Below are 72,089 nucleotides of genomic sequence, written 5' to 3' on the forward strand. Positions count from 1 at the left end.
AGGAGAAGGGGAGGGAAGCGGGTGGAAGCTGCCTTCGGGAAGCAGAGGCTCAGGGGAGGAGCCGGTGGTCGTGGTGGAGGAAATGAGGTCCGGGCACCAAAGGCCAGCAGGCGACACGGGTCACAGGACTTTAGGCTGACCCTGGAGGGCAGAGTGTCTTGTTCCTGCCCAGCATTCACCCTGCACTTCCGGGCAGCAGTCTGAGCTCGCTCTGGGAACCATGGCTTTGGGGGTCGCAGTCCAGCTCCAGGGGTGATCATGTGACTCAGGCTTGGCCAATGAGGTATCACATGCCTCTGGCCACAGTGATTGGCTCAGAAACGGCACATGACCCAGCCAGAGCCAATCAGAGTTCATCCTGGGCCTGCAGAGGAACCAGGGGTGGAAGGTGTAAGACTGAGGCTGTAGGAGCCTCGGTGGGGCTGGCACGTGCCTCAGCGCGATGGCAAAGCAAATTGTGCTGAGGTGGAGAGAAAAAGAGAGTCATAGTGCCTGGATTTAGATATACTCAAAGCCAGCTCATCACTGGCCTTTCCTTGGCATGAGCCAAGAAATTCCTTTTCTTTGTTTAAACCAGTTGTTCGTGGATTTTCTGTCACTTACAACAAAATGTCACCTAGAATGCGCCTCTTTGAAGACTGGTGTCCTTTTTCCTCACAGTGGACAAGTAGCATGTTCCCTCTACAAAGACATTTGAAAGATGTTTTTGATCTAACTAGAAGCAATTCTGTCGAATTCTCAAAAATCACATTCCGCTTCAGTTTTTCCCCAAGAAACCCGAAGAGCACACATCTCTGGAAGAGCTTCCCCAGTTTTTCCCCTGGGCAATGGTCTTCGGATGATTAACGTCACAGGCAACTTCAGGCCCACCCAGCCCATACAGCCAGCTTCATGGTGCCAGTCACGGTGCGGTCGATTTTGATGGCAAAAATAACTAATTGAAACCCTAAAATTTGTTTACTCTGAATGCATTAAGGTGGTAGTTATCAAATTGAAACTGTATTACCCCTTAAATTACTTGGAAAACAAAATCAATAGTTTATTTACCAGTCAAGGAAAGAAAAAGAATGAAAAACAAAATTCCCTAAGGAATCTTTGTTAGAAGTTTTCCTTGAAGGAAAATGATGTAGATAAACTAAGAGTAAACGAGTATATGGTAACTTGGAGGAATAAATCGACCCCTAGTTTATGATTGCTTGTTTCTTGGCTCTTTCTTACAAATAGTTCAACAGGCCTTTCCAAAGTCTGAAATTCTTTCTAACCAAGTCATTAGAATGAATGTGCTGTGGGCCCAACAATTGGGTACAGCGGGGGGTGTTTATACTATTTTAAATATCCAAGACTGTTAGTACATTGAGCTTATCAATGCCTCCATTTGAGCTCCAGGAACAAAGTTTAAGCTAATTCAGATACCTCCTCTTAAGCTGCTCACTTTTAAAACTTATTATTATTTTTTAATTTGGAATTTTTCAGGATTTCTGTTCCAAATCAGTTCCTCTGTCTTGAGTGGAAATGTCATTTTCTCATGGGATGGCACACATGGCCTTATTTCTGGCCGCATAAACTCCTAAAAGCCCAATTTGCTGTCCCTTCCAGAGAGTCCCTGATGACATTTACTAAATTCCTTTTTTGCAAGAACCGTGGCAGATGTGCTGGTTAAGTCTTTGCACATTTATGTACTCATCTTTACCACACTTGAGCAGCTGGTGGGCGCTGCGTAGCCACCACCCGAGTATCCGACCTTCAGGGGCCATTCCTGCTCATCTCCTGGTGACAGCTGACAGACTAACTGAGCGGAAAACATTTATTTTTTGCTTCAAATGATGAGAATTGGATTGCAAATCAATGTAAAGGCCCATCTGTGAACATGTTCTTACAATTTCTAAATGTTACAAGTCAGAGGAGAACAAGTCCCTGGGAAATACTTAGTATTGATATTAGCAACTACCAAGATGATATGATTTTCCTAGGGGTGGGGAGGTAGGCTGGTCACAGACAGGGAGACTCTGTGCCCTGGTCTCCAAGCCCCATGGAAAAAGGAACCAGAGGGTGGGGGCAGGCCGGAGAGATGTCAGTGCCTTGGGGCCTCCTATTGTGATTGGCCCAGTGCACAGCCATCCTTTCCTACCCTGACAGCACATCATTACCTTGTCGTTGGACACTCTGATCAGCCGTCCTTTGACAGCCTCTCTGGATTTTATCTTTTATTCCTTATCCTCCCAGCATATGATGCCCTTCAAAAACAAAAATAAATAAATAAATCTGACCCCTGCTGAGTTCTGCAGGTGCATCTCCGAGCAGCTTCTCCAACTTTAAAAGTCATGTCCATACTCCCACATTTCTAAGCTGTCAACTGAATTTTTTATCATAAGTTTAAATATATATTTGGATATAACTATATATCTATAGGTAACATAATTATATAGTTACAGGTAACATATATACATTTTATGTTTTTAAAATATTTACTTCTGTAAAATAAATAAATGGATATAATTTTTAGCATGTTGTAAATATTGGTATTTTAATAGAAAACTGCACTATTAATGGAACTTAAAATATGCCCAATTGAAGCTTAATACCATTGTGATTTGATACCCACCATAATTGATTTTAAAAATACATTTATACAAGCTCTGCATTGTTAAGAATTTTACATTGTTCTTTTTTCCCTTTGAACTTTTACTCCCCTGGAAGAATTTGATCTTAATGTATCATATTTTCATTCTGGGAAGTTTTTTATTGATTACTCTGTTACATGTCACTGACTGCAACAAAAATATGCTCACAAATTTAAATTTAAATGTTAAAAATTTCTGTGACCAGAAGTCTTTAAGTTTTAAAATAAGTGATTTTTTTAAACTTATCATTATGGGTTATCATTATGGCTGTGAGTAGAACACAACTGATCAAAAAATGTAAATATGTCACAGCCTGTGATAAAGAATTATTAATCCTAAAAAAGTAAAAGTCTTTGGTTATTCTTCTTTTGGTCTGATAGGTGGGGCTGCTTTTTTCAATTAATGTATTCATGAATGAATATTACTTGTTATTTGAAGGAGGCAAGTTTTATCATCAATTTTACTCACACCATTTTGTTTTTATTGGCGTAAGCACTGAGAATTTGTTCTCGTAAACAAGCAGATGGGTAGGGAAGGGTTGCTGTTGTATGACACCCAATTGTTTGGACTCCTTCCAAGTTATATGCCAAAAATCACATAGTGATTTATCATAAAAATATTTTTGATAATCCCTGAGCTGACATCCATATCAGGTTCTTCTTCAGTTTCAGTGAAAGTGAAAAAGGGAAAACAATCTGGTTTTTAGAAGGATGTGGTTCCCAGTTACACGCCCAGACGTGGCACCCAGTTATCAAAGATGTTTGTTCGACATCAAGGCCAATATTCCAAAATTCTGAAGGGCTTGTCCCAGCAGGGGAAGACACGCTTGTCAGGCATAGGATGAGTGGGGCCTTCTGCATGAGGACATCGTCCACCGTCCACCCTTCGCCACCCTCGTCCTGCCCAGGAGGCTGGCTGTGTGGACCACATGGATGAGCTTCCTTCCTCTCTGCCTCTGGGCTGGGTCCGTGGGCAGTGGTTGGAAGTGAGGGGGAGGAGAGTTAAGTTGGACATTTATTCCTGGGGCTCCATCTGTAGGATGACCCAGCGTGGCTGCATCTCTCAGGAAGACCACGGATCCTTCCCATTCTGCACAGCCCCTGGTCTCCAGATTCCAGAAACCTCTCCCCCTCCAGCCCTGCCCAGGGCCCCACGAGACCCAGGGGGCTGGACTGTCCTTTGTGGGCTTTCTTTACCTCACCCTCACCTTTATAAATATTTCCTTTACTAAACTTTTTCACATTACCCAATTTGAGTGTGCTTTGAGTATCCTGACTAATAAACCCATTTTTTAATGCGGTGAAAGAGGCACCTGTGGAGGAGGACGTGGAGAATAGGACACATGTCAGGAAATTGATTATCTTAAAACTGTCCATGCCTGTGAGCCCTTAGAAAATTGTCATGTACCCCCTGGGGTCTGAGCACCCCAATTTGGTGATGGGTCCTTCCATCCCTGTTGCCTTCACTGTGTAATGGTGAGGACAAAGTTGGGAATCAAATGGGCTTTAAAGAAAGCTGGCAAATGCTTTTTCACAAATGCCAGCAATACATGTGCATACCAAGCAGCGCAGTGTGCGTCAGCACCTTCCATCCTTACACGGCCCAGCCACACCCCCATCTGCAGGGGAAGCCAACATCCTCCCTTGAGCCCAGGTAAGCAGTGGGGGCTGCCTCCAGGAAGCCAGGACCCCAGGGTTGCCTGTTTGAGTCTGGCATCAATCAGCCTTGAAGGGGAGCCTGTCTGGTTTACCCTCAAGGCTCTCTGCAGCCCTGATTTGGAAATTCCAGGCAACCCATTGAGAGCTCTTTATTGCAGCAGCAGGTGACTGATCTACAATAATGTACAAAATAGGGGTCCACAGGCCATGGCAGCAGTTGCATTTTAAAGTTGAATTTGAAACTATTAAAACGTGCTGGATCCACCTGCTGGAGGTGGGTGACAATCTCAAATGTCCTGTCCCTGAATTGACTAGAAGACCCTGGGATCAATCGCCCAACGTTCTGGGTGCCCCTGAGACTTGAGACTCCCGGCCAGATTGTGGGGTGTGTTTGCACGAGCTGCTCTGCGGATTTTCCCTAAGGGCATGTCAGATTCTGGCGTTTATTTTTATTAATTAATTAGTTTTAAAGCAATACCAATCACAGAGCTTCTTAGATCGTGACCCATCGCTGCATTAAATTTGGCTGAAAAACTGTTTAGGGCCAGGGTTTGTGTGATAGTTTGGAACACTGTTCCGGAAATTCACTCTCTTCCCTTTGCACTGGGGGTGGAGAATGCGTCCTGCCCAGTTGTTGTGGGTTTGGCTGTGGGACTTGCTTTGAGCAGTTGGAAGTTTGCTCTTGTTTCCAGGGGTCTGCTGTGATGACAGTGTGCCCCAGGAGCTCCTGTCCCTTTATGCTGGGCCCGGGATGCACATACGTGGGGCAGGTCTGAGCTCCGCATGCAGCCTGCAGCCCTGCCCAGAGGAGCGCAGCCTGGATCAGCCGGACCACACTGACCTGTGGACCCGGAAGTGTGAGAATTAGTGCTCATTGTAAACCACTGAATTGGGTTGGCAACAACTGACACATCATTGACACGATGCCACAAGGGGAAAATTCCACATTTCACCTCATGGGACAGGTTGCAGTCAAAACACAATCAAAACTTTGTTTCATGCACAAAGTTATTAAAAATATTGTATAAAATTACCTTCAGACTATGTATATAAGATGCATATAAAACATAAATGACTTTCGTGTTTAGACTTGGGTCCCTGCCCCAAGATATTTCATTATGTATCTGCAAATATTCCAAAATCTGAAAAAAATTCAAATCTGAAAGACTTCTGGCCCCAAGCAGTTTAGATAAGGGTTACTCAACCTGTATTAAGCCAAGTCCCAATGATTAGAGAAATAAAAAGAACTGACCTTAAAGACTGAACTCTTGGACATCTGTGTGGAAGAGTTGCCACGGCAGGCCTGACTGCTAGCCTTTGAAAGCTCTGCTTACACGGCTAGCCCTTGGCTGGTGTCTGGGGACATGAACCCACCACCTTATTTGTTAACAGTGGCTTACTGTTCCACAGTGAGCAGCTCTTTGCAAACTTGCCCCCAAAGGCCAAGGGATTTGAGAGGCCAAAGAAAGAGGCTGACAAATCCAGTTTCTTAGAAGGAAACATTTAATAGGGACTTAGGGACAGAAGCCTTATCTCGGGTGGCCAAGACATGGTAGATCTCCACACCACCCTCCAGGAAGTATCCTTTATGTAGCGAGCTTTTAGGATGAAGACATGCACACTCATCATGTCTCAGATTTTCTTGCCAAAACTCATGACCACTGTGGAGGTTAGATGAGCATCTTTGTGAGGAGTTATCTATGCTACAGGAATTGTTTAAAGACCTCGCTGCAGAACACCTTGGTATGTGGGGGTCCAACACCTGTCATCACAGCAGCTTTGCTTCAAAATGGCATCACTCTTGCCTTGCAGCAAGTTGATTTACGCAAAACAATATGGTTTATGTTGAACACCTGCTCTCCTGGGAGTCTGGCATTTTGGTACGTGCCAGGCCGAGTGTGCCACATGACCAGTCCCCAGTAAAAATCCTGGGTACTGAGTCTCTAATAAGCTTTCCTGGTTGGCAACATTTCACACTTGTTGCTAGGGGAAATTATGCACATTTTGTGTGACTCCAATGGGGAGGGCCCTTTAGAAGCATGTGGCTGGTTTCTTCTGGACTTTACCCAGGTGCCGTTTTTCTTTGTTGATTTGCTTTTTTGCTGTAATAAATCAAGTGACTTGCAGCCAGGAGTATGACTATATGCTGGGTGTGGTGAGTCCTCCCTGTGGATCATCAAACCTGCAAGTGGTCAGTCTCAGGGGCCTTCGACACAACACGCCTCCTCTTTTCTTGTCTCTAAGCCTTTTCCCTGGACTCTCATCTCACCTGGAACACCAGCCCTGACTTTCAGGATGATCTTATTGGTCTTTAGTTCTCTGTTCAAATCTCACCTTGACCAAGAGTTTTGCAGGATTTTCGCCCTTCTTGCAATTCTGTAGAATTTAATATCAGAATCACCCACTGGGCACTGTGTCGTAAACCATCATCCGTTCCCTTCCTAAGAACCGTCTGTGTTTTGGGTTTTGTGACATATGTCAATTGACGACAGCCTCTTAGACTGGAAGCTAAGATAAGATGATATAAAATGAATGTTTTGACATTGGTTTGCCTTGTCCTCGATGCTCTGTATTCACTGAAAAAAAGATTTTTGAGGATAGAATCTTAATAGATATCAAATTATTACCAAACTTCAAAATATTTTGACAATTCTTCATAGACAAAACTATAGCAAAATATGTCTCTCAGTTGTAGTGCCTACAACTGGAACTAGTCCTAGAACTGTGAATAGTATTTTAAAGTGTAATTACAATTTTATTCCCTATAGCTTGATTGTTTTAACTCATTAATCCAGTCATCAAAAGTTGATCGACTGCCTACTAAATGCCATAAACTGTGAATATTCTGGAAACTCAAAGTATAGAAGACTCATTCTTTGATTTGGAAAGATTTGGGTTCTATGTTTGGTAATTTTGGTAGATTTTCTTTTTGTGTCTATCCATACCCCTTCTTGCAATGCCCTCCAAGGATGTTCACCCTTCTCCCAGGTAGCCCTGTCTCCAACTGCAGCAATAAAACCTGATTGGTCTAAACTAACTATAATAATCCCATGCACTTTACCAATGTTTGGTTCAGTGAAATCAGGCGTAAGCCAATGAGCATGCAATATTCACCTAGGCACAGCATGGCCCAGTCAGTGAAAAGCTCTTATTTTCTTTGGAAACCTCCTTCTTGGGGTGAAAGAAATGGTAATTTGGAGTCCAGAACTGCTGGGTCATTTTGGAAAGCCAGGATGAGGAAGAAGAGAAGGGCATACTGCAGAAAATAAAAGATAAAATAGAGAGGGACCTTGATCAAGCCACTCCTGATGTCCAAATTTCTGGAATTATTGCTTACCTGAATCAATAAATTATTTAAAATTATTATTATTATTATTATTATTATTATTTTGAGACAGAGTCTCACTTTGTTGCCCGGGCTAGAGTGAGTGCCGTGGCGTCAGCCTAGCTCACAGCAACCTCAAACTCCTGGGCTTAAGCGATCCTACTACCTCAGCCTCCCGAGTAGCTGGGACTACAGGCATGCGCCACCATGCCTGGCTAATTTTTTCTATATATATTTTTAGTTGTCCAGATAATTTTTATTTCCATTTTTAGTAGAGATGGGGTCTCGCTCAGGCTGGTCTTGAACTCCCAACCTCGAGCGATCCACCCGCCTCGGCCTCCCAGAGGGCTAGGATTACGGGCGTGAGCCACCGCGCCTGGCCAAATTATTTAAAATTATTAATCCAAGATGAATTCGTGCTTTTAATGTTGACATTCAAAATTAACCTAAATGATTTATTCCAGAGCATCCATCTATTCTTTCTTCCATCGTTTATAGTCTGATTTTCCTTTGGGAAATTTATCCCTTCTGTATTCTCTGGCATGTGTTTTGGGTGGGACTGATGCCATGCTCAGCTCTATAGGTGAGCTCACAGTGGCTTAAACCAATCAGCATACTCATCATTTTGGCTTTGATGGCTGGTTTAGGGATAAACACATAATCCAGTCCGGGCTAGCGAAATGGTAACAATTTCAAGACATACAGTAGATACAATGAGTCCCCTTCTCTTCCCCTAGTTTGTGTGGTGTGAAGATCTGTGTTCTGGACACCCAGGAGCCATTTTATTGTCTCAGATGAGAACTCAGAACTGTCAGAAGATAGAGTCCACAGATGAAGCCAACATCGCAGAAAACAGAGATGAATGAGAGATCACAATTTTTATGATGCTGAATTCGACCTGTCATGAAGCCTGCTACCTCTGGCCTTCTCTGTTATTAGTGCAGAGAAAATGTTTAAACTAGTTCGAGTTGGATTTTCTGACATTGGCTACATAAGAGTGTTCAAGACCATTTTAAGGGGCTACTCTATGTCCCATTCTAAGCTCACTCCTGGGGCAGACTCAGGACGAATGAAACCAGGCAGTGGAGCTGGAGATCCCAGTCTCCAGGGGTAGAGGTGACAGACACACAGGGGACTGTGACACAGATAAAATTGTAATAAACATGTTGAATGAATGCATGATTATTTTAAAAAACTAATGTTAACAGATTCTGTCGAGATGAAATGAGTAAACACACTCTATCCTGTCTCTCCCACTGAATGAAGCTATAGAACCTGGGGAGACAGCATGGAGCAGTGATTTGAAAAATCTGAAAACTAAATAGTTGTAGGTGGATCAGGGAAGGAGACTAGAACATGAGTTTGCCATGTTTTGCTCTCTGGTATCACCTGACCTAATCCCAAAACCCAGAAGTGGGCACTCGGCCTAAGACAGAGCCCCAGGGGAAGCTGGAGACACCCCTACCTCTGGTTCAGTGCTGACAAAGGGAACAGTGACACTCAGAGAGTGTGGACATCTCCCAGGTTTTCTTTCTTTTCTTCATCCCTTCATGCCAAAGCTCTTAAGCAACCTTGTGATATTTGTGGGCAAGATTTGAACAAGACTCAGAGACTCCTAACATAATATAGAAAATGTCCAGGATAAAATCCAAAACTACTTGATATATTAAGAACCAGAAAGATCTCAGTACTCATGAGAAAGGACAACAGAGACCAACAATCAAATAACACAGATACGAAAATTTTCTGACAAAGACTTTAAAGCAGCTATTATAAAAAGCCTTCAATAAGCAATTAGGAACATTCATGAAACAAATGAAAAAATTACATTCTAAGAAAAGAGGAAAAATCTTTATAATCTGCAGTTAGGACAAAGGATTTTAGACATGATACCAAAAGCACAATCCATAAAAGAAAAAATTGATAAAATTGACTTCATCATAAAAATTAAGAACTTTTATTCTGTGAAAGACCCTGTTAAAAGAATAAAAAATTGACCTTGTGACTGGGAGAAAATATTTGCAAATCACATAACTGTCAAAGGACTGCATGCAGAATATGCAAAGAATTCCCAAAACTCAACAATAAGAAAACAAACAACCCAATTAAAGAATTGGCAAAGACTGAAACAGACCCGTCATCAAAGAGGATCTATGAATGGCAAATATGCACATGATAAAATTTTCTATGTCATTAGGGAAATGCAAATTAAAGCCACAATGAGATACTGTTACATATCTATTAGAAGCGGAATGGCTATAATAAAAATCCTGACAACATGGAGTGGTACAGAGATTATGGAGCACCTGGAACTATACACTGCTTTTGAGAACACGAGATGGTATAGTCACTGTGGGAAACAGTTCTGAAGTTCCTTATAAATTTAAACATACATTCACCAGATGATGCAGCAACCCCATTTCTGGGTACTTACCCCAGAGGAAAAAGCAACTTCCGTTTACATGAAAAGTTGTACATAAGTGTTGATAGCAACTCTATTCGTACTTGCTAAAACATGGAAACCACCCACATGTCCTTCAGGGGTGCATGGTTAAACAACCTGTGGTCACTACTCAGCAATACGAAAGAATAGAATATTGATAAACACAGCAACGTCTTTGAATCTCGCAGGCATTATGTTGAAAGAAAGCAGTCTCAAAGATTACATACTGTACATTTCCGTTTATGTGACTTTCTCAAAAAGGAAAAAACCATAGTGAAAGAGAACAGTGTGGGGGGGTGGCGTTACAGGTGGGTGATGGTGTCACTTTTAAGGGACTAGAACAAGGTAGGTATGTTGGGGGCTGGGCATAGAACTGTTCTGTATCCTGATTATGATGGTGGTCACACAAACCCATACATACATTAAAATTCATAGAACTGTATATCACAAAAAGGTCAGTTTCACTGTATAATCATTTTTTAAAATGACATTTAAGGTCACATACACAAAATGGATGTCTCTGAAAGTATTAGTTGAATTTCCCTTTACAAGGAAAAAGCGGGAGGTTGTGCTCCCCCTGGCCCCACTCTCGTCTAGGCACGGCCTAACGTCCCAGAATCCAATCCCTGTAGAAGGACGGGGCTGGAAGCTCTGCCTTCAAAGGTGGCATCGAGCACTGTGCCCGTCTGTATAAATACAGTACAAGCAAAGTCCTGATCTCAAAGCCTCATTTTTCCCCCCTCTTCCTCCTCCCAGCTCTGACAGGGCATATGGAAATAATGTTAGAAATGTAAACTTTGAGCATGAATGGGAATTTTATTTCCAGAGATGTTTATAATTTTTTCTCTTGGGTTGAAACCTTCATTCATATCCAAATAAATTATGTGGGGCTGTTGATAAGAGGATAAATCTTAGCGGGTTTTCACAAAGGTCTGTATTCAGAGAACCTGTCCTCCTCACGGCTCTGCTTTTTCTGGGGAGTGGGAGGGGACGGTGGGTTGCACGGCGGTCTGAATTTGCAATGTTTTCTTTTCCTTTTTATGTGTTCACAAAGCACTGTAGATATCGGGCAACCGCAAGTGCAAGGTGGCAAGGAAGATAGGCTTTTGCAAAGACAATCACCTTTCAAAGCACACACAGAGGTTCAGTTTATTCAAAGAGCCCTCCCAGAGAAACAGCAACAGACCAGAGCCTTTGTTTGCATTTTCCAAACCAGAAATTGCAAAAATCAGTAGTAAGATATGAGCTACCTGTTGTCTCTGTTTAGCTTCGTTTTTAGATAGCTAGGGACTCTGTTTAAACTGCTGATGGGTGAGGATGGAAATATTACATGACAGGGAGGGCAGTGTTTAAGGAACTTTAGTTTAAAAATTTTATATAAGAACTGTTTTTTTTTTTCTTTTCTAGCCCTCCATCCCCTCTCGCTCCACCCAATGTTGACAGTATGGATGTGTATTTGTCAGTGAGCTTTGGCTGTCAGTGGCAAGATCCTTAAATTGATTTAGAAGATAAGGGAAAATGGATGAGGAGGATTGGCTTGTTAACTAAAAAGTCTAGGTGAGGATGCAGGCATGGTTTGATCTGGGGGGTTTTATCCACTATGAGTCTTAGTTATAAGCAGGAAAAACCAATCTAGCTGGTTAAATGTGAAAGAGCTTATTGGAGGTGAATTTTTCATTTAGGAAGGCATAAAATTATAAGTTGGGAAATTCTCTAAACACGAGAGGAAATTTAAATGGAGGCAAGCAATAATGAAAATAACAACGTTAACAACAATGGCTGACACGTGCCAGTAATTGCTTATGTGGCTGGCAGTCTTCTAAGTACTTGCATTAGTTAATTTAGTCCCCACAAATTCCCTTTGGAGATGGTTCTTCCTCAGATGAAGGATCTGAGATAAAGGGACCTAAAGTAACTTGTCCAGGTCTAGGGTGACCGTCCCTCTTGGCTTGCCTGGGACAGTCCCAACATAATGCTGTCCAAAATAATGACTATGAGCACCTCTGATTACTCTCAAAAGTGGTTTGATTTAGTCAATGGCATCTGTGGTCGTTCTTCCAAGGTCACACAGCTGGGAAGAGGAGAAGCTTGGATGACAAGGGGCACTCATGAGGGCAGCAGCCATCCCCAGCCTCAGTTTCCCTCTTTCTCCACCTCTCAGCTCTGCCTTCCTCTGGGCTTCCCGTCGGGTGGTCCTGCCCCGTGTGGGGGACCCTGCGGCCCCAGGCTGAGCTCTTTCCACTTCCAAGGCCAATGGGAAGAGACACCTCCTGGCCAAATGTTTCAGCGGAAATCACTCAATTTCAGCTCATTGCCCAGGATGGGTGCCGAGCTCCTTTCTGGAACCTCAGCTGATGCCCCAGGAAACTCAGGTGCTAAGAGTAGGGGTGATGCCCGACAAACACGGAGGGTGACCTGGCCCAGAGGAATGGAGTGGATGCCCTCCAGGGACAAACAGCAGACGTCCAACTTAGAACCAGCTGTTTATTATTATTACGACTAATTTATATGACAGTCTATCTGGCAAGGCTAGATTCTCCACGTGCTTTCTGAAACGCTGTGTATGTACTGATAATCACGGAGGATTGATCATATCGTGATACAATAGGATGCTGCCCCTGGAACCAGTTCTGTTAGGGACACAGAGATGAGGAGGAAAAAAGGTCCTCCCCAGCTTAGGGCAGGGGTTGCAGTCTTTCTCTGTAAAGGGCTAGATAGTGAATATTTTAGGCTTTGTGGCTCCAGTGTTGTCTCCACCGTGTGTTCTTTTGTGTGTCTGTATATGTGTGTATATGTTTGTGTATATGAGATGTAAAATCCATCGTTAGCTCAGGGGCTGAACAAAAATGGGCCGAGTGGGCAGGATCTAGCTTGGGCGCTAGTTTGCCAACTCCTGCTCTGGCAGAGAGGGAGAGACACAGGTATGGAGCAGAGGGCACTGGCGGTGTTGTGTCACCCGCACTGGCCCATCTGTGTGTCTGCAGAGCCCACGTGAAGGGCTGAGCACCTGGAAGGGTTGTGGAGGGGAGACTTAGAGCCCCGCCATTTCCGCCAGCTGGAGTCCATTTGTCTTCCCCCTGCGGGTGGTGCCGGCTGCTCCTCCGGAGGCCCCTCCCGCGCCTGCTCAGCGCAGACCCTCCCGGTCTCACATCCCCAGTCACGGGCGGAGATGCACGAGCAAAAGCACACGGCCTGTGAGAGCCGCTCGCTGCTGCCAGAGGGGCTTTTAGGGGTGGATTAGGGTTTCTCACCGGCTCTTCTTCCTCCACCAGCTGCTCATCCACACCTAGAACAAAACCCATGACCTAGAAGATTCGATCGGGCTCCTGCCCACCTCCCCACCCTCCTGCCACCCTCCCCTTTAGTCTCTTACCCCAGCCACGCCCTTCTCCTGGCTAATGTGCAAAGCACAGTCCCTCCTCTGTGATTTCACCGCTGCCGGTCCCTCTGCCTGCAATGTTCTTCTCACTAGTATCCACAGAGCTCACGCCCTGTAGGTCTTCTCTGAAAACTGACCTCATCCGGAGGCCTTTCCAACCACTCTAAAATAGCCACCCCTCCCCTCTTTATCTCCTGGCCTTGCACTATTTTTCTTTGTGACACTTCACATCTTTTATGTATTTGTTAATCCATTTATTGTTAGTCACCCCACTGGCCTGGAAGCTCAGGAGGTCAGGGATTTTCATCTGTTTTGTCTCCTGTGTCACCAGCACCTGGAAACATTCTGGAACAAAATCATGTTCCTAAATATTTGCTGAATGAACAAATCCATAAATGAACATTGGTACAAAGATACTCTCTCTTTTCCAGAAGGCTTAAATCTAAGAAGAGTTGAAAAATGCTACAGCCACAAAAGGAACATCTGTTTGAGGGACAGGGGAAAGATAGAGAAGCCAGATTTTGATGACATCAGTTGAACAACTTGATCAAGCAGTACCTGAAGCAAGCCCTACTGCTATAGTTTTCAATGACAAAGGCCAATAAATTCTCCTTATGTCTTCCTCAATCATTGTGGACTGGAGATCTGGTGTCGTGTAATAAAGGAGCCCTTAGAGTATTGTTTGGTCAGAGAGGAGAGAAGGGGACAGGGAGGAAAGGTGAGGAGAGGAGGAAACAGAGCTTGCGGAGTGGTCAAATGATACATCAGGAGATGCAGCAATTTTGGCCACTAATAAAATATAGTTCTCTGTAAGCCTCAGAGAAACTCCCTTTACAAACACAGCAAAGCATGGAGCTGAGCCTACTGGGACCACACATTGTCACTGCATGGGGAGTCCAGCACAGACAAGGAAGGAGCACCGGCCACAGAGAGAACACAGACCCCTGGGATCATGTGAGTCCCAGGAGGCAACAACTGGTTGCACCTCTTTCCTGCAGCTGCAGCCTTTGGCAAACACCCAAACCTCAAGTTTCCCATCTGAAAAATGGGATGATGAATCTGAGTCTCAGCAGTATCACACTGAGGGTAGACAGGACATCTACACAGAAGTGCCTGGCATGGAATCTGGCCCATGGGGGGTGTTCAATACACGGCAGCTGCAGTTGTGGTGGGGCCTGGATTGCCCAGCTTGAAACGGGCACCTGCATTGGGAGATTTGCTAAAACTGCCTCCTACCTCCAGAATTCAGGGTCAGAAACAGAATGACTCCACGGAGAAACCAGAGAATGTGGCTTCCCCAGTGCTTGGCTCCAGCAGTTTACAAAGTGCTTTTGCCTCCACCCGCATAGAACATCCCAAGGAAGCGCTAAAGGACAGTGGATCCCACAGTGGCAAAGTTCCCATCTTTTCCGTTTCCTTTCCCTCCTTCCAGTTAAGCCAAGGAGAGACACTCAGTTGGCTACTAAGAATGTCTTATTGCCTCTCTGGGGCTTCCTAATCCCCCGAGCTAATCGGGGCCGATGTCTGGACCGGGATCCCCATCACTGCCTGCATCAGCCAATCCACCTTGCGATGCTCCGTGCACATTTGCTTATCAGCTTGGTTAGGCTGTAAGAGCAACGCCTGTCTTTGTTGATGGGATGGAAGAAAACAGAGAAGTTTTGATGGAGCAGAATGCAGGAAACTTTCACACCAGGGGTGGACAGCCCGGGAGGATGCCATGCCATAGGCTGGGCCCCCGGGAAACGGGGAGGTGGGGGAGTGAGGCCGTTAGAAGGAGACTGGGAGGTGGCTGCAGAGAAGAGCGGTGGGAACAGGCTGAAGCTACAGTTCCTTTCTCCCCCGTTTTCACAGAGGGAATGCATTTTTCTGCTGTGGCCACAGGATGCCCAGACCCTTCTGGATGCTTCTGTTCCAGTAGAAAGGTACACTGTAGGGTTCACGCCTGCCCTGTCCCAGACCCAGAGTCGTCTGTCATCTGAACGCCTCCAAGTCTTCTGCGGCTGGCGGAGTCCGGGCTGTGACCACCATCCATCACACACTGGCCGTGAACCGACACCCGGGCCTGTGTGCCCAGAGCTAACAGAGCCCATCTGTACGGCCGCCTGGCACTGGGACACACAGGCCTGAGGAGACCCTGATGGAGGAAGGGCCTGACTGGCAGCCTCGCATGTTTTCCCTCCCGTCTCGAATTTCTCCACCCGGGAGCAGCCGACGACGTGGAATGCACCCCTCCAGAAAACTGGGAACCCTGGCAGCCCCGAGGCCCATCGCTCACTGGACACGTGGAAATGAGCTCCAGGGAGAAGTGGGAGAAGAAGGTGGGCATTTATCAGCATCCTGCTCGCCTCTTCCTAAGGACACGAGAAGACTTGTTTGGCCACTGCTGAGAGACCCTCCCACTCCTCCGGGAGAAGCTTCCAGACGTTGCTAGATGATCGCCTGTGTTTTAGCCAGTTGTCTGTGACTCAGGGTCAATGCTCGCTTGCTCAGGTTCACACTTTGCATTCGTCTCCTGAGTACCTGAGCTCTCTTCTGTTTCCAGCTTCAACATATCTTATGCTTCCTGGCAGATTCCTAATAAACCATCAGACGAGAAGCTTTTGTTGTGAAATGGCGGCTTTCTTCATGGAGGTTCCATCCGGGCTTGGAAATACAACGGCTCCAGGGCAGCGTTAACAATGGATGTTTGGTGTTTTGAAAGTGCGTTCTCACATTTCAGGAGGAAAGCTGAAGGGGGGTGGTGGAGCAGGCACGGTGGCTTTGGCTCCCAGGCGCACCAGCTACTGACGTTCACAAAGAAGGGGAAAGACAGGAAAGGCGGGGAGAGAAGGTGGCGGAGGGGATGGAGGAAGAGCTGGGAAGGTGTGGGGTCCCAGAGGTGAGGGGACGAGGTGAGGGGAGGAGCCGACTGAGGTCCCAGCCTCTGCCGGGGGTTTATAGACATCATTTATGTCATTCTTGCAACCAGCCCTCAGAGGCAGGAATCAAGATTGGCAGCTCCATGGACACAAGGGCTTCTTGTTTGGTGGGTTTTGCTTTGTCTTAGTCATTGTTGTACCCATAGGACATAGAATAATACCTGCCACATAGTAGAGCCCAAGAAATATTTACTGACTGGATGAATAAAGAATGAATGGAATGAATAAAGAAGGAGCTAAGACTTGAACAGACATTTCTCCAAAGAGGTTGTACAAATGGCCAACAAGCACATGAAAAGATGCTCAACGTCACTAATCTTTAGGGAAGTGGCGTCAAAACTGCAATGAGGGAACCGCCTCACGTCTATTAGGATAGCTATTGTAGAAAAGAGAAAAAACAAAAAAAAAAAAAAGAAAAAATAACAAGTGTTGATGATGATGTAGAGAATTGTACACTGATGGTGGGAATGTGAAATGACATAGCTGCTCTGAAAAACAGTATAGCTGTTACTTAAAAAATTAAAAATAGAAACACCATATGATCTAGAAATTCCACTTCTGGGTATATAACCCCCCAAAATTGAAAGCAGGGACTTGAAGAGGGATCTGTACACCTAGGTTCATAACAGTATTATTCACACAATGCAAAAGGTGTAAGCGACACAAGTGTCCACTGACGGATGAACAGCTAAGGAAAATGTGGCACATGCTTACAATGGATGATTACTCAGCGTCACAAAAGGAAGAAATTCTGACACATGCTACACAGTGGATGAGCCTTGAACACACATGCTAAGTTAAAGGAGTCAGTCATGAAAGGACAAATACAGATGCTCCTGGACTTACAATGGGGCCACATCCCAAATACCCATTGTAAGTTGAAAATATCGTAAGTTGAGAATGCATTTAATACACCTAACCTGCCGAACATCACAGCTTAGCCTAGCCTATCTTAAATATGCTCAGAACACTCACATTAGCCTACAGCTGGGCAAAAATCATCTAACGCAAAGCCTATTTTACAATAAAGTGTTGAATATCCCGTGTAATTTATTGACTACGATACGGAAAGTGAGAAACAGAGTGGTCGTATGGGTACTGGAAGTACAGTTTCTACTGAATTCGTATTGCTTTCATACCACTGTAAAATGTAAAAAACCATAAGTCAAACCATTGTAAATCAGGAACTGTCCGTACTGTCTGATTCCACTCTGAGGCACCCAGATAGGCAAATTCATAGAGACAGAAAGTAGAGGGTGGTTGTCAGGGCCTGGGGGAAGGGAGTGTGGGGAATTGTTTAATGAGTATAGGGTTTCAGTTTTGCAAGATGAGAAAGATTCTGTGGATGGACGGTGGTGATGGTTACACAGCAATGTAAATGTACTTAATGCACTGAACTGTCCACTTAAAAATGGTTAAAATGGTAAATTCTTTAATGTATATTTTACCACAATTACACAATAAATTAAAATAAAATAAATGTATTCATTTTAAAAGAGAGAGAGGGGGGGAAGGCTCCCAAAAGTGCCATTCCCTGCCATAAATCACCATAGTATCCTTCAGCAGCTATGGAATCGTTTCAGGGCTTGGCTAACGGGGGTCTCAGCCTCAGAAAGACAAAGGAGAGGAAAGAGGGTAAGAAACAAAGGCAGGAGGAAGCTGGGCCGGGGCTGGGGGCAAAAGGCGTTGAGAGGGCAGGTGAGGTGAGGCCTCATGGTTTAGTGTCCTCAGACCCAGGGACAGCAGGAGACATCCATGGAGATAGGAACCCCAACCTCTGTCCCTATGCCTGGGGGTCCGTCCATGGAGGGACACTCTCTGGATCCAGGAAGAAGAGTCTCAGGCAAGCAGAAATATTTCCATTTCAAGAGACACAAACCTCTCTGAAACTGGCACAAGCCCAAAAGGAATTCATTGGCTCATGTAACTGAAACGTCAAGGGATAATAGGGTTTGGACACAGCTGCGTTCAGCCTTTCTCCTTCCACCCTTCTGCTTTTCTTTCATCTGTTTTGGCTTCACTCATAGGTGGGCTTTTCCTTCATGATGGCAGAGGTGGCCACTAGCAGCTCCAGGCTACATCTTAAGCTCAGCAACTTCAAGAGGAGAGAGAGCCCCGCTCCTAAGAGTCCTGGAAAACCTCTCAGGGCAAACTCTCATTGGCCTGGCAGGCTCACATGACCATCTTCCATTCAACAGTGAGTCCAGGAGAATGGATTACTCTGATTGGCCAGGCCTAGGTCACATGTCCACTTGTAGAGCCAGGGGTGGGGTTGGCCCCCATACTATTAAATAACTACTGGGACTGAGAGTCAGGAAGGGAGGGTGATTCTTCAGAGGAAAACCAACTGCTGCTACCATAGATGGGGAATGCATGCAGGACAGATGAAAACTACAGTCATTCCATGTGCTCTTCCCCCTCGAGACCACCCCCCCAGACAAGATGGCGCCAGGGGCCTGGGCTCAGACAGAATAAGGCAGAAGCCAATGAGTGGTAGAAGACACATTCTCTGTAGTTCCCAAGGAACGGGGGCAGGGCATCTTTGGGCAGATCCTTCTACAGACCTGGCATTGCCCCTAGAAGCTGTCCTTGGGCACCCCAGTGAGAGGGCTGACTGCTTGCCCATGCCCACACAGATGGGCAGCCCACTCACTGCCCTAAGGAGACTGAGAGGCGGCACTGTCCTCTCTCTGGCCAAGAGGCTGGCTGGCATTTGGCAGAGCTGCCAGTGTTGGCGGCTGAGGGCTTCTCAGGGTCTGTGCCAAGTGGCGTGACCCAGCAGGTCTGAGTGTGGGACGGATGCCTGACGCCTGGCCCAGTGTCCGTCTGACCCAGACAGAGCCAGCCTCTCTGTGCACTGGGCATGGAAAGCAGGGCCAGGCAGCCGGGGCGGGGGCACACGAGGGCGTCAGCAGCTGGGGGGAGATCAGCTGTACATGACTCTGTCAGCTGGAGAATTGCAGATACAGTCCCTCAGCAGGGCTGGAGGGGTGAGAGCAGCAGGGGTCAGGGGAAGGCACAAGGAGGCAGCTCGAACCCTCCATAGCTCCCAAGTAGGAGTGGACCCCCGGGGCCCTCTCCTGGGCTCCTCTCCTCTCTCCTCTCACAAGGTGTCAGTTTTATAGGAGCCCAAGGGAGCGGGTGGGGGTGGGGGGTTAGAAACCGTGGTTGTCTTCCTTTATTTGTGTCCTCTCATGACATTATAGGAGACTCCCGCATTCTGGCTGGCCGCACAGCGGCGCAGAACGAAGGCTCCTTGTCCCAGCTTGCTTGGTGTTGGGCGTGGCCGTGTGACCGGGCTCTGGCCAGCTGGACCGAGCAGGAGTGGTGTTTGCAGCTCTCCCCGGAGCTGCCTCACTGTTGTGTCTGGATTCTGGCCAAACGAAAGGGACAAGGCAGAGGGAGGGCTGCCATCCTGCCCTTTGAGGGCTCCGGCTGGGGACGCCCTAGGGATGGGGGAACCACATGACAGAAGGAGCCTGAGCCCTTTGCAGAGTGGAGCTGCCCTACCACATGTGTGGGAGAGGAAGGGATTTCTACCGTGTTGAAGCTGCTGTCGTTTTGGGTCTCTGCAGCAGTAGCCACACTTGTATACCAGCTCCTGAGCAAACATGGATGCGTCACTTAACAAAGTGGCTGGCACTTAGCACGCACATGGTGAACACTAGCTGCTGGTATTGGAATCATCATCGTCATCATCTGACCAAGTGCACCTCTACCCACCTCCTCTGATTTCCGTTCCCTGAGGGCAGCCCCTCCTCAGTGGGGAGGGTCCACTGTTTCCCTTCCAGGGCCCCCAGGACACCCTTGTTTAGAGCCCGAGCGTGCACCACGCCCCTCCTGAGGGCCACGGGCAGTGGGGTGGGTGCTTCATAGGCGGGACTCTGGCACCAGACGGCCTGGGTTCATGCCCTGGCTCTAGCTGCTTGTTAGCTGTGTGACTTTGGGCAAGTGACTTAACCTCTCTGTGTGTGCCTTAGTTTCTTGGAGAAAATGGAGATGCTAATAAGAGCCACTTCATGGAGGCGGTGTGGGGACCCAGCAAATTGCTAATACTTTAAACAGTATGTGACACACGGGAAGTGCTCAGTCAATGTCGGCTTTCTTAGCTGTTCACTGCCTGTCTTGCTCTCTACCCTGTGAGCATCTTCAGGGCACAAGCCAGGCTTTATTTATCTTTGTGTTTTTGGCACCTCACACCGTGCCTGGACCGCGTAGGTGCCATATTAGTGCCCCGTGCCTGCGGTCTGGTCTCTTGTCAGTCATTTCTTTCATCGCTCCTGCCTGGAGGGCCCTGTTCCAGCCTGAAAACGTAGAAGAGTGCCTCCAAGCAAACTGGGTCCCCTTCCGGGCTGCTGGCCCAGGAAGCTGAAGAAGGCTGGCGGCAGGGGGACCTGCTAGCTGGGGGAAGCTGCCACTCCTCAGCAGGGGCCTCGAGGACCACCCGCCTCGATCGGGAGCTTTTAGGACCTCTTTTGGAGGCATGCGAGGGATGCTCCACACAGAATGCCACAGCATATGCCGTTTCTCGGGCCGTGCCAGACGGCGGGGACTTGGCTGCGCTCCCTCTATATCTGCGAGCCCGCTGACCCATTCAGAGCCTCCAAAATGCAAAAGAGGAATTATAGTGCTGCTTTGAAATGACTGAGCTGGGAGACCACAAGCAGCCTGGCAAAGAAGGAACACGCCATTGTCGCTGGGGCTTAACTGTGCTCATGCGCCAGCAAAGCAAGGTGGACCCCAGCCTGCCTGAAGACCACCCTGGTTAGCTTGACCGCCATGCGAAGCATCTAGAACAGAACAGTGGTTAAGAGATCGAGCCCTGGAGCCCCACTGCCTGGGCTCAAATCCAAGCTTCTTCACTTAACAGTTGTATGAATCTCTGGCAAATAACTTTAGTTCTCTGTGCCTCAGTTTCCTTATCTGTTAGATGGAAATATTTTTGCTGTAACAGTGGAAAGACATGCTGGATCAACAGTGCTGTTTGCCCGTGTATCAATATGACAACAGCTAACTCTTATAGTGTACTTGCCACATGCCAGAAACTTTTTTTCCCATGTGTTCTTCACATTTAATCCTCACAACCACCCCACGAGGTAGGTGCTATTATTACCTCTATTTCACAGATAAGCAAAGTAAAGAAAGTTCAAACAGGACACTCAAGGTCACAGAGACAGAAATTGGCAGAACCAGGATTCAAACTCAAGCAGTCTGGCTCACGGGCCGCACTTTAACCATCGAGCCGTGCTGCCTGCCAATATGATATAGATCTCATCAAAAACGGAGTCTTGCCCTGGAGCAAGTGCTTGTGATTTACTCTGGGAGATTTAGCAAAAAGCTGCGTGTGCAAGAACCTAGAACAGCCAGAGGCTATCGGCTTAGCTAACTGATGATGATCAATCAATCTTTTCTCCCTCAAATAGATGGAATTAGTTAGCATGATCTTGGCTATAAGTCACTGTTAATCCAACTCAAAGTGTTTTCAACAGCCATGACCTTATGGGTGATTATCATTCACCCAGGAGTTCAGGTAGCTGCAGGGTGGTTAATCCAGCCGCTCTGGAATGTTATTAAGGAACGTGGCTCTTTCCCACTTCTGTTCTGTGGGCACCGTCTTTGGGGCACCAGCTTCACCCACAGGCCAACACCCTCTTGACAGCAAGATGGCTGCCCACGGTTCCAGGCAGTTCCAGGTGTGAAAAATGTAGGAGGAAGTGGAGAGAGGAGAGAGCAGGGGTTGTCCTTACTTAGTTATTCTCTTAGGAGCCTGAAAACATTCTCTAGAATCTCTCAGAAGACCTCCCACCAGGTCTGATTGACCACTATGGGGTCACATGCTCCTTCCTAGACCAATCACTGGCAGGAGGGGTGGTAAGATTGACATGTGCTTCTCAACCTGCTCTCACTTGCTCAGCCATTCCTCTTGCGGGATGCCTGGCCCATTCCCAAATATCATGTGGTTAACCATTTGTGTCAGTTAGGAATCCTTGTAGTTATAACAGAAAATCTAGCTAAGAGTGGCTTAAATGAAGGAACTTAGAGCCAGCGCTGTATCTGTCATCGATGTACCAGGGGCCAGGTGCTTCCTGTCTTTCTGCTCTTGATCCTCAGCACACTGGTTTTCTCCATCCGCAGGTTCATCCCCTTCTAGTTCCAAGATGGCTGCTTTGCCTCCAGGCGGGAAGGGGAAGGGAGGAAGCAGGGCAGGAGGTGTTGTCAGGAACCCCCTGCAGACATCTGTTTACATCTCATTGGCTGGCACTGGGTCATGTGGCCACTGTTAGCTGCAAGGGAGGCTGGGAAAGTGAGTGCCTTAGCTGGGCCCTCCCTTTGCCACCCTGAACAAAGCCAGGGTCCTCTGCAGGAGGGAGAAGTGCATACTGAGCAGACAACTAGCAGTATCTGCCACATTCTCTTTAAAGCTCGGCTCACTCTGCATGCCATTGGGAATCCTTCCCTGCTAACTCCCGAGCAATGGGCTCCCCAAGGTGGTGCTGACAGCACATCTTGGTAGGTCGGGGAAACTGAGGCTCACAGGGCAGTACTGATTTGCCCAAGGTCATGGCTAAGTATAGGGCAGAGCAGGACTATGAACCTGGGTCTGTCTCACTGGCAAGTGCCTGCCCTCCTGCTCCTCCCGTGGAAGCCCAGTTAGCCTGAGAGAACGGTCACTACCTGCTCGTGGACAGGTCTCCTGTTTATCAGGAGAGCTTGCCCCCGACTGAGGACAGAGAGGCCATCGTGGGCTGCAGTTGGTGTGAGCACAATTTGCAGATTCTCTTTGGCTCTGGGAACCCCAGAACATGGCTTCTGACTATGGCAAAAACATTAAGCTTTTGAGTGGGCTCCGTGCTACGACAGAAGCTCATGCAAGCCTTGAACATTCTTCTCTTTCCTTTTCCTCCCCTGAGTTCCGCTGGGGGCCGGTTCATGGGAAGTTGGCTAATTGGAACTGTCCCTGCTGCCCCCATGAGAAATGGGATGTTGTACACCATGTCCCCTGGAGAAAGTCTCCCATCTGTTCACCGCATGAGGATAATTATGTGTATAAATTACCGCCTTCTCCTCCCTCCCCAGGCCGGTTGGAGAGGGGGTGTGCTCATGATGAAGGTTCCTGAGTGACCTTTCTGATGAAGGAATATGACTAAGTCGGCTCCTAAATCAGCCGTCTGCCCGAGCACGACTGCAGTATTGATTTTCTATTCTAGGGCTGGAAAACGGACATTTATTTTGAAATATGTTCTGTAATGAATCTGTGATTTGGGAAGGGTGCTTCTGCAATTATTACTGCTGAACTTGATGTGACTTCCAGCAACAGAGAAAGTCACTGACTGTCACTGGGTTTACTTTGGCCCTTTATTACTAAGAAGAAAGACTCCAGGCTGAGCAGTTTGGGATGACGACACACCAGGTACTTCCCACGGCAGTAATGACTCTGCTGCTTGTGGGGAATCACGCTCTGAATACCCCAACTGCAAAATATATTACAGGGAATTTCCTCTCCCCGAAAAGCCCTGGCCTGGGGGGAAGGATGTGTGGGGTCTGGCCACGGTCACTGACCAGCGACAGCACCTCGGGCAGTTCGCTGCCTCTTCAAGGGCCTCAGTGCTGCTTGCTGAGGGATGGGGGAGGTGACCCAGCTTCAATGGCCTCAGTGGCAGGCAGAACGATAATCCTCCAAGATGTCCGCATCCACACCACTGGGACCGATGCACGTTCTAGGTGATGTGGCAAAAGGGAGGTCAGGCTGCAGATGGAACTAAGGTTGTTAATCAGCTGACCTTAAAATGGGGAGATTATCCTAGATTGTCCGGGGGCCCAATGTAATCACAAGTGTCCTTATAAGTGATTGAGGGAGGCAGAGCCAGAGAGACGGCACCGTGAGGAGGACTCGGCCTGACACTGCTGACTTACGGAGGGAGGGGGCCGTGGGCCAGGGAGTGTGGGTGGCCCCTAGCAGCTGAGATGGGCAAGGAAACAGGCTCTCCCTTAGAGCCTCCGGAAGGAACGCAGCCCAGCTGACGCTTCGTTTTAGTCACATGAGACCCATTTAAGACTTTTGGCCTCCAGAACCGTAAGGTAATAAATTGATGTTGTTTAAGCCACGAAGTTCATGGTAATTTGTTCCAGCAGCAATAGGGAACCTATGCAGCCCAAGCCCCGCTGGGCCTGGGAGTTGCTGATTGGTCTCCACCCACCCGAACCCAACCAGTCCCCTCTCGTTGAGAATTCTCTGCCAGATTCAAAGTTCTGGGAGGACACAGACCCTCCTCCTTGGCGTCTATGCAATATTTCCCACAGAGCACTTGCTTGGGCTCCACATGGCAAAAACCAAAGTCACGGTGTTGGCTCTGGGAATGCGTCGAAAGTCAATCTTTGCAGAGTGCTCACTACCTGCCAGGCACAGACTGAGGATCTCTCCATGGGCTACCTTATTGCATTTTTAGAGAAATTAGGGATTATTGTTACCTCACCATTTGACAAATGAGGCAATTGAGGACAGAGACATCACTTGCCTAAGATCCCAGAGCTGGGAAACCGTGGAGGCCACGTTTCAACCCTCTGCACCATCAGCTCAGCCCATTCCCGGATGCAGACAATGGACACTTCTGTCTTACGTCCAGTTCCGTGCAGATGTGGCATCCAGGTAGGGGGCCCACAGTTTGCCTGGGAAAGTCCCCATATCCTGGAATAATTATTAATGGCATCCCCTATTCATGCTCCAAGAAGGACTAGTTTGGGGGTAAACCATGTATATACAGTCACCCTACGTCAAGTCCCCTCCCAGTGCCGATGAAATCCTGAAAAAAATAATTGGTACCGGGGCTGAGTAGAGCTATGCTTTCTGTACCCAAGGAACATGGACGAAAGCCCTGAAATTGGGTGACTTATGTTCCAGTCTTAGCTCTGGGACCATTTTGTTCTGTGACCCTGGGGGAAAAGTGATGCTTTTTGTAACACCCAGCGGGATGCCTGGTTCATACTCAGAAACAGGGCATGGCAATATCTGAGAAATTCAGCTGCTTTCTCCTGCTGTCCTCCAGCCCGAAGTTCTCCATGTGCAACACAGAGGAAATTATACAGCCTGTCGGAAGAGAACGGTGATTGTGGAAATGAAACCGCTGTGGAAGGCAGGCCGGAAAGCACCCTGCAAACAGCAGCTGGGTGCTTCTGGGGAGATGACATCCCTTCGGGCCAGGTGTGTGATGACCTCTGTTCCCTACACTTCATGGACTCTTATTCCCTAAATGAGAGTCATGAGGAAACCTCATTTTCTTACCAATGTAGCCTAAGACCTGACATATGAGGAGGCCCAAAAGTCCACACACTCAACATTTTCGTGCCCAGGTTAGACATGCCCGACCTTGTCCCAGATGTGCCCAGCCAACCAGTTGCAGGATGTCCACGTGGGGTTTAAAGTGCCCTTGACTGGTGACCAGATCTCTGATGCTGATATTCAGACCCGTGTTCTCCATGCAACATGCTTTGTGTTGACGGCTTTGTGCCCAGGAGGACACCGGTTGTACCACTGTCATCTCTTAATGACTGCAACATCTCCCAGTGGACCTCCCTATTTCAACTTCTTTCCTCCTAAAATCCATTGTCCACACAGCAGTGCAAGTGACTTCAGATCATGTCACATTCCTGAGTGGCCACTTCCTCTCCTGGGGCTTCCCATTGCGCCTAGAAGGAAACCCAAACACCTCCCCGTGGCCCACCAGGCCCTATGCAACCAGCCCTGACTGCTCTTCCGTCTTCACCTCCCACCGCTCCACCCTGATGCTGTGTTCTGGCCATGCTGACCTTTGACCTTTCTCTCCTTGCATGTGCCAAGCTTGTTCCTACCCCAGGGCCTTTGTATTTGCTCTTTCCTCTGCCTGGACACCCTTCCCTTGATCTCTGTGTAGAAAGTTCCTCATCATCAGCCCAGCTCATATATCACTTCCTGAAAAATGTCTTCTTTGACACACTCCCCCATGTAATGTCACCTTCTGTTCCGTGGTGGATGCTGGAATGCACCACCCAGAGCACGCTCAGGACTTACTTCTTCAGCTCCTAGAAGAGCTGCCCCCGGAAGGCCTTCAGCTGTCAGCTCCCTGCAGAGATTGCCTCATCTGAACACAGGGGCCTCACCAAAGTCACAGCCCTTCCTGGGTTGCCACATCCAGGGACTGATTGGCAGGGGGTGGGAGTGGAAAAGCCCCTTGCCCCGTCTTCAGAGCTCCCCACGGTCTGGCTGAGGCCGCCATGGAGACTGCATCGCATCTCCTCTTCTCCCTGCACCCGGCCCTGCCCGCGTCCCTCCTTTGCACGGGTGTTGATTCCAGGAGCCCTCTCCAATCACCCCCTGCGTGCTAACTAGCATCTCAGAGCGTTTCCTGGGAACCCTACTTATCACACCCGTGCATCCTCTGTGACATTTCTCACTCCATTTCTTTCATAGCATGGACCACATCCTGATACTATATTGTTCATTTATTGCCTTATACATTTGCCATCTGACTTCCTCCATCTGCTCTGGGAGGGAGGGACCCTCCTGATCTTATTTGCTGGGTGCCTGGCACGTGGCAGGTGTTCAGTAAGTGTCGGTTGGAAGGCAGGGAGGGAGGAAGAGAGGAAGGGAGGATGGAGGGAGGGAGGAAGGGGGGAGGGAGAGGGGAGGGAGGGGGAGGGAGGCAGGAAGGACTCTGAGGTGACTTTACTAAGAGTTGCCGTCCGATGGGTAGGACTGGAGTTTACACCTGTCATCACCCGTCTGCAGCTACAAAGGAAGCAACCTGAGACCAGGTGAGTGAGATGACCACAGTGAGATCATTGTCCAGATGGAGACACTGGAATAGGAATCTTTATCTGGGTACAGTTTCTACTTAAAAAATGTTTAAAAAGTAATGTATTCATTTTAGGAAGCTCAGATATATTCTTCTGTCTTTTCTCTATGCATGCACTAAGAAATCTGTCCATAATTATTTATAACCTGATTTATTTTCACTTAAGCACAGTGCAATTTTTTTTTTTTCATGCCAATGCACATATTCCTACAGCATCATTTCCAATGGCTGCACAGTGCTCCATTGTATGGCTGTGTCCTATTTTGTCACCAGTCCCATCACTTTACCACAGTGATTAAGAGCACAAATGCCTGAGTTCAAGTTCTGGCCCTGCCACTTACTAACTGTGTGACCTTCAGCAAGTTCCTTAATTTTTTGTATGTCAGTCAGTTTTATCATCTATAAAAATGTAGTAGTGACAGTACTTACCCCAGTATTGTTTTCAGAATGAAAAGACTTAAAATATGTAAAGAGCTTAGAAGAGGGGCCAGCACATGGACCCCTGAGCTCTGGTCCTACATCCTCCTCTCTTGCCTCTCTGTGCTTCCTCTCTAGGTGTCGTCTGTGCCTGAGGCTAGGATGATCACTGCTGCCTCTGTACCTCCCAAATATGCATCTCCAGGTGTTCTCCCATATCTGAGTTTCAGACCCACATGTTCAGCTGCATACTTTGCTTTTCTCTTGGGTTACCTCTAGTTTATTGACTCTTTCCTTTCAACCACCCAACTGTTCATCAACCCACCCACCCATCCACCCACCCACCCACCTATCCATGAACCCACACTTATCCATTTATCCACTCATCCACCCATCCACCCACCCACCCATCCATCTATCCATCCATCCACCCATCCACCACCCACCCATCCACCACCCACCCATCCATCTGCACCCCCATCTGCCCATCTATCCATTCACTTGATCAACCTCCATGCTCTACAACAGCGGTCCCCAACCTTTTTGGCACCAGGGACCAGTTTCATGGAATACAATTTTTCCACGGACCAGGGGTGGGGTGGTGGTGGGGGAGGTGGGGCTCAGGCGGTGATGTGAGCGATGGGGAGCAGATGTAAACACAGACGAAGCTTTGCTGGCTTGCCCGCCCCTCACCTCCTGCTGTGCCACCAGCCAGGTTCCTCAGGTTCCTAAGTTTCATGGAGGACAATTTTTCCACAGATGGGGAAGGGGGGCGAGGCCGAGCTCAGGCACTAATGCCTGGCCCGGTTCCTAACAGGCTGCAGACCGGTACCAGGCCGTGGCTCAGGGGTTGGGGACCGCAGCTTACAGCCTTTCGTGCTCTCTACAGCCGGACTCCGTAAGCCCACACTCCTTCAGTAGCTTACTCGACCCTGCAGGGTCAGGCCCCACCCCAGGCTACCCGGCGTTTCCTCCTGCACTTGCTTAGCTCCGGCTGCACCAGCTTCCTTGGGGATCCCCAGCCACTTTCAGGCACACAACTGCGGCGGAGTCTTTGCTCTTGTTGTTCCCTTGCCTGGAATACTTTTGCCTAAATTATCCTTGTAAATCACCTCCTCTTCTATAATGCTTTGCTCAAATGTCAACTTCTCATAGAAGCCTTCCTGACCACTCTGTTTAAAATTGCAAATCATTCCTCCTGAAACACGTCTACATACCTTCTCTTATTGCCCTTCATAAAACACAATCTGGCATATTCCATCTAACACTTATTTGTCCTGTTTGTACTTTGCCCTGCTCTTAGAAGGCAAGCTTCATGAGGGCCGGGATTTCTGCCTTTTTAAATAACTACTGTATCCCCAGCACCAGGAACGGTATGTGTCGTGTAGTAGCCACTCAATGAATGAATGAATGAATGAATTCAGGCAAGAAATTATGCCCTAGAGTAAGTTTGTGGAATTGAAAAATGAGTGAATTTGAGACATATTGAAAGAAAAAGTGTTTCATTTTAGTTTCATATTCAGCAAAATTTTCCTTTGTGTTTTTCGCGTTTGTTTACAAATCCCCCAGTATTATATAAACATTCATTTATTTTCTTCTGGGACTTTGATGTTTTCTACATTTAATTTACCAGTGCATCTGGAATTTATTTTGATGAACATAATGAGATATGGATCAGATTTAATGTTTTTATCTAGATCATTAGGCACCTTCAGAATGGTCTGAATATCATTTATTGAATAACCCATCTTCCTCCAAATAATAAAAATGCAACTTTATCACATTGTAAAGTCTTATGTCTCTGTGGGTCTTTTCCTGAACTTTCTATGGAGTTTTCTTGCTCTGTTCCAATCAGCCCCACACTTCGGTTATTACAATTCTATGTGTGAGAATGCCTGGTAGAGCTAAATCCATACTTTCTTTTCTTTTTCAAAAAATATTTTTTTATGACTTAATATTCCAAATTCACTTTAGACCATTTCCTTCATGATAATTTACTGGAACTTCACACTTTATAGATTGAGAGGAGGGAAACAGATATCTAGCCAATATTAACCCTCTATCAAGGAATATGTATGCTTCTTATTATTTGATTCTTTCTTTTCATAGTTTTATTCATAAGGATCCTAAAGACTTGCTATAATAATCTCTAAGTGCCGTATACTGCAATTTAAAATTGGATGTTTTTCTGTTTTAGGTTTCACAACTTATTCTTAATACGTAGGGTACATAAATTTGTGTATCTGAATTTTGTTCCCTTGTTCTTTTTTCTCTATTCTAGTATCAATACCAGATTTGGTAGAGCAAGTTCCTCCTACATTTCCTTTCCTTTCATACATGTCTAGGCTTTCCTTACATGTTTTCCTCTTTTCATAGATGTTATCATTGACTGATTTACCTCCCCAAATATGCGCTGATTTTGTAGCTCATTGGACTTCTGGGCACAATCACAAGCTCTGAAAGTTCTACTTGATTCTCTTGGGTTTTCTGAGAAGATGATCTGCTAATACTCTTTGTTCAAATATCAGGACCTCTCACTGTCTGCCTGGGCCTCTGGCCATTAGTCACGTGCTGCCCTGTGGTGCCTTTCCTGTCACTGTCCTGCATGTCACCTGTGCCTTTCTTTCTGTCCCACATGTTACCTGTGCGTGTCTTGGCTCCACGTCCCATGCCCTGTGCCTCCAGCCCACACGTGTTATTGGCAAAACAGTTGCTAGCACCTTCCCTCACCCTGCACCTCCTCTCACCAGGACCGTAACGGCCTCTGCACAGACATCCGCGTCCCTTCATTTCCCTCCCAAAAGACTGATCGATACCCGATCCCTCAAGTACAATTCTAACTTGGTCACTCCAGCACCCAAATATCTTTGGTGGCTCTCTCATCTCCCACATTGGATACGAACCTCCTCACGCTGAAAGTCAAGGCCTTCCGCAATATGACCACTGATAAAGTAAAATCAGTTCTGTGTGCATCCAGCTGTCAGGGGAACATAACCCTCCTGGCTGCTGGGCCACGATGTTCCCACATCAACACGAATAATGCTCGGAAAATATAAATGTATTCAGACATGACCATGTTGGGAACTAGGCAAAGACAAGGCCACTCTGCAGCTACAGAATTGACTGAACATGCCCTTTTTCTAGCATTAGTGACGGAAGCCTCTTTACCAATGACAACTCTAGACCTGCTTCAATCTTCACAGCTCTGAGATAAAGTATTCAAGATGCCCAATCGCCAGATTGCCTCTACGTGACTCTGCATCCCCAATCCCTTCTTAGAAGCACTCACTAGAAGCCCAGATCCCCTGAGAAGCACCACCCTTCCCTCTCACTGAGACGCTCCTGCGTGGCCGTGGGTGTGATCTTTGCTGCAACGAGCGAAATAAACCGACTTTGAGCGCAGGTGAGTTCTTGGTGGCTTTAACATCATGATCTAAGTCTCTAACTTTACCTCCCTCAGTTCCCCAGTAGCTTCTTTATCATTCAGAACTTTTTTCAGTGTCACACTTAATTCTGAACAAGTCACTGGATCCCGCTGCCATTTTCCAAGAACTACAGAGGACAGAGAGAGGACCGTGTTGACTGCACCTTAGGTTCGGAATTACCGAAATCCAGATTGTGAGAAATTCTGGAGGCCACAGGGCCCAGACACTGCAGCAGAGGAATTCTAAATAAAAGACTGGCGTGGAAGAGAAATTTGTTAACTTAAAAGACATACCAAGATTTACCCCCTAGTATCTAGGGAGGCACCAGGGGGTGGTTAGACCATGACGACTGTAGGAAGGTGGTTGAATATGAGAATCAGCATGGTGGTCACTCTTAGAGGGAGGGTGGAACAGTGACTGGGATGCAGCCACGGAGGGGTCCTGGCAAGGGTCTTGCTATTTGTGGACTTGGTCCTGGTTATAAGGATGTTTGCTTATAACATTTCACTAAGCTATACATTTTTTGGTACCTGTTTTCATTTTAAGATAAAAAGATTAAAAAGCATAGCCTTGAGCAGTTCAGTTTCTATAGACAAGAGCAGCGAGGAGTCCAGTGAGGGGCTATCCCAGCAAGCCACAAAGACGGTGGTTTGACCCAAGGTGATGGCAGTGGGGCGGGAGTGCAGCTGGATTCCAGATGTATGGGAAGGAGGAGGCAAAGGGAGTCACTGCCACACTGGACTGAGCATGAGAGAAACGAGATGCAAGGTCACACTGCTGTCTCTCTTTCTGACAATATTGCACATCTGATGAACATCTCGGCAAAAGGCATTTGTATGAGAAGAAGGTTTCACAAAAGCACTAAAAATGCATTTATTGCCCGTAGGCAGATGATAACAGTTAAGGGAGGAAACAAAGGCTAGCGGGTGGATGTGCTGTACTTCCGGGGGTTTCACGCCTCCCAGTGAAGCTCCTGGTGGGCAGTGATCAGCGGACTGGCCAGTGGCTGGAACCACCGTAGCCCAGAGGCATTGTGTAACCTCAAGGCATTTAAAGCGGGCTGAGATTGTCAACAGGATGCCTCAGATCTGCATTGCCCTCGGGACTGTGGTGTCAAGACCCTCCCCCCATCCATCTCACTTCTGAAATTCAAGATAAACAAGGTGCCTCTCTGGTTGGGGCACATAATCCATTTATTGACTTGAATAATCCATCTTGTCTCCTTAAAATTGTTAAGTTCATAAAATAAGGGAGCAAGACTAAATATTTTAAGAGAAAAGATTGTCAATGACAAACTCTCTTACATTATTTTTATATGCCACACCTCGACTGGCAAAATAGCAATGTGCAGGTATGTATCTTATGAAAATCTGCTTTTGGGCAATGAAAATCCTATTTTCCCATTGGCTTTTGTTACTGTTTCGGATGTGTCTAATTCATTTTCTGCTCTCCCGCTAGCTATGGGGTTTTCCAGGCCTGCCCCCCAATATGTGATACAATCTTTGAGCCAACTTTCCCATGGACCAGGGGAGCTGTTGGCGTCAGACTCCAGCAGAAACCTGGCAGTCTGCGTGTGACCGGCATGCTTCCTGAGCTGGGTGTCCCTGCAGGAAGGCTGCCTGCAGCTTGAAATGGGTTCCCCAACCTCGGGTTCTCGGAAGTCTGCAGCCAGCTGCACTTAGGAGTGAGTTACGATGCCAGCCTTCCAGAATTCCTAATGAACTCCAGAGCAAAAAAATGCCATTACTCCGCCTCCCCCAAGTCACATTTCTGGTTGATTAATGAGCAAAGGAATAGAAAAATCTATGGCTTTGGAGAAAGAGGAAGAGTGAAATAATTTCTGCTTTAAGAAATCACTGTGCCCAAATTATTTTATTTGTTAAGAAAAAGGGATTTCATTTTCCATTTATTCCTCTTCTAAATCTAGATTCAGAGCCCCTCCCCCACACCATAAAAAGCAGATTTGGATCCACACTCCCTCCTCCACCGTCATCCCTGCTTATTTGACCCAAGATAGAAAATCCAGCGGTGCCCTCTTGGCACAGCTGTTTTAGCTTTTTGGGGCCTGGTTAAAATCTCATCTAGTTTACATAAAATAAATCTTCGACACCCCTCCCCCCAATAAAAGTCATTGCCTCCTGGCTGCAGAGTCAGACCCAGGTGAGCACTGGCTGGTTATGTCCAGCTGGATTCTAAGGCCCGGCCCCAGCGTGGGCTGGAGGGGCCCCCAGCAGCTGGGGCATCAAGAACAGCTGATCCTCCGAGGAAAGTCACTTGGCACTGCCACCCGCTCTGCATGCACGCCTTTTGTGAGGCTGCGTAGGCTAATTATGGAGCCCTGTCTATTCACGACCTTAGCCCATTTTTTAATTGAGTTGTTAGATTTTTTTTGCTATGAAATTATAGGAGTTCCTGATATTATTTTAGAAATTGACCCCTTGTCAGATATATAGTTTGCAAATATTTTCTCCCATTCTGTAAGTTGCCTTTTCACTCTACTGATTGTTCCTTTGCTGCACAGAGGTTTGTAGTTTGATATAGCCCTACTTGTCCATTTTTGCTTTTTTTTTTTGTCTATGCTTTTTGTGTCGCGTCCTTCTAAGAGCTTTACAGTTTTAAGTCTTGTGTTCAAGTCTTTAATCCATTTTGAAACGATTTTTGTAAATGTAAGATAAGGATCCAATTTCATTCTTTCGCAAGTGAATATCCAGTTTTCTCAACATCATTTGTTGAAGAGACTATTGTTTCCCTATTGTGTATTCTTGGCACCCTCACTGAAAATCAGTTGACCATATAACTGTGTATTTATTTTGTTTCATTCAAATATACGTTTGTCTTTATGCCAGCACCATACTGTTTTATTAATTACTATGCTTTGTAATATATTTTGCAGTCAGGAAATGTGATGCTTCTGGTTTTGTTTTTCTTTTTTTCTTGTAAAATATTGATTTATTTATTTAGAGACAGGGTTTTACTATGTTGCCCAGGCTGGTCTCCAACTCCTGGGCTCAAGCAGTCCTCCTGAATAGCTGGGATTACAGGTGCACGCCACCGTGTCCAGCTTGTTCTTCTCTTTCAAGATTGTTTTGGATATTCAGGGTCTTTTGTTGGTTTCATATAAATTTTAGAAGTATTTTTTCTATTTCTATAAAAATATATCATTGGAATTTTTATAGGCATTGCATTGAATCCATACATTGCTTAGGATAGTAGGGACATTGTAATAGTATTAAGTCTTCCAATCCATGAACATGAGATACCTTCCCATTTGTTTGTGTCTTCTTTAATTTCTTTCACCAATATGTTGTAGTTTTCAGTGTACAGACCTTTTACTTCCTTAGTTAAGTTTATTCTTAAGTATTTTATTCTTTTTTATGCTATGGTAAATGGGTTTGATTTCCTAATTTCCATTTTGGATAGTTTATTATTAGTGCATAGAAATGCAACTGATTTTTGTATGTTGACTTTGTATCTCGAAACTTTAGTGAATTTGTTTCTTCTAAGTGTGTGTGTGTGTGTGTGTGTGTGTGTGTGTGTGTGTGTGTGTGGAGTCCTTATGACTTTCTCTATATAAGATCATGTCATCTGCAAACAGGGAAAATTTAACTTCTTCCTTTCCAATTGGATTTATTTCTTTTCCTTGCCTAATTGCTTTGGCTGGGACTTCCAGTACTATGTTGAATAAAAGTGTCCCTTCCCTGGAGCCTTTGGACCCTAGGGAGCAAGAGCCCTACCCACCCTGTTGCTAGTCCTAGGAGCCTGTGTTGCCGCACGCTCTAAGCTCCCACACCTTGGTGAACAATCCCAGCATGTGAATGTGCCCTCTGGGTCCAGCTGGGGTCCTGGCGCAAGAGGGAGCTCGATACTGACTGAGACTGAGTTCTCCACTGCGGAGGCTAATGGGGACTTGAAATGGAAATTTGGTTGAGTTACAGAAAAGCTAAGAAGCCATGTTTCTAACCAACCTAAGCTTTTGGATTAAGATACACCACAGTTGTGCCATTATTGAAGCTCCAAGGACCAGCATCCATTCCTTCATTTGGAAACTATTTTTGAGCACCTCCACTGGGCCGCTCAACTGCACCTTGGAATCTCCTAGGGAGCTTTAAACATGCTGACCCCAGAGAGTGTGGGGTGCAGCCTGGGCATGCGATTGGGCCCCCAGGTGGTGCTAATGTGCAGCGAGACTGAGCCTGTCGAGCTGGATGCTGGGGCTTTAGAGACAAATGTGGACAAATGTGGCCCGTCCTATGGGGTCAAAGGAGGGAGGCCAAGGAGTCAATTGTCTGAACAGAGGGGACACTGGGGCCTCTGAGAGCCTCAGGAAAGGTACCGGCTCTGCAAGGTGGGGAATGGGTTAGACAGAACTTTCTGGAAGAAATGACACCAAGCCCTGTCACCCAGGTGAAGGGGGACTGGGAAAAGTGCTCCAGGTAGAGGGGAGAAAATGCAGAGGCCCAACAGGAGTCAGTGAGAACTTTCTGGAGGTTCACAGCTCAGGTCCCTACTCTCTGCTTAAAATCCTGCAGGGCCTTGCCAGAGCCCTGGGAAGGAAAAGCGAACTCCCAGCTGGGGTGATCATGGAGCGGCCACTGCCCGGCTCCCCACCTCCTCCCCAGCTCCTGTCCTGCCGTCCCTGCCTGCCAGTGACCCACCACACGCACCTCAGGTGTTAAGTTTATCCCGGCCTTGGCACTTACTGTTCCTTCTGCTTGCAGGGCAGTCCCCACCCCACCCTCAACCCCCATCCCAGCTAACTTTAAACATTCAGACTGATCTCAGTGTCTCCCCCAAATCCCTGCCCACCAAACTCCTCCCCACACCCCCTCCACCACCCCACCCTGTCTACATCCCTTCCAGCGTGGTTATATCACAATGTAAAGTGACACTATTCGAAATGAAAGAGGGTCTCCCTGATCCAAAGGGATGCACCGTGAGGGTGAGTTTTCAGCCATGTAACCTTGTCACGGGGAATTCTGAGGGACTGAGAGACCCTTGTGTTAGGTGTGTTCCAGGTGGGAACCCGAAATATCGTAAAGCCTGTGAAACAAAAGCCACAGGAATCTGGAGGGTCCAAAGTCATAAATCTAACTTTGACCACAGCTGCAGCGATGGCATTTCCTATCCCCCCTGATAAGGACAAAGCCACCCCCTCCCCTATCTCTGCAGGTGTTACTCACTCCCCCGGAAAAACCCTCTATAAAACCCAAGGCTTCCCCTCCCCCGGGGTGGACGCTTTTTTCAGCCTCCACCCATCAGCACCCAGATGTTCAAAATAAATAGCATTTTGCTACACCTGAGGCTTCATGTGTCTCCCTCCAGGCTCCAGACCTAACACCTTGTGCAGCACTCCTCAAATCATACCATTCTCTAGCCGCTGTGAGGCCAGTCTCTCCTGGACAGCAGGTTGTATGGTATGAAAAATAAAGAGGAAATTTTTTTTAAACAGTGTGCTAGTGGCAAGTTTGCCTAGTGGATAGAATAAAGGCCTGCAGTCATAGACATCAGAGTTTTGCAGTTGACTTTGTCGTTGTTCCAATTCTTTGTTGTTTGGCTGCCAAGGACAGAAATCTGAACAACAATGGCTAAAGCAATGTCTCACAAAAAGAGAAACCCAGCACTCAACATCCAGGGCTGCTAGGCAGGTTCCATCTTGCCAGAGAAGGATGGGTGCCTGCGCTCCTTCCACTCAACGTCATTACAGGCCTGTGCCTCATGGGTGCAAAGTGGCTGCTGGTGTGCCTGTGGCTGAGTCTGGCCCCTTCCCTTAGCAACATCTCATTATGTCTCCTTGGTCATCTGCTTAGACTTCAGAGACAGTGAGACTTTTTACAAGCACGCTACTCCCAACATCAGCTAAGAGAGTTGAAAGGAGCTGCCCTTGAGTGCAAAAAAAAAAAAGTGAGGCAAAGAGGTGAGAAAATGCCTTTTTTGTAATCAATCTTATAGAATTTGATAATTTAATCTGTATGCACATCCTTTTGCTTAAACAAATGGAAAAAAAAGATTGGGATCATCTATGGAGTAGCTGCCTGCTGACCTTGACCCTACATCCTGGGGGGATGGGCCGCAACTCCGATCCTGTCCCCTCCGCCACCTACCTCCCCTTCTCCACTCCTAATATTCAGCCTGGCTGCTGCTTCTCAGCTGGAGCATAAAGCAAGAGAGAAGTGATTTCACCTAATCACCTAGGTCATTTTCTCAGAAATTGCTTTCTTTTTAACCTTTTTTCAGGAGGAACAAAAAGGAACCGGAGAAACAGCCAAATTGCTGTCCCCGCCGGCTCCGGCTCTCGGGAGGGGGCTGGCCTGAAAGGGCAAATGCCTTTGGAGCAGGCTTCAATCTTTTCTCCCTCTGGAGAGAAGGCCACCTTAATGCCTTAATGTCATGAAATGAAATGGCCACTTAGGGGGAGGTGAATAAGTCCGGGGCAAAATGCTTCTCACACAAGCAGGAGAGAGCACAGCAGCTGACCCTGCCGAGAGGCCCAGATCAACTTCTGTTAACCCTTGTGGTTTCAATCCTTTGCAAATGTCTCCAAGCTCAATTCACGTGGTGAAACCGAAGTTGCCTCTGAAGGCTGGATTTTGTTTGACTTGGGTCAAACTTGCTGTGTGGCCAAGGAAAAGTCACTTAACCTCTCTGGACTTCATTTCTGCATCTGTTGAAGAGTAGAATGATTTCTACTCTGAATGCAATAGGAAAAGCAAATGAAATCTCATAGTAATCTTCCCAAACTGTAAATTATTTTATGGGATATTTAAAACATTTTCTTGGGCTTTCTGTCACAGACAGATGTTCCCGTATGCCAGCCCCGTAAGTGAGGCTGATCTGCTGTTATCATTCCCTTGTCGTTGGTGGCGTGCATGCACATGTGAGGACCGACAGGAAGGATAGCCACACAATTTAGAATGGTGGCCACCTCTTTGGGGAAGGCAGGATAGCGTGTACACAGAGGGCTTCAACTCTCTCCTGACACCTGGGGGAGAGAGACATGGATATTCATTACAGCGTTTTTCATACCTTTCGTGTTTCTAGACCCGAGTCTCTCCACCTCAGCACTGTTGACATTTTGGGCTGGGTGACTTTTTGACTCGAGCCTGTCCTGTGCACTGTAGGATGTTTAGCAGCATCCGTGGCCTCCGCCCACGAAGTGCCAGTAGCGCCCTCCCCTTCCAAGTTGTGACAGCCAAAAATATGTCTCTCCAGACATTGCTGAATGTCCCTAGGGGTAAAACCACCCCCAGGTAAGAACCACTAACCTAGAAAAAAGGTGACCTATGGTTCAGAAATACTAGACGACTTCCCCAAAGTCCAAGTCTGTAAATGAAAGCGACAGCTCCGGCAGGCAGGGCTCGCTCCCATCTAGTGCTCTTGAGGATCTATCCCAGCGCTCTCAAAAGCAGATATTTTTATTGTTAGGATCACAGTGGCGTTTCATCAGACACAAATGCAACTGAATGGACTTGATGGAAAATAAAACACGGAAAGATTATCTTTGGTTTTATAACAAATGGCATAGTAAATGTATGCTAATGATTAAGCATTGAATATTTAAATGCATGCAAATCACCCCACCAGGGCCGTGCCCCTGCCCGGGCACCTGCCAGTGGGAGGGGGAGGTGGCAGATGGATCTGCTGCTCTGTCATTGTCTCAGTTGCCAAGGGCCACTCCAAATGTGCTCAATTACCCGTGTTGAGGATGAACCCAGGATTTGAATACACTCAGTCCTTCCTGAGTCTGACGTTTGCTTTGTTTAGCAACTTTAGAAGCTGAGCCAGTATCGGGCGCTGCCCCATTGTTTTCCAAAGAGGAAGATGCAGCTGACTTCGTGGTGTCCACAGCAGGGCGAGGTGGCGACTGGTTGGTTGGAACCCACAGGCCCATCGTCGTTAAGTGGAAATGAAAGTCCCAGGAAGGGGGGTGAACTGTGAGCAAGCACATCATAGCCCACGGAAGGTCATTGAAATTTCCGGAAGCAGATGGATGATGCCTTGGATCCAAAGGCACACCGTGTAACTAGAAGGTTTTATGACAAGGGCAAATCATCAAACACTGGGGATGTTGTGGTACAGATGTCTGTGCTGGGCGGGCATTCAGGCTGTCAGGACTCTAACACCTCTTCCAGCTCAACACTTCCAGTAAACCTATTAGACAGGGAAAAAAGACTTCCAGCCCAGACTGTTGCTCGACCTTTCAGTGGGTCTCCACTATGTTTTTAAATTGATGTTTAGTAAATGCATCCCAGGTCTGAGCCCTAGGAGGATACAGTGGGTGACCACACCATACCGCGTTTAACTCACCAACAAATTCAACTGCACTCGAGCAGGGAGCTGAGATGCAGAAACGGACTTGACACAGGGCAGGATTCAGACGGCCTTTGGGCTCCACAGGGGATTCCCAGGTGCTGGATGCCACGATGTCTAAATGTCCATGAAAGCTCAGAAAACCTGTGGAAATAATGTGAAAATGATTCAGCATAAAACAAGCAGGGAAATCACTGCTCGTTCAAATGGCCACTGCAAGTTTCTTCGGTGTCCTTGAGAAGTCATTGGCCAAAGAGCCTTGGCTAACCACTGGTTAGGAGGATACGGGCCAGGCTATCTGGGAGCAAGTTGCAAGAAACTCATGTGACAGCTGTGCAACATTGGGCAGGTTGCTTAACCTCTCTGATTCTTTGTTTTTTTATGTGTTAAACAGAATTATCATGAGGATATGTATTAGCTTCAGCCATATGAAATTGTTATTCCCCACAGGAAATTGTTGACTATAAGCAATTTCATATGGCTCAACTTAGTATTCCATAGGGATACACGGAAGAACAGTTAATAGTTGAAAAATTCTAACAACAGTGCTTGGCACCAACTAAGCCCCAGACAGGTGTTTGTATACTATTTACAAAGGTTTAGGAAAATGCACAACATCTTCTCTATATGTTTGTGTGTGCTTCACACTAGTGATTTTCAAACTCTATCACAACCCATCAGAGGGTTGTGAGCTGTTAGTAGGTTAAGAAATAAAATTAGTGGGTCAGAATTCTTCTTGATAGAATGGAATGGAGGAGAAGATAACAGGACAGGAAAGAAAATAACAGGGCTTCACACATCGTAAGACAAATATTGCTTTAAGAGGCTTGTCAATTCTGTCGTGGGTGTATGTCTGCCCACATGTGCCTCTGTGTGTGTGTGTGTGTGTGTGTGTGTGTGTGTGTGTACCAGGTCACAATGAAAAATACATTTCATGCTGTGTGCAGAAGTAAAGACGATTTTAAAGTCATTTTAAAGTCACTGCATTGAGCCATATATACTGGATCTTATGAGCATTCTGAGGGGTTTTTTAGGAGTAATTTTGACTGTACCACTCACTGCCCTATGGTCTTGGGTGAGTTACGGGGCCTCTCTGGGCCTCAGTTTCCTCATCGGGAAACTGAGGGGAATGTGTGGGCCCCCAGGGCTGGGGTGAGGCAGTCAATGGACAGAAGCAGGTAAGAGGCTGAGGGTAGTGCCTGGTGTATGAGCAAGAGCCCAGTGGGTGCGAGCTATTACGGTTTGGGTTGTTAATTTAATTTTCACGGCACAACTGACTTGCAGAAGATGGGACCCCACTGCAGAAGGAAGAAGTTGATTGATCCCTGATTTCTGGGAAAGTTCATGAGGCAGTTCTTGTATCAAATGCCCTAAAAACATTAGACAGTCAATCCTCGCGTAAACAATGACACTGCGCCAGGTAACTCCGATGTGGAAGGACGGCGCGGCTGTAGGGAGAGAGCAATCCAGGAAGACTTCCCAGGAGAGGGCGTTCTCAGCTTGTGTCAAAGGAGATTTGGGGGTGAGATAGGAGAAAGTGGGGCCAAGGACACCCAGGGAGAAGAAAGGATTGTGGGAAGTTCAGCAAGTGGTAACAGGCAAATCACGCACGAACGCCGTGATCAAAGGATGGACCATCTCCTGGCAGGGCCCATGGGTGGCTGACAACACCCTCCGGGGTCCTCTGGCAAGAGACGGATCAGAAGTCATGCGTGCTCGCCGCTGAGGACGTATTACGATCATGTCAGGGCCAGACATCTGCCTAAGTGTTACAAATGTTTATGAATATTAATAACCATTTGTTCCCAAAGGACCACAAATCAGTTAATTAGGGACCTGTCAACCTGTTTATATTATCTATAAATGAAAACCCGTCAGCAGCCAAACATGAAATTACCGAGCCGTGTGTGGGCTGCCGCCATCCCTGGATGAACGACACTGCCGGCTTCGGCGTGAGCCCGCACCCTGGCACGGAGCGGGTATCCTCCTCACAGCCCTCGTTTTAATCAAGTCGGTGGTTCCAGGAGGCACATGATAGACGGTGCCTCGAGTTTCATCGCCGCGTGTGGGGGGATGATTTAAGACTGTCGGTAAATTAGCTGCAATCCAGACTCTTGGAGGAGAGGAAGAATTACCTATAAATCAATGTTCCGCAGACAGGTAATCAGGCCCCCATTCCAAGCACTGATTGCTCTGGGCCCCGGGTCCATCCGTCTCGTCGTCTTGGTGTGATAGGGCTGGGTTGGGGGCTCAGAGCCATCCGCCCCACCCGGGTCAAGTTCGCGCCTGGACAGCTCAGCATCCCTGGGCACAGGTGTCTTAAGCGTGTTCCGTGGAACAAGCCCCAAGAAGTCGCAGGGCCTAGAGTCAGAGGCAGAGAGACAGGGATGGAGATAGAGCAAGAGATGTGTCGGGAAGAGAGAGATTCATTCAACAACCAGCATGTGCCGGGCGCTGTGCTTGGAGCCCAAGATGGACACATCGGTGCCTGAAACAGACAAGAGAAGCAGCGAGTCCCCAACCCACGATCTTCTGCCTCATCACACAGCGACTCCTTCCCGAAAACCTCCTCCTTCCTGAAAACTCCTCTCGGGGCAAATTCTTGTAATATATTTTTTCCTTTGGGCAAAAAATATGTAGTTTCCTGCTCACATTTATGCTAAACGACACCAAATTCCATGAAGTTGCAGGAAAATGGACACATTTACTCAAAGCTTTAGGACCAATTATCAAAATACAACCTAACAAGACGCTGTCCCTTCTGCACAGAACTGGAGTGGTCTCCCGGGTTCAAATCCAGGCTCTGTCATTTGCTGGCCGTGTGGCCTTGGTCAAGTTACTTAAGCTCTTTGTGCCTCAGTTTCCTGATCTGTAACATGCAGATAATACAAGGACTGACTACGTGGCAGGATTAAAGGAGGTAACACATGTGAAGTGAAACATATAAGCACTTTGGTAACTGCTTGCTTGAGGGGAAGTAGGTAAAGATGGGTAGGGACTCACAGGCTGGTTTCAGCACACACGAGCTGTGCAACTTTAGGAGGTTACTTAACCTCTCTGTTCTTTCAAGCTTTCTGTTTCCCCTTCCTATGGGAGGAAAGTAGATCTAAGGAGCCAGGTTTGCCTGTGAGCATGAGGACCCCACATCTACGTGACAGGTTTGCTCATGTGGTTCTTGCCGCTCACACCAAAATGTAAGCTCTGAGGGGAGGGACAGGGTGGGACAGGGACATGGTGAGGGAGGGACATGGTGGGGAAGGACACAGTGGGGGACCATGGTGGCCTGATCCCTGCTGAGTCCCCAGGGTGGGCTTCATGGACATGTGACCTGTGCAGTCACGAATGCTCAAAGAGCCCCCACTTGGCGTAACATTCCATTGTCACCATCTTAAAATTCTTTAGAAGTGTTTGAACAAGGGGCCCTGCATTTCCATTCGCACTGGTCCTGCAGGGTGGGGAGCTGGTCCTGCCACATGCAGACACAGGTGGAATCCTAGGGGTGAACTAGGCCAAGGGGGGAGCCTCTTTTATCCCTTCCCAGATACCTGAGCCACTTTCTCTCCCTCCTGTGGGGGTAGGGGGACCCTCAGCTCTGCAGCCCCACGTCCCAGCCCTGTTTGCCTTAGAGAGGCCCCCTCTGGCCTGCACAGATGTGCTGTGGGGCATAAATACGTTTTTCCCAACTGAGAAGTGTTCCAGAGTCACCCTGACATATCCAGGGACTAAAACACCCGCACTGGGCTGGGCCCAGGCTGGAGAGAAACGGTGTTGGCTGCAGAATCTGCCGAGTCACCACAAACGGGCACTTGCAACAACAGAAATTTATTCTCTCACGGTCTGAAGGCCAGAAGTCTGAAATCAAGGTGTTGGCAGGGCCACACTCCCTCTGAAGGCTCCAGGGGACACTTCTCAATGCCTCTTCCAGCTCTGGCGGCCCCAGGCAGTCCTTGGCTTGTGGCTGCAGCATTCCAGTTCCTGCCTCCATGGCCACACAGTCTTCCTTTCTGTGTCCATGTGTCCTCTCCTCTCCTATCTCCTATGAGGACACTTGTCAGTGGCTCTAGGGCCCACCTGGTTAATCCAGGATGACCTCATCTGAGATTCTTCACTGAATTACACTGCAAAGACCTGTCTTCCAAATAAAGTCCCTTCACAGGTACGGGAGTTAGGACTCGGGCGTATCTTCTTGGAGGCCACAGTCCAGTGCCCTGCACAACCCGAGATGGGGAGGAGAACGGCACAAAGGCCCAGTGAAGGCAGAAGCATTGTGGTGACAGCTCACGCACGCAGGACGGCTCTCCCGCATGCCAGGAGATGTTCTAACCGTCTTGCACGTGCATGCACTCATTTGCGATTCACACCAACTCATGCTAATACTATATTCATTTTGCAGGTGGGAAAAACAAAACACATGCAAAAAATAAGTCATTTGTCTCAAGTCATTCAGCCGGAACGTGTCAAAGCCGGCAGTTGAAGCCAGCAAGCCGTGTCCGCAGCGTCCAGGCTCCAACCCACCAGCTGCGTGGAGGGCTGGGCTCTCAGACACAGGTGGCACCAGGCCAGGCAGGTGACACAAACGGTGAGGAGGCATCCAGGAGTGGCATGCTAGGGTGAACTGGACAAGAGCCTGGAGTGTTTCTCCTTAGAAGAAGCCAAATGCGGGGTGTTCAACTTTCCCTATTTTTCAAGGAGTAAAATCTAGCTTTCTATGTAGAAATTCCCAATGATCAGATTTGGTGATTTATTTATTTTTTAAAAGCCAAATGAAACACATAAGTACTCTGTAAATCAGCCGTTGGCTGCTACCTCCAGGGTACAGGAGAGGGCTGTTAATTCTGCCTTTGGGAGTCAAGAACGCAGGGACGGGTCCAGCGCTGATTCAGGGGCTCATAGTCCTTCCGTGGGTACAGCTGCTCTGGCAGAACCACGGGCCTCCACACTTCCACGATCGCTGACTCTTAAGTCCTGCTCTCATCTGTCCCTAAAGGAGCCATCAGCGGGAGGTGACAGCAACCATAATTCTGTTTTTATGATTACGGAGCGACGGTCATTTCTGGCTGAGTGGTGCTGAGTGATGGGTGGTGATTTAGGGACCTTACAGCGGGATTAGGGGAGTAAAGCTAAATGCATTTTCCTCCGAGGCCCAGGCTGGCCACAAACAAGTTTCTGTGGAGGCTGCTGATAAAAAGCAAATTATTTTATTCTGCTCACAATCAATTCCAACTCCAGACTGCAGAATCCCCCAAGAAATAAGGTATTAACGCTTATCATACGGAGCTGAATTCTTTGAGGAATAGTAATCCTTAAACAGACGGAGGTGACATCGTCTTTAAACCATTAAAATCCAGCGGTGTGCACGTGCTTATCCTTCTTCTGAACGAGCCCTGCGCTGTCCTGACGCATTTGGAGTGAGAAATGCATTCAAATCACGTTTTGTTGGCAAGGACAGGGCTGCCCCCAGGGCACTTGTACCAGGAGTAGACAGTTTTGCAATGTGGTCCTCAGCCTGTGTCACGAGTATTGGGTCTTGCTGACTGTCCAGCATCTATTCCCCCAACCTCTGGTGCTAACGCCCCAGCCTCAGTCACTGGGCAGGATGGGGACTGAGGCTTGGTCACGTGACCTGTCTGTGTCCAATCAGAGCCAATGCTGGCAAAACTGGGAAAGAGGCCTCTTTTGCTGTAACAGTCGCCTTGAGGGCAGGACAGTGGCCTGAGGTTGCTTCTCATCGTGTCTTCCGTCGCTGCCAGCTGAGAATCAAGCCCACCTGGAGGAAAGCAGAGCTGAGAGACAGAGAGAATTGCATCTGTGTTTCCAGAGTCCGGAATCCGAGTCACTGAAACCCTGGATCCAGCTGTACCTGATGCTGTAAACACTGAAGCTTTCATGTATGGAAGCGCATATGCTCCTCTTTCACTTTAGTCTGTTTGAGTTGGATTTCTGTCACTTGCAACCAAAGGAGTCTGGACACATGCTTCCTTATAAGACACCACCTCCTGAGCACTGGTCTAGCCCACAGTGTCCCCTGAAGGTGACAGCACAGGGACATTGCCCCTCCCTCTGCCCAGCCAGACACATGCTGGCCTGGGCTCCTCGGGCCACGTAGCTCCCTTCCCTCCAGGCCTGTTCCAGACCCGCAGAGCCCGGACCCGCCCTTGATTGGATTGGTCTCTCCTGACTGTGCAGAGGAGCCCTGTGCTCACTCGGGTCGGGCCCAGGCTGGTCTAACACTGTAACATGCCTTCACCTGCCTCAAGTGATTCCAGAAACAGCCGGAAGCATGCCCTTCCCTTCCCCCAGATCCTTCCCCTGTCATCACTGCTGCCTGAATGACAGCAGAGAGTCTCATCTTGAATTTCCAGATGAAGAAAATCACTCTGGAGAAAAGTGACACTTTAGACCTTACATTAAAGCCTCTTAGGCGAGAACATGAGAATCCATTTTCCACCAGCAATTGTTGATAAGAGAAAAGCAGAATCTGTGGCACAGTCCATTCCTAATCTCAGCGTTTAGGATATTTAGGAAGCGCGACAATCTCTGGGGATGTGACCCAGTGGCATAGAATGGTAATCAATCGGAGGCTGCTTTCTGACCCTGCTGGCGAGTCACCTACCGGCATATATTCAGGGGACATCACTACGTGTCAAGCTCCGTGCCAAGCACCAGCACGCGGTGAGCCCTGTGACTTTGGGAAGCACCTTTCTGAGTGGGAGCACTTAGACCAGCAGCAGCTAAGACGAAGACATCTGGGCCACTTCCCCCCTGCCACATGGCAGACATCACCCGAGAATCATGACGTTCCGTCCTGCTGGGGCTGGGAGTGGGTTGCAAGTGGCTCCAGGCAGCTGCATCGGTCAGGATGGGCTAGCTTACGCTGCATGACCAACAAAATGTTTCGATGGCTCCAAAGAACAAAAGCGACTTTTTCACTGAGGCCGCAGGTCCTGCTTCAAGTCCCCTGCCCTGGAGAACCGGAGGCTCCGTCACAGGGTTCGCAACGTCAGCGCTATTGACGGTCTCCGTTGCGAGGGCCGTCCTGTGCCTCACGGGATGCCTAGTGGCGTCTCTGGCCTCCACCTGTGTCATAGGTCGCACTGCGGCTGAACTGGCTGGCGGCCCCGCCCTTTGCTCACTCGCCTCCTTCTAGACGAGGCCAGGCCGCCCCTCCCACCCGTCACCCCTCCCTGCTTTACATTCCCGGCAGTCCTTGCCCGTCTGGGTCACTGACTCACTCCGGATGCCCTCTGAGTGTCATCTGTCTCCCCTCCTGGGGACAGGCCCCTTCTGTCCTCCACAGCCCAGCTCCTAGCAGACCTGGCCCAGCGCTCATGCTCTGTGGACCCCTGCCGAGAGACTGAGTGAACCAATGAGAGAACGCGGTGTGTCCACTGTCTCAGGACCAGACGCTCTGCCAGGACATGCTCTGCCTTTTATTCAACCCCGTGCCATTACAGCAGGAACTGGAGGCTGTCCCATTCTGTCCCTGAGCCTTCCCACCCCTCCAGATCCGGTCACTTATGTCGGGACGGTAACTCCCTTCCCTTCCCGCGAGCTGGCGAGTGTCATTCCTAGGCGGGAGCCCTCGGGGGGAGGGTGGTGCTTGGTGTCCCGGAGCTCGCAGCGATAATGAGGACACCTGCTGAAGCCAGGGCCTCGCTGGTTACCATGGAAACACTGCAACGGGAAAGCGGCTCTTCCTTCATCGGGGCCCTGTCAGAGGCAGATGCTGATCTCATTAGCTGTTCCAACCAGTGGCCCCTGGACGTTTCCTGCCTGCCCCACTCGCTCACCACGCTCTGGGAGTGACAGCAAGGACGGGCCTGCTCTGCGGGCTTGTGGGGCTTTACAGTCCATGCAATGTAATCGCCAAGCGTTTCTTGAACACCTGTTACGTGCTTAGGCCCGTGCAGCTCTTTCCACAAAAGAGAAGACGCTGAGGAACGCAGGGCAGAGCGGCCAGCGGCGTGTGTCCCAGGGTCTGCCTGCTCAACACCCCCATCCTCCTACTGTATGTGGTGGCTTTAAAATATGTCTGCAAATTCCTTGACTCGCCTTCCCCTAGAAGAAGATTTGTTCCCTGCTGTTGCCTATGAACAAGTCATCCTCGGTGACAGGATGTGGTGGAAGTGGCAGCTGCAGTTTCCAAGGCTTTGTCCTCAAAGGCGGTTCAGCTCCTGCCTCCTTCTCTGTCTGTCTCTCTCCTTTTGGACTTGGCAGCCCTGAGCCAGTGTCGGCCTCGCTGAAGCTGTGCTGGAGGTGCTGTGACGAGACCACAGGGAGCAGGGCAGGTGACGGAGGAACCTCGGCTCCTGGCCCCAGCGTCTCTGTGAGCAGGAGAGCCTTCAGATGATTCCGGAACCATGCCAGTAATGCGGGTGGAGCAGGAAGAAGCTGGCCCCACTAAGGCCTACCCAAGCTGCAGATGCGTGAGCAGAATAAACGGTGTCCTTTTATGCCACTAAGTTGTGGGGCAGTTTGTTATGCAGCAATATATAACCCGGACATGGCACAAAACTGGACGACTTAGAAGCTATGACCCGTCACTTTCCACATCTGTAACATGGGAATGGTCCAGCGCTTCCTTCACAGAATTGTTAAGGGGATTCAATGTGTTCACAAACAGCCTGGACACACGCGGTAAGGCCAAGGGCCATCAGTGTAACCCAGCCGAGCAGGGACGAGGACATCAGCCGGCCCGGGGTGGGTGAGAACATGGTGTTCGGAAGGCAGGCGACCCTCCCGTGTGTTTCCAGGGCGTCGATGGCTAGAGTCCTGGAGTCCTCTGCTGAAACCACGGTGACGTGTGTGAGACACAGGGAAGAAACAAGGAGAACGAAAGACGTGCCGTGGGAAGGAAATCTTCCTCCCATCCCGTTCCCCAATGAGGCTCCGAGGGGTAGAGACCTGCCCAAGGCCAAGTGGAGAGAGGGAGGAGACGGAGCCCGGGGAGATCATCCGGCTGTGCAGAGAGGGACACCGGAGGCGGTGCACTGAGTGGCCAGGAGCGAGGGGCTCACGGGGCCCAGACCAGGGGCAAGGCCAGCCGTGGGGCAGTGCACGGGGCCCGGCACTGTGTGCACAGCCTTGACATGTTCTAACAGCTTCTCCTATAGCTCGCGAGACACTCACCCCTGTTTGTGGTTATATGTGATATCGAGAAAGAGAAACAAGGCACATGCAGAGAGAAAGAGAGAGACAGAGAAATGTACAGGGGGAGGCAGACTGAAAGAGACAGCAAACGCAGGAGAGAGAGCTCAGGGGAGACGGAGGGAGAGACAGAGAGGACTGGAGGCGGGACGGAGCCCGGGAGCTGCAGACAGCTGGGAGGCCCTAGGCCACAGCACTGAGACCCTGAGTCTAACCCAGCAGAAGGGGCTGCTCTGCCTCCCGGGAGCAGGCCGGCAGCTGTTCGTGGTGGTCTCCTGCCCCTTCCGTGCCTGGCCCCTCCACCCCCGACCCCCAGGAGCCCCACGTGCCACATCACATTTGGCACCGCAGGTGTTTGTTTCCCCTGGGTCCACTCTGCGCCCAGCCCTGTCTCTGCCCCAGCTCCCAAGCTGCCCACCTCCTGGAGTGAACAGATGCTCCCTCCTCCCCGTCCTCCCTGTGGACAGAGGGGACCCAGCGGGGGCGGTGCTCACTGGGGAAGGCGCCAGGCCTAGGCTTTGTGGGTCAGAGCAGACCCCTCCCTGGGAGGTGAGAGGGAACAGATGTGCTTCCACAGTCTCCATGGAGACCTGCCAGCCGGGCAACCTCGATGGGCAGCCGGGCCTTAAATCTTTTGTCTCTGCAAAGCTTTCTGATGAACGAAAACACTAACGGCAAACCTGCCAGGCATGCAGAGGGACTGGGGCTTTCCTCCTGGCCTCTCGGGACCTGGCCTACCAGGACACCCCAAAGCTGGAACAGACCACGGGCACAGGCTCTAGGTGAGTAATGTCCAGCTCCACCCGCCGTTATTAAGCATGCTGATACTATCCTGGCATGTCTTGAATGAGTAACAAAAAGCACATTTCAGAGGTAGAGGCAGACAACTAGACTACTGCGTGGCCAACTGTTTGTTCCGTAATGAACGAGGGTGTGGGCAGCGAACACCTGAGACACAGTCCCAGCTCTCATGGAACTGATTCAGGTGGGGGAGAGGGACACTCAGCACAGTGACAAAGAAACGAACCAAGCCGCTGGGGAGCAAGGGCCAGCCTGGGGGAGACTAACTCACACGTAGCCTCAGGACAGACCAAACACACTCCCAGAAAGCTGTGGCAGAAACCGCCCGGGCCCACCGTGAGGCCTTCAAATCAGTGACCCTCACTCAGAGACTCACTGTCTCCCGACCCTTCTGGCTCTGTCACCTCCACACTGTGTGTCTTTAGGCAAGTAACACAGCCTCTCTGTGCCTTAGTGTTCCCATTGGTTAAACAGGGATCATTATAGAGTCATCAGGGAGAGTCAATTATTTATTTGTAGAGATGCTTAGAGCAGAGCTGGCCCGTGGTCATTCCCTAAGAGATCAACTTCCAGCTGACGGTTTCCCAAACCTCAGTCATTGACACCTCAGCTCCCTGGTTTTCATGACATCAATGCCTGTTTCCAGTTTTATCCAGTGGTTTTTCACAAGGGGCACACATTCTGCTTAAATACAGCTATTTATAATAGAGAAGACATCGCTTTGTCTCTCTGGTCACATTTTGGAATTTAAAGCCAGTGCGTACACAGGAGACTATGGTAGGAGGAAACGTGCTGTGAACAGCACCGCGTGGCCAGCAAGGACCCAGCCCTGCTCCCTCGGTCAGAGGGCGGCGCTGGAGGGGCGTTAAAGACAGGCCAGCGATGGGTGGGGATGAGAAAACGAAGAAGTCAAAAGAGAGCCGCGCCTGCGATCCGATGTCATTGTGTGTGATGGGGATTGAGGTTAAGTTTGGGATAGGTTAGGGTTAGGTTTTAGGGTTTGGCGTTAGGGTTAGGTTTAGGGTTAGGGTTAGGGTTTGGATTAGGGCTAGGTTTACCGCTAAGTTTAGAGTTGGGTTAGGTTCAACGGTTGGGAAGTGGTCACATGAAGGTCACGTGGAGGTCATTTGAAGGTCACTTGAAGGTCACCTGGAGGTCACTTGGAGGATGTGAAGGTCACGTGCAGGTCACGTGGAGGTTATGGTTACGGTTAGGGGGTTAGGGTTAGGGGTTTGTGGTTAGGGTTAGGGCTTACGGTTAGGGGTTAGGTTTAGCGGTTAGGGTTAGGGTTTTCGTTAGGTTTTAGAGTTTGGTCTTTGGGTTAGGGTTAGTGTGAGGGGTTAGGGTTAGGGTTAGGGTTGGGGTTGGGGTTAGCGTTGTGGTTAGTGTTAGGCTTGGGGTTGGTTGTTGTGATTCGGGTTAGGGTTGGTATAGGGTTATGGTTAGGTTTTAAGGTTTGGGGTTAGGGTTAGGTTTAGTGTTATGGCTAGTGTTTGGGTTAGGGCTAGGTTTACCACTAAGGTTAGAGATGTTAGGTTGAATGGCTGTGAAATGGTCACACGAAGGTCACATGAAGGTCGCTTCAAGGTCACTTGGAGGGCACCTGAAGGTCACATGGAGGTCACGTCAAGGTCACTTGGAGGTCACGTCAAGGTCACATGGAGGTCACATGGAAGTCACGTGCTGGTCACATGGTGGTCACATGGAGGTCACATGCAGGTCACAGGCAAGTCACTGGGGAAACCCTTTATCCTGGACAGACCTAAATCTGATCACCTTAGGGGTGATCACCTAAGGGGTGATCAGATTTAGGGATCATTTGACATAGTGGTTAGCTGTCTTGATAACTGATAAATTCATCAGACCGGTCTTATAAGGTAGGTATTAATATTATCCCCATTGTGTGGATGGGGAAATTTAGGCTGGGAAGAGGTTAAGTCATTTCTCTGAGGTCATCCTCCAAAGGTCACTTAGCTAGTCAGGGAGGCAGGAATTGAAAAGAAAGTCTGTGCCTGAATTTGTGTTCCCTAACCCTGATGTCACACTGTTATTTCAGGATCCCAGTAAAAGATGAGAAAGGGAAAAATGGGGGGAAGTGCACCCCACAAGCAGCCTGCAGAGACCTAATGACACCCCAGGGCCCACTTGTCACATCTGTGTCTGTTCACGGTTCCCTGACTCTCTGAGGCAGAGAGAAGCATGTCCCTCCATGGGGACTCCTGAAAACTTCTTGTCCTGGCTGTGTGGGGGATTCTACAAACATGAAGACCCTATTGTTTTATACTAGTTCTCCCTGGAGTCCAGCACTACCCCCAGTCTAGAGAAGGTATACAGGAAATGTTTATTTGTAAATGTTATCAAACATTTATTGAGAGCTGATGCAAAGTGCAAAGGAGGGAGCGGCAGAGGGATGCATGAACCGGCAGGAAGCAGCACGGATGCGGGGAGGGGCAGAGGCAGACACGGCGGGGCGCCAAGGGCATCCCCATCCCTCCCGTCCACTCCTCCCCAGCTTACAAAAGAGCCTTATCCACCAAGTGCATGGGGACGATGCTGCTGCCCCCTTGGGTCGAACAGCCCAGACTTGGGGGCTCTTCTGTGTTGGGGCTACGGTGGTCAGAGACGGCTCTGAGCAGGGCCTGGTGTCCCTGGGGGGGTGCCGAGGGATGTCCCTAATGAGACCAGTGAGCTCAGTGTTCCCAAGTGGATTCTCCAGGAGACATCTGGCTACTTGGCAGGGGGAGGAGGACACCTCCTGGCCCAAACCAATGTTTTTCCTTTTGAACAAAGGGATGTCACTGTGACTCCCCGTTACCTGCCTGGCAGGATTCCTTGGGTGTACCAGGGAGTTCTCCATGGCACTTGGGCATCCGACACCCTTGGCTGGAGTGTGTCCTCTATTTCCTCTGAGAAAGGAGCCCAGTAAGGAAGGGACCAGAGAACCTGAGCCGACTGGGCACAGGGGAAGGAGGGATTAGCTTCACCATTGGACGGGAAGGAGATTTGACTAAATGTGGAAGGATCTGGTACATGGTACGGGTCTGGCCCTCCAGTTTTTTCCATTTCTCTCAGCCCATCGCCTGGCTCATGGGTGAGCACATGACTGAGGTGGCTCCAATCTGTGCTAATCCTGAGATTTTTCTAGAAGCTTTTGCTGGAGGTGCTGATATGGTAGGATTTCATCCTGGAGGTGTTGGGAACGTCTTTGGCAGTTCAAGGGCAGAGCCTGCCATACAATGAAGCCAGTATGGAGGGAAGTCAAGAGGTGGAGGGCTTTCTGAGCACATTATGGAAGCCCCTGGATCTAGCTGTGCCTGAATTTGGATCCCCGTGGAATTTTTTGTTACTTAAGCCAATAATAAGTCCCCATTTGTAGCTTAATGTCAGTTTGAGTTGGAATTCTGTCGCTTCCCACGTAACAAACCTGACTATGTATTTGTTCTGCTCATCAACACTGACAAGAGGTCAGCCTCACCGGGGAAATAAAATAGCCTCTTCTAAGGAAGGATACTGAAGGCTCCTGGAAGAATTGTATCTGACTAGCAGGATTCAGAAATCCACACTCCCTCACATGGAGTCGAGGCCGAGTTCTAGGCAGGCTCATTCTTTAAATCGTCTTGTGCTCTCTCTGTGCTTTCTCTGTGCCGCAGGTCATTGGCATGTTCGCCCCATTCCCACTGCCTGCCCTTCTCCTGCTGTGCTCTGTTTCCTGGGGAGCCTGACCCCCACTTCTCCAGGCTCTGTTGCCTTTGGGCGTTGGGCCAGGCTTGGCCAATCAAAGGCACCACCGGGGGTGGGGGGGTGGAGGAAGGCAGAAGCCACAGTATTTCTCACCCTCTCTCTCTGCCAGGGGCCAAGGTGTGCCTTCTCTGTGGCTCTGGTTCCCTTCGTGGTCTCTCAGGCCAAGCCCAGCCTGGCCCACCAGCCAGCCGCTACATGATGATGAATGACTTTCCTCCCTGGGAAAATGAGTGTCAAGGTTACCTGTCCATCCCTTGCTGCCAGCTTCAGTGTGGTCAGGAGAAAACAGTTAACCCATTTAAGAGCAAATATTTTGAAGTTGAACTTAGCAGAGCTAGAGCCAAGCAGGTTTCCATCCCATAAAAGCAAACATAGTTCAGTAGTGCCCCACAGACCTGCCATTTAGCTGCTAAATGCAAAAGTGTCTGCTAATGACATTGGCACTCTAGTTACTGGAAGAAGTCCTATTCAGAGGAATTCGAGGACAAAGTTCCCAGTATTTGGTTACTATGCATGTTATAAGCCTGTTACAGATCAGTGACGATAGATCAGTTAGTGGTTGGGGTGTATGAAAATGTGTGAAATATTATTTCTCATGCAAGATGAACAGCATAAACCAGAATTACTCAAGGGCTTTTCAGGGAGTCTGTGTCCTTGCGGGCCCCCACTTGCCGTACTTAGATTCCAAAAAGACAGAGAGCAAGGGAAGGTGAGTTCAGACGCACAATTTTTACTCCAGAACAATTCTGAACGGCAGCTGTCTGTCACCTATCTGGAGGAGGCCGAGTGAGGCTGAGGCTCATGCAGTTTCCTTCTTTCCCCCAGCCCCAGCCGCTGTCTAGCCCTGTTCCCAGCAGAGGCAGACATTGAGGGGTGCAGCACCCCTCACCCCTCTTCAGCCAGGTGGGACGAGGGACAGCCCGAAACCAACACCAACAGCAGCTCTTGTGTAACCCACGTGCCAGCAAGGTTCAGCTCTGCCCAGGGAGCCGTGCACAGACCTGGCGTGATCCCAGCTGTGCCTGCTGCTAACATGTTCCCTTCCCACGCGAGCTGTTCCACGGCAGAAAGATTAAGAACATACCTGTGCGATCATCTTAGACCAGGATTCATTTCCAAGTCCTAACTTGACGTTCACCCAGAAGGAAGCCAGGGAGGGACAGTTCGATACTGCCACACAATCCCAACGCTAACTGCCTGGAGGTAGTGCAGGCTCCACAAGTTCCAGGCACAGTCCCCATCGGCTGCAAGGCTGGGGGTCCCCAGGCCACCCACACTTCTGACCAACTGGCCACAGATTCCCCTGAATCTGAGCCACTCAGGTTCCAGAATTCACTAGAACGACTCCCAGAACCCAGGAAGTGCTACACTTATGACTGCAGTCTTATTACAGAATACAGATCACGACCAGGCAAAAGGAGAGGCCCACGGGTGCGGTCTGGGGGTGGGGGTGGGGGGTCTCACACTCAGAGTTCCCGTGTTCTTGCCCCGTGGTGTCAGGGCACACGCCCTCCTCGCACATCCACGTGTTCACCAACCAGCAAGCTCCCTCCCAGAAACCCAGGACAAAGACCAGACACATTCTTTAACCTGGAAAGCAAGGAGGTGGACAGAATCGTGTTTCCAGCCACACACCCATCCGCCTTCCCTCCCTGCCACCCACGGGGCCTCCTCGCAGGTTGTGGACCAGACTCACGAGCAGGAGAGGCTGGGTTAAGGATTTTGGTGGACAGAGCTGTTTGCCTGTGCTTTATCCGTTTCTCCTCCTTTTGAGGGCAGAACTTGTGTTTTTCTTGGGAAACCACCTGTTTCTCACTCGCAGCCCACTGGGGTATCCTGGGCTGACCCTCGCTGTGAGCAGGTGACTCACGACTGGCCAGTCTGCGCATCAGATTGGCTACCGACGTTAGCTCCCGTTGGCCACCAAAACGCAATTCTCAAACTGTCTCTGAGAGTGTTAAATAGAGAGACATTCTTTTTACACTGGATTTTATGTTGTAATAATATAAACTGAGAAATTCTTAGAGACGCCATACGGATATTATTTGCCTGCATACGAAGCCACACCATGGAAACAGAGATAAGAGATAAAAAGTCAGGGAGGCCGAGTCCTGATGAAATAATTTGAGCCGATGGATCTAGTCGGGCCTGGAGCCTGTTTGATCCCCTCTGGACATTCCAATCTTAGGTTCAAAGAATTTGATTTCTTCATTTTCTTCCAAGTCTGGTAATTTTGCTTGAACTTGGTATTGGTCATTATGGGTCACCATTCTCAGGATGCAGCATGCTCTTTTAATAAATAATTGCACATTTTTTTTAATTTTAAGAAAAATTTCTTGAACTATAATTTTTAGTATTTTGTTCCCTTGCTACTTTTTTTTCCTTTCAGGGATTCCTTTTATCCATAAGTTGGTTCTTTTTTCCCTGTGAGTGATAGTTTTTACCTACTCTCCCAATTTTTTCTTCATCTGACCCTTTCTTTCACCATTCTCTTCTCTGCCTCCTAAAATCTTTGGAGCAACTGTTTGGTCAAGAGTGCCCCTTTCTCCCCAATGTCTTCAAATGACTCTCCCCACAGACCTTTCGCTGACCTGCCTTCCCTGAAATCTGACCCTCTAGGAGGACAAGGCACCCCTCTCAAAGGAGGCTTTTTGTTTATCTTGCTTGAATCTCTTGCCGTGTTTCTGTATCTGTGTCCAGCACTCTCCATGCCTCGTCTGGAAACATCCCACCCGCTCCCTTCATTCAATGAAGACTTAAGCTCTTATGCTTGCCTGCTCTCTCTCTCTCTGTCTCTCTCTCTTTTTTTCCCAGTTTCACCTGGGGCCTTAACATACACTAGGGTTCAGGGTTCAAATCCTGGCTCTATCATTTATTAGATGCATTACCTTGGGCAAGGCGCTGAATTTGCTTGTGCCTCAGTTTCCTTGTTTGCAAAATAAGGCTAACGAAGGTCTTTATATCATCCTTGTGATGGTTAAATTAGGTAAAGTGCATAAAATGATCAGAACAGTGCTTGGGGCTACATGTTGGCCCTTCTCCTTCTTTTCCTTCTTATTTTTACCCAGCTTGCTGCAGGAACATAAGCAGGCTCTTAGCTGGAATGATAATACTTAAAAAAAAAGTTCTATGATTTAATTTTGGTGCCTCAGAAGGTAACATCCCAGAGGTACGAATTTATGAACCATTAAAAGAAATAATGATAAAATTGAACCCCACGGAGGGCTTATTTACTTACTTTCTAAGTCGACTTTACTGCTTCCTGTTACTGGCCGAACCAGCTCACCCTCAGCCCAAGATAGAAAGCACCAGTTCATAGCAATAAGGTGGGGAGGGGGCACTTCCTGCATCCAGCTCGGTGATCACCAATACGTGAGACCTCTGCACCCCCACGGACGCACCAATGACCTCTGAGGGTGCATTGCCATGGCCCCCTCCTCCTCATGCCACTTCCAACCCACCCCCACTGCCACCTCATGCCCTGCACCTCCCCTCTAGCATGTTCTAGCTCAGGATTTCACATCGTCACACAAGCCATTTTCCAAAAACTCTTGTCATCCCCCCTACCAGAGTGATTTGTCACCAGCAAGTAGAGTAATGGGAGGGGCCTCGTCATTAACCAAGAGATGATTCACAGGGCTCCATGCAACAGCCTGTGAAAAGCGCCCTTTATTTTCCCCAAATAACATAAATCACCCCACCCAGCCCCTGTCCTGAGTGACCTCCTTGCTTGTTTTGCCTTCTACAAATTAATGTAAATCCCTAGATTTGGGGTGCATATTTGGAGTGGGGGGGGGGTCAGAAGAGTGGCCCAGAAGACCTTTGCTTTGCTTCCCTTTCTATAAAACAGCAGACACTGTGGTGTGGTTTCAAGCCATTTCCATTTCTTCCTTTCATATAACTGGGCAGGGGTCTTCCTCCAAACTCAAAAGTCCCTTCTTTGTAAACCAACACAGCAGAATTTAACATGGCACCCTCCCTCGCCAACCGCCAAATCTTGAACTTGCTGACTGGAGTGAATAATGAGGCCACCAAATGGAAGACAACATCCCAGTCTAGGAAAACAATCTCCATAATGTGCTGGCCCATCAGAAAACAGACTGAAATTATATGTTGAAGCACAGTGGAAATTTCCTCCTGCATGTTTTATGTAAACAAGTTCATTTGTTCATTCAATGAATCCACAGTTCTTCAAAGGCCCTGTTTGTATTAAAAGAAAGAAGCAGAAAAATTTGGATTGGCTGGCAGCCAGCTCTACACCTACAGAGTTGTCAAGCTGTTAGAGCAACATTCGGGAGCTCAGATGTTTATGTTGAGATGGGCTCTTAAGCCAAAAGTAAAATATTGTTTTTGGATGCAACAGCCAGATATGTGAGCGCTGGACTCACATATTTAGAGACAGAAAGACCAGTGTTTTGCAAAAGGGCAGAACTGAGCTGGTGATGGACTTCAGACCTTGGGCAGGCCCGAGGACTCACACTTTTTAAGTCTATAGAGCATCACACAGAGGCTTTTGTATTAGACAACTTTAAAGGAACAAAAAAGCAAAAGTGCCTGAGGTTAAGACCTTAATCCATGATGGTCCCTAGGCCACTTCCTTGGATTCTAAGGAAAACAAAAATCTACCCACCAAAGACCTAAAACTTGGGTCCTTTCCAAGTTCAACATTTTTTATTTACTGTTTACAAGAGCATGTAGTAGTCAACCAGTAGCTTCAAGAAAGGGTTCTTGAGAAAGAGGATCTAGTATCAGGATTCGTTGGTTGCCAAGTGATAGAAAAATCCAACCTAAATTAGATTAAGCAAACCAAGGGTTTTATTGGGTCATATATTTGATGTAGAGTATTGAAGTTCCTGGCTGGATCCAGGTACTCAAAGGATGTCACCATGTGGCTCTCTTTCTCTATTTTTCAACTCTGCATTCACCTGGGTAGGCTGCATTTTAGGGTAGAGGGCAGTAAGACGGCTGCCCCTACTCCAGCTCAACACCGTAACTTCTTAGCAACACCAGGGGAAAGAGAGCAGCACCTCTTCTGTAGTTGCTCCAGCTGCTATCCAAGAACCAGCCTTTATTAACTTTAATTGGGTCACATGCCCGTATCTTAACCAATCACTGTGGTCATGGGATACTTCTGATTGGCTGGACCCAGGTCACATGCACAGCCCTGGACCAAACCCAGCTATGTGGACAGAGAGTAGGGGAGGGGTGGCTCACTAAGGAAAATAGGATTAATTACAAGAAGAAAGGGAAGTGTATCTGGAACAAGGAAAACTTGGTCTGACAAACACATCATAGCAAATAAATAAATATGGAAATGGGTATATTTGGTTTGAGAATTATCAAGATTATGATGAATCCTGGAATTTTAAAGTTGGAAGCATCCTCCCAGATCTAGACCAATAGTCTCCAAACATTTTTTTTTAAAGCAACAGACCTCTTTTGTCAAATAAAATCCAAAGTCTATGGGGACATCCATGATAAAAACAGATCAACATGTTGCTGTTTGGTTAAAGGAGGAAAAGAGAAGGGGGCGGGGAAGGCCCAATGTTCTGGCCTCTTGGTTCTCTGAACTCTGTCATTACTCCCAATTTCAGCTCCTCTTTGGCAACTGAGGGAAGACATTCAAAAACTACTGGAGGTTCAAAGATGACTTTGGGGGTTAGGTAGACACAGTATAGAATAACACTGACTCACACCAACAAAGCCTCTTACTGGATCAATTCTCTTTCAATCTTGATTTTTTAATATCAAGGAGAAAGTCAAAAGTTTAATGGTAATACATTTAATCAATTTTTTAATCCTCGCTAGTACTCATTTGAGAAACAAGAGGTCAGTTTTCAGGCTCAGAGTGCTCTGTGGGTGACAGTATTAGGCTAGAATTTACTATAAATATTCTATTTTCACTGCTTTTGTTTTCACTATTTTCTTCTTTTTTTTAGGAAAATGATTCTGGTTTTCCATTTTATGATGACATTTCTGTGTATTTCCTTTTTTTCTTTTGAATTTAAAAATGTTTTATTTTGGTAAAATATACATATCATAAAATCTACCATTTTAACCATTTTTAGGGGGACGGTGCGGTGGCATTAAGTGCACTCACACTGTTGTGCAACCATCACATCTCCAGAACTTTCTCTCTCAAAATTGAAACTCTGTAACTCCTCATCCCGTCCCCTACCCCCAGCCCCTGGCAAATATATATTTCTTTTAAATACAGTTATGTGAGTAAAACACGTAAATGTATGTGAATAAAAATATTTAATAAATTATAGTACAGATAGTGCCTGTGGGAAAGGATAACACTGAGAGAGATGTTTGGAAAACGCTAGAGCTTAGCCCCCTAAAATGATAAAACCCTGTCTACAATATCCCTGCAAACCCAAACTTTTTGTTTGAACCTTGGGAACAATACAGCTCCCTCCTTCGCAGGGCAGCCTGTTTCAGTACGCACAGGGTTAACTGCTGGAAAGTTCTTCCTTCCTTCCAGCCTCGAACCCTTGGCCTGAGGATTGGCGCTGCCTGAGGAGTAGTTTTCCTCTCCCACTACAGTCATTCGGACACTCGAATCTGGGTTTCATGGCCGCGCTGAAGGCCCCCTTCTTGGCAAAGTACCCCCGCCTCTGCTCGCAGACCCAGGACCAAGGTACCCGCGACACCCAGGAGCCTCTTCAGCCGGCCCAGCACCCCCAGCCCCACCTTCTGGCCGCACCTGCCTGGTTTTCTGTTGGGATCCGCCCCTTCCCCGCTGTCATTCATGTTGATTGGCGAGGCTGACTCCGCCCCATGACCCAGGGCTGACCAATCAGAGCAGGCACTTGCCTAAGCCAGGAGATCACTCATGGCAGTCAAAAGCACTCAGGTGCCCCAAGTCTAGCCTCACCTGCCATCTAGCCCGAGGTGCTGCCCTAGGTGGTTCATCATCCTGCCTTTAATCAGTGGCTTTGGCTTTTTAAAATTCCGATAACATGAATGTGTTCGAAGATAAGGGCTCTACCCACGATTTCAAGCCGAATCTGCCACCAGGCTTGACCCCTGTGGCAGACGCCTTCTAACTGTGTGACAAGTATTACAAACTCATTTCATCTTCAGAACTACCCTGTGAGGCGCTCCGAGAACTATCTTTATTTTCAGATAAGGAAACTGAGGCACAGAGGGGTGGAGTATCCTGTTGGGAGCGGTCTCTGATTACGGGTGAGCACATAGCCAATAGAATCATTGCTGGGAGCCTTGTCAGGGCCCTCTACCAATCACTTCCCGCCACGACTACCTGCAATGGTATATAAGCCCACTGTCCTTCCTGTTCGGGGTCTCTCGCCATGTAACTAGACTAGATGCCTCATTAAACTGCTGTTGGAAGAACTCCAGTTTGTTGCGTCGTCCTTGCAGGCGAGTGCGGCGCGACAGTATCCGGCCCAGGGTTCCAGCAGTAAGTACCCAGGCAGCAATTTGAACTCCGCCAGCCTGGCTCTGAACCAGTCCTCACCATGGTGCGGCTCTGAGAGCTGCTCCGGTGCCACTAGCAGACCAGTGACGCGAGCCACCCTGTTGCTTGCACTCTCCTGGGCTTTCTCCCTTTCAGAGTCCACTCATGCATGGCTGCTCTGCAAGGTCTCCCCAGTAGAATGCCTTTGATCTTGAACCTTTTCTTGGAAGCCTCTGAAGGCCTTCATTAGGTGTAGCCCTGCTGCAGGTGACCATCCCTCCAGCGTCTCAGCTCTCTGCCCTCCTGTCTCCTCATTATCTGGCCCACAGGGCTTGTATCAGCACCCAAGATGAATTCTATCCTGCCTCTGTGGAAAATAAAAGAGAATTAAGAAGTCTCAGTCTTGTGAAATTGAAAATTGCAGCCAAGGGACCAATGAGGCCCCAGACTGGGAAGCTCCAGTTCCCAGAAGAGAGCCAAGTCCTGCTCTGAGATAACATCAGTCTTCTGCCTGCACACGCAGACAGATGCAGGGACTGTAATTACACCTCTTAATCGGAGGCTTTACTTTACTTAATGAGCAATTTGCCAAAACCACGCTACGGTTTGAGGCGTGAACCTGGCGTGTGAAGGGTTCATGTGCATCTATCCCACCTGGCATCTTCCTCTTCAACATCTTGGATCTTGGGAGAAAATGCCTGCCAACCACCCAGCCGCCTCCTCACTCACCCTCCTGCCCCCAGGACTCTCCTGGTCAGAGCTAGCCAACAAAAGGCGCCCTCCGGAAACATGAGCATTGTGGAGAGGGGAGAGGGAGGCAGTGAGGATGAGCAGGAGTTACGGCTGCTGGCAGAGGCTGGGACAGTCTGCGCTGAGCTGCTACGAAAGACAGTTCAAGGGCAGCCAGGAAGTCCCATCTCTTCATAAAGAGGAGACTAAACTCGCTGAGCCCACCCTCCTCAAGGCGTTTGCAGAGGTCACATTCTGTTAGGGCCAAAGATGGACCCCAGTGAATTGCAGGATAGGCGGTTGTGGTAAACTAGTCAGCAAACGGAGACATCGCTGAGCTCTGATGCTAATTTCCCTGAAAGGTCTTGGCATTGGAAGAGACAAAATTTGGGGTCCAGCAGAAACTGCTTTTATCCACCCTGTATCTAGTCTCATCTTCTTCCTTGGAAACAGAACCTCCAGTTTAGCTGGGCAAATGGTTCCTTAGAAGGAAGATGACTTTGCCCACCCTCCTTTGCACTATGTGAGGTCATGTGATGAAGGAAAGGCCAATGTCATATCAGAAGTCTTGTGTGAGATGTCAGAATAGAGAACAGGCTCATGGAAACAGTGTACCTTTTGTGCTCTCATTTCATTTCTCCTTCTGGCTACCTGGAATGTGGCTGCTAGGGCTGGCGCTTGGCAGCCATCTTGGACCATGAAGTGGCTGTGATGATGCAAGCCATCCATAGTGTAGCAGAAACGGAAAAGGCCTGTGGTCCCTGATCACTTCATGGAGCTTCCACATCAGCCATTGACCGTTTATCTCCCCAGCTTCCTTCAAGTAAGAGAATTGATGACTTGCTTGTGTTTAAGTCACTGTTATGTTGAATTTTCTGTTATATGTGATTGGATCTACCCTTACAGATACAGGGGACACATGACTCAGGGGGCAGATCAGGGTGGGAGAAGCTTTGCAGATCAAGTCAGTACTTCACAGCTGGCACTTTAGGTCCTTCAGGATCATGGACCAACCCTACCACCAATGTCATGCTCGTCGGTCCCAGAACCTGCCAGACTCTCCTCCCAGTTCCCACTTTCTTGCCACTTCCTCTACTTGCCATGCTTCTTCTTGCTTTTTGACCTTTGCCTTTGCAATAAGTCCTGCCTGGGCCAACCTCACTACCCCCTCTTCACAAATCTCACCATACTTTACAGTCTAATGTTTGACTTTTACATCTATGGTCTTTCTCAAATATTCTGGGAGATGCCTTGCTGGAATGTCCTACTAGCACTGAATCCTCTTGTTCCTACAATAAATTGTTCTATATGGGTGAGGGTTCCCCACCCTAGGACTGTGAGATTGTTCAGGGAAGTGCTGGCTCCCGGCCCCCTTTGCTTCTCTCTTTGCAGCACAGGCCTTGGTTGAGAAACATTCTTCCAAGTGTTGGCAGAGCTGAACTGTTCTAAAGGAATCTGTCTCAGGTGGTCTTGGCTGTGTCCGTCCACCAGATTATGAGTCCAGGGAACATCTCCCCCAGCCAAGTGCAGGACAGAACTCAAATTCACCTTAATGAATGAAGGTTGGGGACTTCCTTGGAGAGTTTAATGTGACACAGAATACACTCTTTGCATACTCTGTTCCACAGCCCAGCATGCTTGTCCACCTCACAAGCCCAGACCCAAACCCCCATCACTGTCTGCAAAGCTCTGCATGGTCAACCCTGCTAGCCTCTCCTCTCCCGGTTTTACTCTGCTCCAGCCAGACTGGCCTCTTGCTGCTCTCTGAACAGTCACCACGTGTGCCTGTGCACTGGGTGTCCCCTCTGCCTGCAATGGTCTTCCCAGGCCTCAGGTCAATGTCACTCCCTCAGTGAGGCCTTTCCTGACCAGCACAGCTAGACTAGCTGCCCCCCTGAACACACTGTCCCTCCCTGCCACAACTCGGTCACTCTATTATATTTTTCTTTCTCAGCACGTACCACAAGCTGAAGTCATTACCTGTCTTTTCCTCTAGAATGTCAGCTCTGTGGAGTTAAGCCCACTCTTGTCTTTTCTCCATTGTATCTTGCAGGGCCCAGGACAGCTTTTATGCACGTAATAAATATTTACTTATTGACTGCACGGGTGAGCGGGTGAGTGGAGACACAAATTGAAAGGCTCTGCCGCTTTCAGACTGTGACTTCGAGCAGGTCGGTGCCCCTTGCAGAGCCTCCCTGTCTTCCTCTGCAAAGCAGCGCTAACGACAGGACAAGGCCTTTTTCTCCAAAGCTCGTATAAAGAGCTCTTGCTAACCACGCATTGTCAGGCAGAGGTTATTTAAACCAATTAAATTAGGCTGTCACGCCAGCGCTGCCAGGAATCTCTCCAGCCTGTTCACACATGAGTGGGTGGTGTCTTGCCCAGGGTCCCACAGCAGCGTCTGCAGCTCCGGGGCTCCTGCCGGTGTTACACGGAAGCCCGGACACCAGAGGTGCTGACGGAGCGCCCATTATGTGCCAGACATTGACATAGACACTGAGGCTACAGCTGCGGAAAAGCCAGACTCCCTCTCCCTTCAACTGCAGGAGCTTAGTCATGAGCCGGGGGCACCAGGCAGCGGCCCAGGCAGAGGGTTTCTGGAAGGCCTCCCTGAGGAGGTGTCACTTGGCTGAGTCCTGAAAGGCGGGCAGGAGTTAGCCAGGGAGCGAGGAGGGGGAGGCTCACTGGGCCAAGGGAACGGCATGTGCGAAGCCTGGAATCACGGGAGAAGGGGAGGCGCGAGGATGTGAAAGATGTGGGGGCCTTAGACAGAGGAGAGACACGATCACATTTCTGACTTTGAAAAATCCTCTTCATCTACCGAGGGGCGTATGGATGAAAGAGGGCAGAGTGGTAGCAGAGAGGCCCATGACGAGGCCCTGAATGGTCCAGGTATGAGATGATGGCGCTTGGACTGGCGGTTAGTAGAATTTTTTCTTAATAACAGCTTTATTGAGAGATAATTTGCATTCTGTAATGTTCACCCTTTTAAAGTCCACAATTCTGTTGTCTTAGTGTACACATGGAGTTGTGTAACCATCACCACTTCCTAATTCCAGAACATTCCATTATCCCAAAAGAAACCCCACACCCTTTAGCAGTCACCCCCCATCCCCTGCGCCCCAGCCTTGGGCACCCGCTGCCACTTTCTGCGTCTATGGAGTTCCCATTCTGGTCAGTTCATATAAGTGGAATCGTACAATATGTGGTCTTTTGTGACTTTTTTTCCTCTTAATATTTTCAGGGTTCATTATTATTGTAGCATGTACTCCATTACTTTTGATGGCCGAATAATATTCCATGGAATGCATATACAGTCGTCCCTTGGTATCCATGGGGGGTTGGTTCCAGGACCCCCACAGGTACCAAAATCCGAGGTTGCTAAAGTGCCTTATATAAAACGGAGCAGTATTCATGCATAGCCTACGCATATCCTCCTGTATTCTTTAAATCATCTCTAGATCAATTATAATACCTAATACAGTGTAAGTGCTATGTAAATAGTTGTTATACCATATGGATTAGGGAATAATCACAAGGAAAAAAGTACATATATGTTCAGCACAGATGCAACCATTGTAGAACTGCCTACATTTTTGATACGCAATTGGTAGACTCAGAGGATGTGGCCACAGAGGGCAGACCATACCCCTTTTTATTGTTCATCCATTCATTGTTGGCAGACATTTGGGTTGCTTCCAGTTTTGGCTACGATGAAAAATGCTGCTATGAACATTTGTGTGCAAGTTTTTGGGGACATATATTTTTGTTTCTCTTGGGTATATATCTAGGAATGGAATTGTTGGTCCGTGTGGTAACTCTGTTTCTGTTTTTGAGGGACTGTCAGACTGTTTTCCAAAGTGGCTGCACCACTGTACATTCCTGCCAGCCATGTGTGACGCTTACAATTTCCTGTATCTTCACCAACACTTGTTGCTATATGTCTTTTTGATTATAGTCATCCGAGTAGAGATCTCATCGTGGTCTTGATTTGCATTTCCCTGAAGATTAGTGATATTACACATCTTTTCATGTGCCTTGAGGGCATTTGTATACCTTCTTTGGAGAAATGTCTATTCCTCTGCCCCCTCCAGGGGCGGCCAGGTGCTGCTTGTCACAGCTACTAGGGTTGAGGCATTGGTTTTCCAGGCTGTCTCAGAGCTGGGAAGTGGGAGACAGGGTTACGGCAAGTTAAAACAAAGCTTGCTGCTCTTTCTGAGAGTCAGCATTTTTCTTGACTAAACATACTTGTACAGTTGTAAGCCTTAGTTCATATCCAGAGTTCTGAAAAAGTCGATTTGGCAGGTTTTTTTTTTAATTGGTGTACTCATTGTTTTAGGGAGGAGTGTATTTTGGGAGGTGTTTACTCTGTCATTCTGGAAGGGTCTCTAATTGAAGAATCAATAGGAGTTAATATCTGTTAAGGGCTTACTATGTGTCAGGCACTTATTTAAGCATTTTGCATATTTAATGCTGCTACAGCCCAGGGCGGAAGGTATTATTACACCCATTTTAGGGATGAGGAAACAGAGGCATTAAGTGACTAAGGTCAAGGGACTTGCTAAATATCACCCGGTTGGGAAGCAGGTGGCGGTGCCGGGAGAGAAGGCACCAGCAGGGCTCTGGCTCCAGGGCCTGTGCTGTGACCACCTCCCCTCCTCTGGCTGCCCACAGAGTCAGGAGGGGCCCAGGAACCCAGGCCGGCCCTTCCCCAGGGGCAGGTTTTGCAGCCGGGAAGGACAGAGCTGAGGCTTCCCTTGGTGCATCCCTCACACTGCTCAGCTGAGCCCTAAATGCTGTAAAGCTGCAGTCCCCAACCTTTTTAGCACCAGGGACCAGTTTCCTGGAAGACGATTTTTCCATGGACTGTGGAGGGGCTCGGGGAAGGGGTGGTTTGGGGATGATCCAAGTGTATTACATTTATTGTGCCATCTGACCTCTCTGCTAATGATGATCTGTATTTGCAGCTGCTCCCCAGTGCTAGCATCACTGCCTCAGCTCCACCTCAGATCATTGGGCATTAGATTCTCAAAAGGAGTGTGCAACCTAGATCCCTCTCATGCCCAGTTTACAGTAGGGTTCGAGCTCCTATGAGAATCTAATAATGTCTCTGATCTGACAGGAGGCAGAGCTTATGCAGTGATGCAAGCTATGGGGATGCTTTTCCCAGAACACCCTGAGCACTGGATGAATGAATGGGCAGATGGATGAATAGATAAATGGATAGAGGGAGGAACAGATGACGGATGGATGATTGGACGGGTGGATGTATTAATGGATGGGTGGATGGATGAGATGTGGACACATGGATGGAGAGATGGTACCACTATGCTGTTATTAGTCATGTGAACGAGTTTATCAGACTCTTCCTTGAGGGGAGTTTTGGTGAGCGGAGCTGGAAGGCATTTTGTAGACATTTAGCACCAGAGTCAGGAGGGAGGCTCAGGTGACCACAGCACTGTCACCAGCTGGGATTTCCTCAGAAATAGTGGCACGTGAGCCCACAGAAAATCCTGCCCCAGGAACATGACCCTTGGGGTGGCTTTAGGAAAAGTGACACAGATACCCTCAGATTCCCATGGAATGGAAAAGCCAAGGGATCAGTCACTGCATAGCATCGGGGAAGCTGCTGAACTTCTGGGGCCTCAGTTTCCCCATCTGTCAAGTGGGGCTCATAACAGCCACCCACCCTGCACCTAGACACAAGGGGGCAGCTAAGGGTGAGGATGGATGGAGCCTCTGGGGCCAGGCTGCCTGGGGTTCAAATCCCAGCTCTGTGCCGTAATGGCTGTGTGGCCTTGGGGGGGTACTGCACCACCCTGAGCCCCAGCGAGCACAGCACCTACCTCCTGGGCCATGGGCAGAATCGGTGACGTGTGATGGAAAGCTCTAACTCCTTCCAGGGCCCCGCAGGCGGTCAGCTGTCAGTGAACATCAGCTCTCGTTAGCAGTGCTGGGAACGGGGACTGACGTGCGGTAGGCATCAATAAATGTGTCTGGAATGAATTGATTGAAAAAATGGTCACAGGCCTATGAGTAAACTGAGGCCCAGAGACACTAAGGAGCTTGTCTTTCCGGTAGGACCCGAGGGCCCAGCATCCCACAGTCTGCCTGCTCAGGGTGAGATCCCGTGCTCTGTGTCTCGCTCAGACTGGGTCAGAAACCGGGGTTTCCAAATTCAGGGCCTGGGGGCATTGCACCTCAGCTCCCTGGAATTCCTCTAAAAACATCCTTCCTTTTAAAGCCCCCAAGGCCTCTCTCAAGGTGGAGCGCTGACTTCTCCAGATGGCCCCAGGCTGGAAGGATTCTCAGAATAGCTGCCACCAGCCCTACCGCCTCAGGGCCCGCGGGCTCCTCACCATCTGGTCCCAACCAGAAACCCTCCCCGCCTGTGCCTCTGCCCTCTGGCATGGGAGGGATTTATGGCTCCCAGGCCACCACCGTCTGGGCTGTCCCAGCACCCATCCCTCCCTCCTTCTGCGTGGGCTCCCAGAAGGCCATTTAGCCTACGTCCATATTAATAGCTTCTTGGCTTCAGTGGCCAATTCTGTGATTTACCATAAAACTGCCTTGAATTTAGCTCCAAGGACAATGCTGGGGAAGAAGGGAGGGGTCATGGGAAAGGATGTGGGGGCCAGAGCCCACATCTGCCTCCCCATCTCCCCAAGACCTGGGCTCCCCAGGTACCCTCTGTCCACCCTCCAATCCCAGCCTGCTGCCGGGGCCTCTGAGCTTATTCCCACCCCAGGGCCTTTGCCCCTGCTGGCTCCTGTGCCCAGTGGTCCCATGGCTGGCTCCTTTTGCTCCTCTAGGGCTCAGCTGGAACGTCACTCCCGAGGGCAGCCTCCCAGCCTCAACTGAGTGCAGCCCCTGGGGTCACCCTCTCACACCACCCCGGGTCATCATCCCTGGTCATCTCACTGCTTGGCATGTTCTCACTGATGTTCCTGTTGGTTCGAACTAACTCTGTGCCAGTCACTGTTCCAAGTGCTTTATGCATATTATCTCATGTAATCCTCCCACAATGTGATAATGTCATGTATTATTATGTCAATTTCACACCAAACTTCTGTGTTTGTGCTTTGAATTCCTGCGGAAGAAGCCCGTCAGTGCTTTCATACTCGTGTGTGAGTCACCCCAGAAGTCCTCTCCATGGCCCTGCTAGGGTAGGAGTAGCCATGACGAGGTCCCTCCTGCTGGGGCCTGGGTCTGGCACCATCCACTTCGTGTTACTTCTGGCTCCCAGGCTGCCTGCCCACTGCCCGAAGACTGAGGTGGCCTTGGGGAGCTTTCTGCTGCTAAAGGCTCCCACCTCAGGGCCTCTGTGCTCGCTGGGCCTGAGACGCTCTCTCCAGCTCTTCCTGCGTCTGGCTCCTTGTCATCCTTCTGGTCTGAGCTCATCTGCTCTCACCTCCGCGTGGAGGCCGTATTAGTCAGCGTTCTCCAGAGAAACAGAACCGACACTGTATATACACACACACAGAATATATACATAATATAAATGCATATTTATATAGTCATCTCTTGGTATCTATGAGGGGTTGGTTCCAGGACCTCGTATGGACACCAAAATCTGAGTCCAGCAGTCACCCCTGAGGACGTGCCAGCGCTCCACATCTGAAGGTTCCGCATCCTGCAGATGCTCTATTTTCCCTCTGTGGTTGGTTGAATCCACAGGTGCAGAACCTGCAGACACGGAGGGTTACCTGTGTTCTATTTCATATCTACCTACCTACCTATCTAGATAATAGAACATATAGAGAATATACAATAGAGTACATATGCTATATGTATTTATATATATATGTGTGTGTGTGTGTATGTATATACATATATGTATGTAGAGAGACCGAGAGAGACAGATTGGAACTGGCTCCTACAATTGCAGGGGCTGACAGCCACGTAGCCAGGCAGCCAGGCAGGCAGGCAGGGGTTGACGCTGCAGTCTTGAGTCCAAAGGGTGGAAACTCAGGCATGATTTTGAGGTCACGCTTTGGAGGCAGAATTTCTTACTCTTTGAGGAACCTCAGCCTTTTCTCTTAAGGCTCTCAACAGACTGCATGTGGCCCAGCCCCCTCGTGGAGGGTAATCTGCTTGGCTCAAAGTCTACTGATTTAAATTTTAGATGTTAATCACATCTAAAAGATTAACTTCATAGCAACAGCAATCGAGATGGGGTGTGACCAAACAACTGGGCACCCTCGCCAGCCAAGTTGACACATACAGTTAAGCCACGTGGATGCCCCGTTGCCCGTGCTATCTGATGTGGGTCCCCATGGCAGATGCTGTTTGTCCCTTCCCACAAAGCCCGGAACTTGTAGTGCTCTCTGCACATTTCCAACTGCGTCTCTGTGCCTGAGCACGTTTCTTCAGAACCACGGAAGGCTGTTCCCCCGTTCTGGCGAGCTAGAAATGCCAAAGATGCGTCACCCAGCAGGAGCAGCTCTCGACTGTGACTCTCTTAGTTGGTGGAAAAATACCCCCAACCCCCCCCAGCAGGGTGGCTCTGAGCTGGGGGTTCTGCCCTCTTTCCCAGGCAGTGCCCCCCAGGATCGAGCCCTGCTGCCCACGGTGGTCAATTGCTGGACGCTGCTGTGCCTTGGCTGACGTCCCTCTCCTGTCTCCCCTCTCCCTGACCAGCGTCGCCCAGATCACCTTCCAAACAAACTGTGCGCCCTTGAATCCTTGCCCAAAGTCGTCTTCTGGGGAACTCCGGCTTGGAGGCTTCCTCCCCTTTGCCTGTCACTCTCTGTCACATTCCTTCCTTCATCTAGGTACCATTACAGCTCTTATCAGATCTCAAGTCATCTTGTGCGTATGATTCCTGCCTTCCGTCTGCTCAGTAGAAGGCCAGCTCCAGGAGGGCAGGGACCATGGCTGGTCCCCTGCTGTGGCTTGAGGACACAGCACAGTGTCCAGCCCAGAGGACACACGGTAAAAATTCACTGAAGGAATGAATGGACAAAGGAATGAATAGCAGCTCACCCTGGCACCATGATTAGATTCAGCCCAAAACTTGCCTGTCCCATTTTTTCCAAATCCTGCCACCTCTGAGACCTAATCTGAAGAACTGATTGTGCCAATGGATGATTTCTTTTTAGGTGAGACACACGGATGTCAACAAGAAATGTCCATGCTCAGAATCCTTTAACCTGGGAAGTCACTCCAGCCAAGAACATAAAGTGATGGTGATGAGGTAGGAGGGATGAGGATGAGGAAGGCCTCCTGGATGCAGTGAGGGGACAGGGGGTACCGCCCTGGAACTCAGCACAGGACCAGGGCCAAGTGCGTGCTCAGCCACTGCCCCTGGGTCTGATCCTGGGCGAGTGTCTACACCTCCTCTGGAGCCTATAAATCTATACATGGGGATCATGGGTTCTGATGGTACAAAGTTCTGGTGCTTTATAAATTATAAAGCCTTTGCTCACCAAGGGAATGGACTGTGGGTGCAGGGAGAGTAGTCCTGCCTGTCTCATGTGTGATGCTTTGGGCTGCAAGTAACAGAAAATCCGACTAGAAGTGGATTGCGTGATGAAGCCAATGCACCAGCTCATTTATCACTGTCTGAGCTCCTCTGGGTGGCAGGGCTGCTGCCTGGTGGTGTCCTCTCTAAGCTGGGGAACGTGCCTGGGCTGCCCTTCTTTCTCCACTGCCCCCCAGAGCATAGGCCAGGCCTGGCAGAGAAAAGGGGTCCAACAAGAATTCTGTCTGGGACCTCACTAACCCTCATGACCACATAGTCTTTTAAGTGTGTTCCCCGCAACAGCAGCTAGAGAAACTAAAGCTCAGAGAAGGTAAATTATCTGCTCGAAACCTCAACACAGAGGACAGAGCCACTGGGCCCTGGCCACAACCTGAGCACCCTATTACACGGCTCTCCTGCCAGGGCCTTTCTCCAGCCAGTTTCCCCTCTGCCTTGGGGAGCGTGGGGTTGGCCAGCCCTGCCCAGTCAGCACAGACGTCTGCCCAAGACAGAAGTCCACCAACCTCTCATTTTGATCACTGCACTGAGGACATAAATTCAGCAACATGTGCTTGGTCAGCTGCCCCATTTCTCTCCTAAGTAGCAGATTTATGGGGCACACGTGCACACGGGTGATTATTTCCCAATAGTTTATAGTATCAAGACTCCTTTATTTCCCCCAATAAATCTAATTTATATGGATTGGCAGATCAAACAGTGCATTTCCTGGCATCAGGAGGTTGTGAATCATTCGCGGTGCTTTAGGAAACTTGGGGAGATTAAGGTTTTGCATAATGCAAATGGGAATGGAAACATATTTGCTCTGCCTCGCTGTGGATGCAATTAGAGCAATGAACACCAGGAGAAATTCTTTTTCCCAGGACAGAGACAGGTCTGCTTGGTATGCAAGAGAGCACGGTTACTTGTGACACGAGAGCCTGGAACGTGGTTAGCAAAGTGCCCAGTGACGGTTTGATTTGCAGCTTTAAGGAATTCAAGGATGAATAAAACATTGAATTAATTGCCAAAGAACTATCGCCAGCCTGCATGAGATCTAAGCACTATGACGTGTGTACACACACACTCATACACACACACACACACACACACACACACGCAAGACACAAAGAAACAAACCAAGACTGGGCCTGGGGTGTGCTCGCTCCAGGTCCCCAAAACAGCATTTGGTTTTGAGTATTTGGTTCTACTGGGAAGTTTCCCTCATCAAGACCCTGCCTCCCTTGGTCCCATGTCAGGTTCTCTGAGCCAGAAGGCCCTCTCTGCCTACCCCAGCCCCGGGTGCGGGGTGGGGCGCTCGTTGGCTGACTCTGTTCCCTCATTCATGGAGCAAATAGGTGCTGGGTACCTGTTGTGTGCCAGGCACTCGCTGTCCCAGGTGCTGGGGACACAGCTGAGAACAGGCCAGACCACGGTCCCTGCCCTGGCACTTCCTGTGGGCG

General features: G+C 48.7%; 1 long non-coding RNA gene across 3 annotated transcripts; it reads left to right on the forward strand.

Moving 5' to 3' along the window:
- Positions 1-27,061: 27,061 nt before the first annotated feature.
- On the forward strand, positions 27,062-44,005 carry LOC123622484. Of its 3 annotated transcripts, none has more exons than XR_006729507.1 (3): positions 27,062-27,135; positions 30,738-30,996; positions 43,719-44,005. It is a non-coding gene; the product is annotated as an uncharacterized LOC123622484 (long non-coding RNA). The 3 variants fall into 3 exon arrangements; XR_006729508.1 differs by lacking the exon at positions 43,719-44,005 and adding an exon at positions 32,477-32,556; XR_006729509.1 differs by having other exon boundaries at positions 27,064-27,135; positions 30,797-30,996.
- Positions 44,006-72,089: the final 28,084 nt, after the last annotated feature.

This window comes from Lemur catta, chromosome 17, assembly GCF_020740605.2.
Source record: "Lemur catta isolate mLemCat1 chromosome 17, mLemCat1.pri, whole genome shotgun sequence".
Classification (NCBI taxonomy): domain Eukaryota; kingdom Metazoa; phylum Chordata; class Mammalia; order Primates; family Lemuridae; genus Lemur; species Lemur catta.